Consider the following 72089-nt stretch of genomic DNA (forward strand, 5'->3'; position numbering starts at 1 on the left):
TAAATGGGACTCTGATGAAGATCCTGATCTAAAGGGAGGACCCTGATGTAAGAGGAACTCGATTGGGGACCCTGAAGTAATGGGGACTCTGATGGAGACCCTGATGTAAGGGAATTCTTATAGGGACACTTATGTAAGAGGGGACCTTGCTCTAAGGGTGGACTCTGGTGAGGACCCCTTAATTGGCCCCAAAATGTACAACACACAAGGTGTCTTTTTTTAGATTGGGGAATGGAGAGTAGTCAAATCGGACAAGGCAGGGGCGGACTGACAACTCATGGGGCCCCCGGGCAATAGGGGATCATGGGGCCCCTGTGTCCTTGCCCAAACTCAAAAAAGCCTATGAAAAAGGTACCAGGGGCATCTCATGGGGTCCCCTACTGACCCCGGGCCCTCGGGCAGTGCCCAAGTTTCCAAATGGTCAGTCCGCCCCTGGGACAAGGTCAGGTGACTAAGGAATGTGTTCAAATCCATATATTTCCTAGGCATGGTTACTGCCAATATTTTCTAGGCATGGTTACTGCCAGTGTTTAATAAGGAGCACCTCCTAAGGTCAGCTATGCCTTTATATATATATATATATATATACAGTCAGGTCCATAAATATTGGGACATGGACACAATTCTAACATTTTTGGCTCAATACACCACCACATTGGATTTGAAATGAAACGAACAAGATGTGCTTTAACTGCAGACTGTCAGCTTTAATTTGAGGGTATTTACATCCAAATCAGGTGAACGGTGTAGGAATTACAACAGTTTGCATATGTGCCTCCCACTTGTTAAGGGACCAAAAGTAATGGGACAGAATAATAATCATAAATCAAACTTTCACTTTTTAATACTTGGTTGCAAATCCTTTGCAGTCAATTACAGCCTGAAGTCTGGAATGCATAGACATCACCAGACGCTGGGTTTCATCCCTGGTGATGCTCTGCCAGGCCTCTACTGCAACTGTCTTCAGTTCCTGCTTGTTCTTGGGGCATTTTCCCTTCAGTTTTGTCTTCAGCAAGTGAAATGCATGCTCAATCGGATTCAGGTCAGGTGATTGACTTGGCCATTGCATAACATTCCACTTCTTTCCCTTAAAACACTCTTTGGTTGCTTTTGCAGTCTGCTTTGGGTCATTGTCCATCTGCACTGTGAAGCGTCCAATGAGTTCTGAAGCATTTGGCTGAATATGAGCAGATAATATTGCCCGAAACACTTCAGAATTCATCCTGCTGTTTTTGTCAGCAGTCACATCATCAATAAATACAAGAGAACCAGTTCCATTGGCAGCCATACATGCCCACGCCATGACACTACCACCACCATGCTTCACTGATGAGGTGGTATGCTTGGATCTCATCTTGAGAGTTGACAGCAACAGATTCCAAATGCAAATGGCACACTTGAAATGAACTCTGGACCTTTTATCTGCTCATTGTAATTGGGATAATGAGGGAATAACACACAGCTGGCCATGGAACAGCTGAGAAGCCAATTGTCCCATTACTTTTGGTCCCTTAACAAGTGGGAGGCACATATGCAAACTGTTGTAATTCCTACACCGTTCACCTGATTTGAATGTAAATACCCTCAAATTAAAGCTGACAGTCTGCAGTTAAAGCACATCTTGTTAGTTTCATTTCAAATCCATTGTGGTGGTGTATAGAGCCAAAAATTGTGTTGATGTCCCAATATTTATGGACCTGACTGTATATATATAAAATGTCCAAAATTGTAGCATTTCAAATATGTCAATATATTTGGGAAGAAAATTTTTAAAATATATGTCAATATTTTTAAAATATATTTAAAATATATTTTTCTTCCATGTGGATTATACCCTAACTCTAATCCTTGAGTTCTTATCATATTTACATTGATAAAATTGCTTGGAATTTTTGAAAAAAAATAATGGTGCACCTAGCTCTAAAATTGATTGAATCATAAATTTATATTTTAAACTGTGCAACTTGGGAGAGGACCATGCTGACTTTGAAATTATCACTCAAACTAAGACTCCATTCGCACTGAGTTTAAAAAATAAAATACAGAAAATACCCTGTGGTGGGGGTGGGTTATTCTTACAATCAGCTTTAAATGTTTTATTGACAAAATGTACAAATAGGAAAATAAGTACACTGAGTTACAAATCCGTTGAGTAATATTGAGTGATACTCAGGCTATTTTTGCAAAAAAAAAACAAAAAAAACAAGAAACAGGACTGTCTTATTACATAAGGATTATTGCCATATTTCTTGGCACTATGCTGCCAAAACACAATGTAGACCCATCAACTGCTATACACTCTCCTGCATACCACAGTGAATACCACAGTGAATCAGCAGTGACTCAGTGAATCAGCAGAAAGGTGTGAATGGGGTAAAGGCCACATACCTATTTCCTGTTACATATTGTACATATTGTACAGTCTTTTCATACATTCACCACATTGTTACAGGACAGGTAGACCCTAAATTGACACATACAAGGATTGTTCCATAAGCTTTCAGTCTCACTATGACCATATGGAAGAAAAATATATTTGAAATATACAGTATGTTAAAAATATTCTTCCCAAATATATTGACATATATTTGAAATGCTCCAATTTTGGCCGTATGCAATATACTTATATATATATATATATATATATATATATATATATATATCAGGGGCGGACTGACAACTCTTAGGGCCCCCGGGCAATAAGGGATCATGGGACCCCTGTGTCCTTGCCCAAACTCAAAAAAGCCTATGAAAAAGGTACCAGGGGCATGACCCCGGGCCCTCGGGCAGTGCCCGAGTTTCCAAATGGTCAGTCCACCCCTGATAGATAGATAGATAGATAGATAGATAGATAGATAGATAGATAGATAGATATGTATATATACTGTATGTTGAAATGCGCTTTTATTACAAAATATATGAAAAATATTTTTAAAAATACATTTCAAATATACTGTGTCTTTAAAAATACAAATCTACATTTTTGGAATGCATTTACAAATATGTCAAAATATATGTTAAAATGACTACACCTCATGGACAGGGGCGGACTGACCATTTGGAAACTCGGGCACTGCCCAAGGGCCCGGGATCAGTAGGGGGCCCCATGAGATGCCCCTGGTACCTTTTTCATAGGCTTATTTGAGTTTGGGCAAGGACACAGGGGCCCCATGATCCCCTATTGCCCGGGGGCCCCATGAGTTTCAGTCCACCCCTGCTCATGGGTTAGGCCTTTTGGCTGAGATTGGGCAATTTATGTTACAAGGCCACAAGCCCTGGCCATTGCACCTTTTTCTTTTCTTTTTTTACTTCACTTGTTGGTCACTTTGCACTTACATGTGTGTTTTTTTTCACTTGGATTGTAAGGTGTGGGTCTTCAGGCCTACCCTGAAATCTAGGGAGAAGATGCGTGGACATTAGGTTTCTTCCTCTCCTTCTTTGGGTGGTCTCTCCCCGGGAAAGCCCCTCAGCTGGTACTCATTGGTCTTTGTCTTATAATGGGAAGTGAGGTCCACCAGGCTTTTTGGCTAGGTAGACCTAAGTGCCTTGCCCCTTTCAGGAGGAGGGGGTAAGGGAAGGGTTTTTCCTCTTTGGGGGATTCATGTGACACACCCTAAATGTACTTTTGTGTGTGTTCAGGTACACTTTTGTGGTTCACTTCTGGTGTTTTTTCTACGCACCACACTGTGGAAAAATTATACAGTATAGTGGTGTGTGTGTTACAAATTGTGGATGATCAGCTTTAGCTGAAAAGTCAGGAGCTTTGGAACTCAGTAAGCAGCGACCTTTGACATTGTCACATGGTCTGTCAGAGTGCCATCAACTGCTTTTGCATGCCCATGGTACCATTAAATTAACCAACTGAGTGATGGACTGAGATGTCCTTCTAACTGATGAATTCTCACAAGCTTCAATTCCACTTCCAACTTTTTAGAACTTCTATATGAAGAGGTATTCTCCCCTAATGGGGCCAGCAATATCTTCATGAATGTTCTTCGTCTCCAATATTTTTTATGTAGCTCTTGCTACTCTTCTTTTTTTTTCTTTACTCTCCTTGTCCCATCCAGTCACTTTCAAGGAACTTGTGAAAACCAACAAACAAAAAAGGCTGACAACTGCTCTCAAGGTGTAGAAAAATGTATAATTGCGTCCTTAAAAGATTACAAACCTATAACTGCTCCTTCATGGGTGGGTTGGGAACATCTCTTATTGGGTTCCTAATTGCTTGACAGAATAATAAGTCAAATTCATACCACATCTGAAGTGAACATCCTCATTTTGTACTCAAATCATACAACCATTGTTTCCTTTGCTTGACTCACGGAATGCATTGAATGTGTTGCTGACTTAAAAATACAAAAAAAGGTAAGGTTAGAAGACTGACTAAACTGATTAAAATTTTTAGGGATTCTTCATTAGAACATAAATGTACCATTACCACCACCCATTATCTTTATTTGCTCTTTTCAAGGCACAAAAATGTAGAATAGTGGGAAACTGAAGAGTATCCTTAGCCAATACCCCCCTCTCCAAAACTAAATATGATTATAGTAAAATCATTTGAGAACTGTTACTTTGTAGATACATACAACTGCATATGTTGTATATGACGTATCAATTCGATGGTTTGACTTTCTGAAATGATTTTGCTAGTGTATGAAATATAATCAAAAGTCTACGAAAAGGTGTGTTTTGCCTAAGTCTGGTTTCACACCTATGTGTATTGCAACATTTGCTTTATGGATGATATTGTATTAAAGCCTAAGTTTTTAATTAATTTTTTTTTTAATCAACAGCGCAAGAGAAGATGCTTAAATTCAATTCAAGTGTGTCTTGTGCTGGTGGCTGCTGCCCTGTTGAAATCTGAAGTTCTCTGCTCCCTTCAGCCCCCATACCCCTAGCATGCTGTGGGGGTTAATCCAGCCGCTGGACCTGCCACAGGCACTCCTCATGAGTGCTGACTATGACCGCCCTTTCCACCCCCCCATCCATTCATAGAAGCTGTACTATAGCTTGAAATGAAAAGTGCTGTATGAATGGAAGATGGGCAGATAAACAAAAAAGGTCCACCTGCTCCATTTGTAGAACACTTTTAATGGTATTCTTCTGGCTTTTTTTCCCCATCTGTTTTCACCTGAGGATCTTGTGAGTAACACACCTCCTGTCTTAGGTGACAACACTCACTCTACCAAATCTATAGAGGAGCAACGTTGTCACTCTAGAAGAGGACATGTGTTAGGAATACAGCGATTACAATATTGCAGGCTGAGTGCACAGGACACAACAGCTCTCGATTTCTTGAAGGAGCAGGCCTTTTTTTTCCACTTCTAAAAAGAAAACTTATAATGATGTATTTAACAGACCAGACATAGCAGAGTTGTTCATATTCAAGATTTAAATACACTCTAAGAGAATGATGGAGGATGTAAGTCCATTTAAAACTGAGCACAGTCAGCAATCACAACTTTCCTTAATATCTTCCCTCACCTAGGCCCACAACTTTGCATTCAGGTCAAAACATGCATACCATCAACAACAGAACTGAACACTTTTGTTCCATCCAACCATTTGGTCCTTGCTGTACAAATGAGAAACTGGAAATCATTTTGTGTTGGGGCCAGATTTGGCCATAGACAGAATGCATGGTGTGGTGTGTTTTATGGTGAAGTTTTCATCTTTAAAATTTTTTTCCAAAGATAGATCTTCCACTAGTTTCATCATGATGAGTGAAGTCTCCACCCTGGCACATAAAGCCTGGGATAATTCTGTGGAAGTGGGAGCCTTAGTAGCCAAATCCTCATACTCTGGTGCAACAACTCTTGCTGTCTGTGGACAAGCATCACTTATCAGTTTTATAGTTACATAGTTAATCTGGTTGAAAAAAAAAAATACGTTTCCTAATAATATAGCCAAATGGTTCACCAGCGACAGTGACGCCAAAGAACACCCAGGGATTGATAATGGTGTAGGGCCAGAGAAAGGTACCAGAAAAAGGACAATGGTAAAATGAATATTGGTCAACTCTTTTAGGCACCATTTTCACGCCATTCCACATGTCACACATAGGGCATCCCATTCACTTGATTGGCCTGCCCTATACGTGCTTGATGAGCCAAAAAGCTGAAAGGACCAAATTTTGACCCTGAGCCAGGTTTGTTTTGCTGCAATTCTTGCACGTTTTGTTACACAGCAAAAAAAAAAAAAGAACCGCACTTCTTTTGGGGTGCCATTAAAAGTGAATGCCACGCAAATGCACGTTGCGCATTTTGCCATGATTTTAAAGTGATTTGGAGTCGGGGGCAGAATCGCTACAGCTCTGCCCCCAGTTCCAAATTGCCTATTGTGAAAGTGGCCTAAGATGAGAGAATGGAAAAGAGAAAATTAAAAAATGGAGAGACACTTAGATCAGTGGTGGCCAAGGTACACATTTATATCCACAGGTACATTAGGGCAGCACAGTGGCTAAATGGTTAGCACTTCTCTCTGGCAGTACTAGGGTTGTTGATTTGAATCCCAACCACAGCACCACCTGCCTGGAGTTTGCATGTTCTCCCTGTGTGGGTTTCCTCTGGGTACTCTGGTTTCCTCCCACACTCCAAAGACATGCTGGTAGGTTAAATGGTTCCTGTGTAAATTGGCCCTAGTATGTGTATGTATGTATGTGAGTTAGGGACCTTAGATTGTATGTCCATTGAGGGTTAGGGACTGGTGTGAATGTACAATATATATGTAAAGTGTTGCGTAAATTGACAGTGCTATAAAAGTACCTCTAATAATAAATATTAGAGGACCACATCAAAATCAACCTTTTTTTTCCTTAACAATTTCCAATTCAAATACATCATGCAATGGTCATACATATTGTGATAAAACCAGGAAAGGACATGCATGTAACAAGGATAAGTCCCTTCCAGAAGCCTCTATGCGCAGGGGCCTTCCATTCATCTGTGTACTCTCCTTGCATGAAATTGATGTGATGCCACACACATGAGAACGAGTGGTCAAATCCAAACAGAGGCAGCAAAAAAGAAAAAAAAACTTTAGTTGATGTCATTGGCTGCAATGCAAATCCAACCTTGTCTGGTGTCAGCAATAGTACCCTTTATTTCATTGATTTTGGACTCAACAATAATAACCTCACCCCCCCCTTCCCCCCTTGCTGGTGTCAGCAATAAATATCCCCTTTCATTGGTGTCAGTACTTACTTACCTGAATGCACGTTCCAGCGCTGCTTCCTATTCCCCCACTGACATCAGATCGAAACTATACTACCCCTTTTGGGCCGGCGATCACTCTGCAGATTTGGCAGTGCTGGTGCCATATAAGTGCCAGGTGCGGGAATGCAGAAAGTGTTCCGGCACTTAGCACCCTACAACCACTCTGCATAGGCTCTAGCAGAAACCTCTGGGGCTGCCAGTTGGACAGCCCTCACCTAGATAAGAATTTACTTTATTACTGAAAATAAAACCTATAAAATGGAATATAGCTGATGGCACTGACCTACAAATCCAATAAGTAGCTTCTGTTTATTTTTTTTTATTATAGGTACTTATATAGCACCATCAATTTGCATAGTGCATTACATATATATTATACATTCACATCAGTCCCTAACCCTCAAGGGGTGTACAATCTAAGGTCCCTAACCCTCAAGGGGTGTACAATCTATGGTCCCTAACCCTCAAGGGGCGTACAATCTAAGGTCCCTAACCCTCAAGGGGTGTACAATCTATGGTCCCTAACCCTCAAGGGGCATACAATCTATGGTCCCTAACTTACATTCATACATACACATAGTAGGGCCAATTTAGACAGGATCCAATTCACCTACCAGCATGTCTTTGGAGTGTGGGAGGAAACTGGAGTACCTGGAGAACATGCAAACTGCAGGTAGGTGGTGCTGTGGTTGGGATTTGAACCAACGACCCTGGTGCTACCAGGTAAAAGTGCTAACCATTTAGCTACTTTATTACTGAAAATAAAACATATACAATGGAATATAGCTGATGGCTCTGAGCTACAAATCCAATGAGTAGCTTCTGTTTATTTTTTATTAATTACAGGTACTTATATAGCACCGTCAATTTACACAGCACTTTACATATATATTGTACATTCACATCAGTCCGCAACCCTCAAGGGGCGTACAATCTAAGGTCCCTAACTCACATTCATATATACACATACTAGGGCCAATTTAGACAGGAGCCAGTTAACCTACCAGCATGTCTTTGGAGTGTGGGAGGAAACTGGAGTACCTGGAGAACATGCAAACTGCAGGCAGGTGGTGCCATGGTTGGGATTTGAACCAATAACCCTAGTGCTGCCAGGTGGAAGTGCTAACCATTTATCCACTGTGCTGCTCCGCACAAAGATGAATGCTGCAAATAATCAGAACTCACTTTATTACATAAAGAGTTACTTGACATAAGTCCTGACATATTTCTTGCAGGATTGGGCTGCGTTGTACTTGAGTAGAATGTGACAATGAATTGCAATGCGTTTTTCTACTTGTGTATTAACAATGAGTCAGCTGTGAACGCACAAAATAGGGTAAAGGGCAAAGACGTAGTTTCCGTCACATGCTGTCTAGTCTAGTCTTACCAACCTTTCATTGTCACTTCCGATTTCCTATAGGACAGAGCACTTGTCTTCACGTGATATCTCAATTACTTCACAGGGATGAGATTTTTCATGCATTATAATGAATCACAATCCAGCATCTCAAGAAAATGCCCATTTTTGTACCTAGATGACCTCTGTCACCTTTATAATGCTACTACTAACAATAGAAATCTAATAATAACTAACATTGCCTTGATTAATAGAGCTTAATGATATATATTCTGGAGGCAGAGTCCTCTAGTATCCATGTATACTCTTGCTAATGTAAGAAAATGTGGGGAAAGTGGGGGTGATTAAAGAATATGCAAACCCAACATTTCATGTTCCTGATATTTGTCTTGCTGTACCATGTACTTGTATGAAAAAGTATTATGTTCTCTTTGTATTGCTTCTTTTGTGTGAAAACTTTGGTGTTCATGCCAGTCCCTCTGCTTTTCTATTAAAAACTGACTACAACAGGCATGTGGTCAGTTCTGTAGCTGTGCTGAGAACTGAGTCGGCTCTCCTCCAATGAACACACACGCACACGGGAAAAAAATGTATTTATAATGTTTTTAAATATATATACATATATCTTGCCTTTCATTTATATTTTAAACTTAATGGGATATTTTACAAGGTGAGGGATCACATATAATTTAAACAAATAATAATATGAACCTTGATGCAAGGGCTGTACTGAAAGAAATTCAAAAGTGGACCAAACCTTTTATTAACTTACTTACTGTAGGTCGTTCAAATTTCACATGTTGGTAGAATAACTCTTTCTCTACTGCAACCATGACTGAACATTTGGGAACTGGGGCAATGCCTGAGGGCCTGGGGTCAGTAGGGGGCCCCATGAGATGCCCCTGGTACCTTTTTCATAGGTTTTTTTGAGTTTTGGCAAGGACACAGGGGCCCCATGATGCCCTATTGCCCGGGGGCCCCATGAGTTTTCAGTCCGCCCCTGACTGCAACTCTTCTTCTACATTGCAGGTAAATAATGAATTCCAAGCAGAAGCAACATGCCATCACTGGGTTCTTGGCAAAAAAGGGGTGTAGGCTGTCTGACATCTACCGAAGGCTACAGAATGTTTACGGAGATAACACCATTGACAAGAGCAATGTCTTGTAATTGGTGACTCTTGTCAATGGTGTCATCTCCGTAAACATTCTGTAGCCTTCAGTGGATGTTGGACAGCCTGCACCCCTTCTTCATCAAGAACTTGCTTGGAATTTATTATTTACCTGCAATGAAAAAGAAGAGTTACTATATTGGAAGAGTTACTATATTGGAAGAGTTACTCTACCAACATGTGAAATTTGAATGACCCATGTAAGTTAATAAAAAAACGTTATGCCCACTTTTAGTTCAGCCCTCCTAATACAGTATGTAGCACCCACCTTGTTAGGCTTTTAGGTAAATTTAATTTTTAGCTTGTTCTGTAATGAGAGGAGCAATGAATTTTGCTGTGGCATGATCAGGGTTTCACAGACAGGGAGTTTTTGCTTTCCCTGCCTCTAGAAGCCTAGGGAGTGAGAAATGACCAGCCAGAATATTGATCAGGGCCTAGCCAATCCCTGGCGAAGTGTGCCCTGATGGTGGGCTGCTGTTAAATAGTCTGTAGCCCTGAAGAGATGGTATTTTTCCCCCTTTGGGAATAGATCTGTGAGCTGAGAGGGAACTGATCTGCAAGCTTCAGGGGACTGTCTGTCGCTGGATCACTTCTGGACTGGCTGCTGGACTACTCTTCTATGGACAGAGCCCATGGACTTGTTCTCTGCCCATGGGATCTGTGAGTAGAGCCTAATTTCTGTGCTCTAGTTTATCCATGGTCTCCAGCTGTGGATGCTTGAACTGTTCCAGCCTTTCTGTTTGTTCTGTAAACTGCCTCTTGCTCCCCGGCTGCAAGAATTAAGGCTGTTCTAGTAAAACCTTCTTCATGGTCCTAAGCCGTGAACTGTTCCAGTTCCAGTGCTCATGCTGTTTGTATTGTTTTCAGCTGTGCACCTACAGACTATACTAGTTGAACTGTCCTTGTGCTACTGTCACTGATAAAGAAGTGTCCTCTGCAAATTGTGCTTGGCATTTTGGAGTATCCCACATCCCTCTACCCTCTCTTGTTACAAGTTTCTTAAAGCAATTAATTAATTCAAAAGGGTCTCCAAACTTTATAAACAAAGGGCCAGTTTACTGTCCTTTAGACTTTTGGGGCCTGACTATCACCATTGGGAGTTAAAAAAAAGGTGCAGATGTCAGTGGGAAACAACAATGCCCCCATATTTGAAGTCAGTGGGAGGAATTGTGTCCTATTGAAAGTGTGATTGGGAGAAATTGTGCCCTATCTTTGGTGTCATTCGGAGGAACTGTGCCCCATTGTTGGTGTCATTGCAATAAAATATTGCCCCAAGGGCCGGATAAATCAAGCAAAGGGCAGCAGTTGGAGACCACTGACCTAGACTGTTCAATGAGCCAGAGTGAATGGAATGTGGTCATGTGCTTGGCTGCCTCTGTACTGTGTGGGGAAAGAACCTGTCTTAACCAGGCTCCTATGTGGGACTACACATAATATCTATATTAATTTAAATCAAACTCCACTTCTCACCGCTTGATAGGGTAAGGTCAGCAATGAAACACACATTGCAAACTGTAGGTGAAAAATTACATATTATAGAAAGAATTACACATGAACTGCCTAGTTACTGGTAAGAAAATATTACATATAAACCACAGAAGATTACCAGCAACAATACCCAATGTTCTCAAGCAGTAGAACCCCTACACCCTGAAAAACATACCTGAAGAACAAAAGACAATCTATTTACTGTAAGTGTAGCACCCTCCTAGATAGCTAGGGGGAGCAGCAGCCTGGTGCAACAGCCAGAGGGAGGTAAAATTCTGGTCAGAGCTAAGCAGACCAGCCCTTCTGGAGTTTCCCCCCTGCTCTAGAACTGTGGAGAAAGGTATAGAGGCAGCGGGCGGATCTGAGGAGTGGCTTGTTTGTACTCTTAGGGGATCCTGGCCAATCCCCAACAAGAGGCTTGGCAAGGGGCCAGGACAATATTTAAGCGTGAGTCTGCTCAGCAGCAGAAGAGTTTGAGTGGAAGAAAGAAACAGAAAGATGTGAGGCTGGAGGCAGGAGCCTGTGAGGGGGCCCAGATGGAGAGGGGCTCACCTGCAGGTAGAGGACCTGGGAAGGCTGAAAACTTGGGACTTCACTGGCCCCTTGAGAGAGGACCACCTGTGTGGCAGGAAAGGAGTGGCCCAGCTAGAAAGCCTGATAGCAGCCACCGACCCACCAGCAGCACAGGAGAGGGACCAAGTGCGTAAACCTGCACCCCCTGGGCCAGCAAGGGGAAAGGAGCACTCTAGTAGGGAACTGGGTTTGCTATCTTACAGCGGACTAATAAACACTGCAGTGGCAGGCACTGGATTCCTGCCCTGGAATTCACTCAGCACATCTGGATGAAGTCATCTGGGCTGGTACTACAGGAGATGCTGGCTAATTCTCCAGAAGATAAATTTTACTGTAAAGACTTGTACATAGTTGCTAAGGAGTTTGTCCTCAGTTGCCATTCCCTTGGGCATCCCATTCACTCCCTACCCCATCCAAGTTCTATATCCCCTAATAAATTCAAAACAAAGCTCAAGGACTGGTTACTGTCTCCTAATGCAAGTCTGATAGAAGGAAATGCATGTTGCCAGGCTGTGCAGGACTATAGGGAGACTCAAATCTCTTGCAACTCCTACACAAGCAAACATAAACTTGGTAGATAACTAGTCAACGATCAGATATTACAATCCCTGGGGATCGAACAATGGTTGGTCCCTCTCTTTTGATGGCCTTACACCTGTAGAATTTGGTTTGGACGAATGAGTGGTTGGAAGAGTGATTGGTATACTTTCTCGTTCAAATTTGCATATGATGGGTGAAGGGGAGATAAGGAGAACATAGAATTGAAATATGCAATGCAATATTAGGTGGCTATTTAAGCGTAGCAGATTCCTGGGCTGCATTGGTCCTGTGTATATTCCAAATGTAAGACCATTGAGGAGAGGGCTAGAGCTAAGTAGGGAGGAGAAGGTGGTTGCAGATCAAAGGAAACTAGCATTGAGAAAAATATGGGGGATACCAATGCTGAGCACCTTATGAAAATGCTGTTTGCATTACTGTGGCTTCAGACTAGGTTCACACTATGTGGGCTGGCTGTGAGCATGGGAATCGCAGCTGTTCCCGCACCCACAACCAAAATGCGCTGCTCTTTAGAGATGTGTGAGGCTGCCATTCATTCTTAATAGCACCCCGACACATCTCAAACCACAGCCTATTTGTGGGTGCAGATTTGTGGGAATTATACAGAATAAAAAGTCAAAGTAAAGTCACATCATCTAAGGCAGCTAGGCAAATTACTTTTTCACAAGGGAAGCTCTGCAATGGAAGCATCCAATAAACGTCATGTAACAAGAATTGAAATTGAAGCGCCACACCACTAACAAGTCCAGATACAACTTAATTTAATTAAAAGTCAGGGGTACAATCCAAAAAAGTATCCAACCCATTTTGGGGGTCCAAGAGCATCCCCTTCATCAGGGCTTGACTGACTACAATGTGAACAAACCATAAGTGAACTGGCCCTACAATGGTCTTTTTTCCAGTGTAAAATATAAGCATGGGTCTTTTTCGCAGCTTGTTTGGCAGCTTAAAAGCCTAAAGCTGGCTGTGGCTGGATTGAAATTTGGTTAATTCAGCAGTCACTGTACAACTTTTGATCCTTCTATGGCTGTTCCCGCTAGGAAGAAGTAAATCTTCTGATCGTCTTAATGCCAAACACTGTATTCTGAGGAAGAGTTCCTGACTCCAGAATACAATAGAGCAATGGGGAGGATTCCTTCATCCACCTCGAATGTGTGGATGGAGGAATCTGTGTTTTTTTTTTTTTTGATCAGCAGGTTGGCTGATCAAAAAATATGATCCATCTGTGTCCAGTTTAACGGCCTACTCACACAAGGAACTGCATGTAAATCGCACAGGATTGCTCTGCATGTTAATGTGCAATTCAAAAACAGTTCTGTGCAGTGTGATTTCAGTCAATCTTTAATGGGAATGCATTACTTTTGGAAATGCACTGCAACCGGATTTCGCATGGTACATTTGTACCATGCCATCCAATGCGGGAAAATGCACTGCATTTGCAACCTGCGTTTGGGGTGTAGTTAACTTTGCAGTGACACCCACTGCAGATTACAAGGGCAGTGTAATTTGAATGTACGGAGCATGGATTTCCCACATAGCATTCTAGTGTGAATGGGCTCAAAGACTATAATGGAGGAAGTTATTTATAACCAGGACTGACAACTCATGGGGCCCCCGGGCAATAGGGGATCATGGGGCCCCTGTGTCCTTGCCCAAACTCAAAAAAGCCTATGAAAAAGGTACCAGGGACATCCCATGGGGCCCCCTACTGACCCCGGGCCCTCGGGCAGTGCCCGAATTTCCAAATGGTCAGTCCGCCCCTGTTTATAACTGACCACAGTCAGCAATTACAACTTTCTTAGATGTTTTCCCATACCTAGTACCATAACGTGCCATTTTTTCTAAAACATGTATGCCACTAACAATATAACCGAACACAACATTTTTTTCCATCCAGCCACTCGCTCTTTCCCAGACAGAGCAGAAACTGGGAACCATTTGAGTTGGGGCCAGAACTGGCCATGGATAGGACGCCTGGTCCGGTGTGCTTTAAGATGAAGTTCTCATCTTCAAAATTTTCTCTGTAGATAGATCTTCCACCAGTTCCGTCATGATGGGTGAAGTCTTCACCCTGACACATATAACCTGGGATGATTCTATGGAAGTGGGAGCCTTTGTAGCCAAATCCTAGTACTCCGGTGCACAACTCAAGAAATGTTTTTGCTGTCTGGGGACAAACATCATTTCTCAGTCCCATAATAATACGGCCAATTGGTACATCATCGGTAGTGATGTCAAAGAAAACCTGGGGATTGGTCATGGTGCAGGGTACCTGAGGGGTACAAGAATGGAATGAAGGTAATACGAATATTGGTCACAACTCTTTTTGGTGAGAGAACTGAAAAGAGACAAAATAAAAAGTTAATAGACACTTACATCATTGGTTTCTTAAAGGGCCACATTTCAATCCACAAGTAGAGTGTTGCATCTGAATCAAACTATTTCTTTTTTTTTATACAATTTCCAGTTCAACAATATCATACAATGGCATGCCTATTGTAATAAAACCAGGAAAAGACATGCATATGTAACCACCCTCAGGCAGGGGTGACTCATTAAATGTAGTACTTATTTAATTTTAGGTATATTTTGTGGGCAGCACAGTGTCTAAGTGGTTAGCACTTCCCCTTGGCAGCACTAGAGTTGTTGGTTCAAATCCCAACCACAGCACTACCTGCATGGAGTTTGCATGTTCTCCCTGTGCCTGCATGGGTTTCCTCCAGGTACTCCGGCTTCCTGCCACACTCCAAAGACATACTGATAGGTGAATTGGCTCCTTTCTAAATTGGCCCTATTATGTGTATGTATGAATTTTAGTTAGGGACCTTAGATTGTACACCCCTTGAGGGTTAGGGACTGATGTGAATGTACAATATATACATGTAAAGCACTGTGTAAATTGACGGCGCTATATAAGTACCTGAAATAAATAAATAAATGTGCATGTACATATACTGTACATTAGAGGGCCACATCAAAATCAACAATTTTTTTTTTTTTACAATTTTCAGTTCAATTATATCATGCAATGGCCATACATATTGTAATAAAACCAGTGAAGGACATGCATAGAACAAGGATAAGTCCCTTCCAGGAGTCTCCATGCTCAAGGGGCCTTCCATTCATCTGTGTACTGTCCTTGTATGAAATCGATATGATGGCACAAACATGAGAATTAGGGTTCAACAAAAAAAACAAAACAAAATACAAACAAAAAAGCCCAAACTTACATTGCTATCAGTGGCAGCAATGAAAATCCCACCTTCACTGGTGTCAGCAATAATACCCTTTATTCATTGATCCCGGACTCAACAATAACCCCACCCCCACTGGTGTCAGTGGCAGCCAGGGCTGCTGTTAGAATGCACAGGGTCCCATACAGCCAACCTGACAGGGCCCCCAGAGAAAACAAAGTTTACTATGCTTCAGTTATGAATGACCACTACGGATCACTCATTATGTTCATTCAGGAAATAAAGGGGCTGGCAAATGTGACATATTTACCGGACCCTTCCCCCTGTTCTCCATCCCTGAAGGATCCTATTGTGTGCTTGCAGCAGCCGGTGGGAAGGAGAGGAGGGGAAGCCAGTAGCACTGTGAGGGTGGGGGCATACAGGGGGGCCTGGGCAGCAGGGGGAAACATACGGTGCACAGGGAGGGTGATGGGTGTGGTGGGGAAGAAATTATTGGAAATGATCCCTCTCTCTGCAGCAGCTGAAAACCAGCAGGAGTGAGAGGAGAAGAAGCCAGCTTTCAGTCGTGGCAGAAAGAGCCATGCAGGGGAATGGTTCCAGTATTTCCCCCCCCCCGTCCCCCCGCTGTGCTGATCACCCTCCCTGTGTCAGGGCTCCGGGTATGACCAGAGGTGTGTGGACCGACACAGGGAAACACAGACTTTAGGTATAGCGTGTATAACAATATAATTTATTAAGGACAACACAAACATAAACGCAGTGCAACAAACCAAACCCAAAACTAACACAAATACGTACAAGGTGCAACAAACCCAAACCTTAACTGATATATATATATATATATATATATAAAAATAAATATGGAGCACAACATAGTCAGGCGGGCCGGGTCGGTAGCTAACGGGCAGACAAGGTACAAGGAGTAGGCAGAAGATTGGTCAGGAGTAGCCGAGGTCATTGCAGGCAGAGTTCAAGCAGAGTCAGGATCAGGCAGGAAGCAGGCAGGATGCAGGTACAGGGGCTCATGGGACCAATACACCAAGGCCCTGACTGCAGGCCTGGCCATTCCTTAAATACACCTCCTGCAATCAGTCTCAGGTGATGGCTTGATTGCAGGAGTGAGCTTCTGGCTGCTGAGAGCACCCGCAAGCCAGCCCTGGTACTGCAGCCCACAAGGCAGATGAGTCCCACCACCATTGGCGAGTCCATTTCTGACACCCTGCCCACATGTAATTCACCTGGTTGCTTGGGCCAACATGCTGGCCTGGGCCCCGTACAGGAGGACTAGTGGTACCCCCTTATCCTCGGCCCTGGTGGCAGCAATAAATCCCCTTTCATTGGTGGCAATAGTTACTTGAATGCACATTCCAGCACTGCTTCCTATTCCCACACTCACATCAGACTGAAACTCTACTACCCTATTGAGGCCAGAGATCACTCTGCAGATCTGGCAGTGCTGGCGCCATTTAAGTTTAAGCATTCCGGCACTCAGCTCCCTGCTACCACTCTGCATAGGCTCTAGCAGGGACCTCTGAGGCCGCCAGTTGGACAGCCCTCACCTAGATAAAAGATTCCTTTATTACTGCAAATAAATCATATACAATGAGTTATAGTTGATGGCACTGAGCTGCAAATCCAGTGAGTGACGTTAAGCTGTACAAAGGTGAACGCTGATAATTATCAGAACTGACCTTATTACATGAGGAGTTACAAGTCCTGACATATTTCTTAGTGGGATTGGTCTGCTTTATACTGGAGCAGAATGTGACAACTGCATTTTTTTCCTTGTGTATGAACAGTGAGTCAGCTGTGAATACACAAACTGGGGTAAAGGGCAAAGACCTGGTTCCCATCACATACTGTACAGTCTATTCATACCAAATTTTTATTGTCACTTCCGATTTCTTACAGGACATTGCACGTGTCTTCACATGATCTCATCTACTTCAGAATTTATATAAATTATAATGAATCGTAATCCTGCATCTCAAGAAAATGCCCTTTTTTTACCTAGATGACCTCTGTTACGTTTATAATCCTACTATTAATAGAAATACAATAACTAAAATATGCTCGATAACAGAGCATAATGATATGCATTCTGGAGTCTTCTAATATCCATGTATACTCTGACTAATGTAAGAAAATGTGGAGAAAGGTGGGGGTGCTTAAACATATAATAAATCAACCTTAATAGAAGGGCTATACTGTAAATAATGCAAAAGTGGACATAACTTTTTATCAATTTACATAGGTCAGTCAAATTTTAACTGTTGGTAGAGTAAAGCAAGCCATACATGGATCTAAATTCAGATGGTTAAGCAGGGACCATCCGAATTCCATCCATGTTTGGGCACCCTGGTTGTACACAAGTACATTGATCAATCAACTTATGTACAACCATTCTGTAGGCTGGTGGTAAAGCAGGTTCCCTTTAAGGTGTCTCTTCCCCTTGGGATACAATTGGGAGTTTAGGCAGGACCAGGGATGGAGATGGGACAGACTAGAGAGGAAGGAGAAGAGGCAACATTAAGCTGCTGTGCTCCTGCTCTCTCCCCCTCCCCACATCAGGCGAAAGGGCAGGGTGCCTCGGGGTTCTCTACTATAGCCCCAAGAGAGATGGAGAGCTCCAACAGTACAGTTTAGGTGCAGAGTAAGACCTCTGGAGTTGGTTTACCCCTTGGTCCCTTCCCTCCTAAGCCTCAGTGTGCCTTATTCAATCACAATGTGGCTCTGAAGAGAGTGTGAGTGTTCTACCGATGTCCCCTTACTGTCGGGCCTGAGAAAGGTGAGGCCAGCATCTGGAACTCCTGGGAGTGAGGGGGCAAAGCCATGCAGCGAGGAGGGTGGAGAGGGGGGTGGGCAACAAAAGAGTCGTGGGCAAGGGTATCATATTGAATGGAAGGTCAGTGTATGTTGGGGGTCAACTGGGCTGCTCGCTATGGCCACAAGCTAGGCAGCTCCACCTGCTGTCAGCCCTGTCAGCTTTTCCTAAATGATTAGTGCCTCCTGCTTTAGCCATCAACACTAATCACTGTGTTCTCTGAGCAGGGAAAGCTTCCCCCCTGCAGAACACAATATCACTGCGGGAGGGATCAATACTGACAGTGTTGATGGGAGAATCAAGCAATTTTCCACCCATGGTGGAAGCAGGGACGGACTGACCATTTGGGAACTCGAGCACTGCCCGAGGGCCCTGGGTCAGTAGGGGGCCCCATGAGATGCCCCTGGTACCTTTTCCATAGGCTTTTTTTGGTGTGGGTGAGGACACAGGGGCCCCATGAACCCCTATTGCCCGGAGGCCCCACGAGTTGTCAGTCCGCCCCTGGGTGGAAGGAAAGAAAACTGCAAAAAATACAGTATGGCCTGCCTAACTCTTCCTCTATTGTAACTCTTTCTTCTCATTCCAGGTAAAAAATGGATTTCAGGCAGAAGCCATGTGCCATCGCTGAGTTCTTAACGAAGGAGGGGTACAGGCTGTCCAACATCCACAGAAGGCTACAGAATGTTTATGGAGATTACATCATTGACAAGAATCACCAATGACAAGACATTGCTCGTCAATGGTGTAATCTCTGTATACAGTCTGTAGTCTATTGTGGATGTCAGAAAGCATGCACCCCTCCTTCTCAAAAACTCAATGAGGGCACATTGCTTCTGCTTGGAATCTATTATTTTCCTGCAATGAAAAAAAAAACCAGTTACTAAAGAGGAAGAGTTACCAACATGTGAAATCTGAGTGACCTTTGTAATTTAAAAACATTATGTCCACTTGGTACAGTAATATGTAACATCCTACAAGTTAGGCTGCTAGGTAAATTTAGTTTTTGGCTTGCTCTGTAATCAGAGGAACAGTGATTTTTTTTTGCTCTGGTCTGTTCAGGGTTTCACAGGCTGGGAGTCTGATTGTTTCCCCCATCTCTAGAAGAAATTTTTAGAGTTTAGGGAGGGAGAATTTGAACGACCAGCCTGAATATTTATCAGGGCCTGGCCAATTCCTGGGGAGGTGTGCCAAGGTGGTGGCTGGGCTGATGTGAAATAGCCTGGATCCCTGAGTAGATGGTCTTAACCCCATGGGAATGGATCTGTGAGCTGAAAGGGAACTGATCTGCAAGCTTCAGGGGGCTGTCTGCCCGTGGAGCACCTCTGGACTACCCTCCTATGGGCAATGCCATGCCTATGCCCATGAACTTCTCTACTCCTGAGATCTGTGAGTAGCGCCTAGTTCCAGTACTGCAGTTTATCCATTGTCTCCATCTGTGGATGTTTGAACTGTTCCAGCCTGTCTGTGCCTCAAACTGCCTTGTGGTCCCCAGTTGCAAGACTTAAGGCTGTTTTAGTAAAGTCATTTTAATGGTCCTCAGCCCTGAACAGTAGAATGCTCCAGTTCCAGTGCTCATACTGTTTGCATGGTCTTCAGCTGTGCACCTACAGACTATACTAGTCAAACTGGCCATGTGTTACTGATACAGAAGTGTCCTCTGCAAGTTGTGCTTGGTATTTTGCAGTATCCCACACCCCTCTACCCTCTCCTGTTACAAGTTTCTTCAAACACTGAATATTCAAAAAGACATCCCTAGACTGCTCAATGAGCCAGAGTGAATGGAGTATGGCTGTGTACCTGGCTGTCTCTGTGGGGAAAGAACCTGTCTTAACAGGCAGCTCCTATGGGGGGTATTGATACACATAATATCTATATTATAAATCAAACTCCACTTCTCACCAATCAGTAGGGTAAGATCAGCAATGAAACACACATCACAAACCGTAGGTGAAAAGTTTTATAAATATAGAAGGAATTACAAATGAACAGCCTAGTCAATGATAACGGAAATATTACGTACATTAAAATGAAATAAACAATCCTTCGAGGCATATAAACCACAGAAGATTACCAGCAACAATACCCAATTTTCTCAAGCAGTAAAACCCCTACAACATGGAAGACATGCCTGCACAACAAAAGACAATACATTCAAACAATCATGTAGCCAATATTATAATCCCAAAAGATTGAACAAGAGTTGGTCTCTCTCGTACGCTGGCCTTACACCTGTAGAATTTGGTTCAGACAGATGGATGGTTGGACAAACAATTTTTATACTTTCTTGTTCAAACAAAATTCTACAGGTGTAAGGCCAGCATTAGAAAGGTAAGCAGAGGTGAAGTTTCATATCATTTTCATATCATTTTCATATGATGGGTGAAGAAGAGGTAAGGAGAACATACAACTGAACTCTGCAATGCAATATTAGGTGGCTACATAAGCGTAGCAGTTTCCCTGAGCTGTGTTGGTCCTGTGCAGGGGCGGACTGACAACTCATGGGGCCCCTGTGTCCTTGCCCAAACTCAAAAAAGCCTATGAAAAAGGTACCAGGGGCATCTCATGGGGCCCCCTACTGCCCGAGTTTCCAAATGGTCAGTCCGCCCCTGGTCCTGTGTATATCCCAAATGTAAGAGCATTGAGGAGAGGACTAGAGCTAAGTAGGGAGGAGAAGGTGGTTGTAAGATCAAAGGAAACGAGCATTGGGAAAAAAATCTGGGGGATACTAATGCCAAGCACCTCTGAAAATGCTGTTTGCATTACTGTGGCTTAAACACTTTCTAGGTCACTGACTTGTGATAAGTATTTAGAATAAAACGTCAAAGTAAAGTCAGAGCCAGAGTACTGTAGTCTTTATAAGAGGTAATAGCTGCAACTGTGACATTACAGCATTTATATACTTTACGTGAAAAGAGAGCTAATGTTAGGTCCACTTTATCTACTCTGAAGACTGTAATTTGTGTATGTCTACTTATATCTATTACACAGATCTATGCAGCTAATTGGGGTTTGTATCACTTGACTACGGTGCAAGCACCCTTCCAAAGCTAAAGCATCTATCATTTTAACCCTCAGAACAAGACTGAAAGTCCCACAGAAATACACCAGCTGTTCCCACCCCTCATGTATTGTAGTGCTATCATTCCACTTTCTCTCCTATGTCCAACTGTCAGCAAGCTCCCATTGCTAGACTAATACTGTTTATAGCAACAGAGCCTATTAGTCCATTCAAAGCAACAGATCCATAGACATACAGGTACAGTGTTATGCATTAGAAGGCTTCTGCTTTGCTAGGGATTAGGACGGTAATCCAGTCCTTAGATGTCGAGCAAAAGAGGTAATTACATTATTGAGATTTACATTCTGCTCTAAAGCTGGCCTTAGATGGATTTAAATTTAGCTGGTTCAGCAGGGACCAGCCAAATTTTGACCCTTCTATGGCCGTTCCCACTAGAGAGATGTCAATCTATTGATTGGCTTCTCCCGAACTGGAATGTTGGAAAATTTTCCTTTAATCAATGATGCAGCCAATCAGCTGCAACACGGATTAGTGCATTCTGACAGAGGGGAGGATTCCTTCATGCACCTCAAATGTGTGGATGGGGAAATTCATTAGTTTTTTTTTGATCAGTCGGTTGGCTGATAAAAAAAAATTATCCTCCTGTGACCAGCTTAAGACTATGATGGAGGATGTAAGTTTCTTTATAACTGACCACAGTTCTTTTTTGTTTTCCCCTCTCTAAAACCATACCTTATTTGTTCTAAAACAGTCATGCCATCAACAACAGAACCAAGCACAACATTTTTTCCATCCAGCCACTCGGTCTTTCCCAGACAGAGCAGAAACTGGGAACCATTTGTGTTGGGGCCAGAACTGGCCATAGATAGGATGCCTGGTCTGGTGTGCTTTATGATGAAGTTCTCATCTTCAAATTTTTCTCTATAGATAGATCTTCCACCAGTTCTGTCATGATGGCTGAAGTCTCCACCCTGTTACATAAAGCCCGGGATGATTCTGTGGAAGTGGGAACCTTTGTATCCAAATCCTTTTCCTCCGGTGCACAACTCAAGAAATGGTTTTGCCATCTTTGGACCAACATCTCTTCTCAGTTCCATAATAATATGGCCAATTGGTTTATAGTCAACCATGATGTCAAAGAAAACCCGTGGATTGGTCATGGTGCAGGGTACCAGAATGGAATGAGGGTAGCAGGAATATGGGTCACAACTCTTTTTGGTGAGAGAACTGAAAAGAGACAAAATAAGTGGAGAGATACTTAGATCAGTGTGGTCTAATATAAAAGGGCCCATGGGCCACATTTGTATCCACAAATAGAGCAGAGTGCTGCATTTTAATCAACTTTTTTTTTTTGTTACAATTTCCAGTTCAAAAATATAATGCAATGGCATGCCTATTGTAAAAAAAACAGTTAAAGACATGCATATGTAGCCAACCTGCCTTAAGCGAGTAGTGCTTGGCTATATTAAGCCAAAGCCTGATTAATGTTCATTTGGTTTCCCCTAAGCCCAGTATTATTGTTTGCTTCTGCCTGCTGTTGGGGAGTGTCACTGGCAATAGTGTAAGATACAATAACATTGGGTTTTCAATCCTTGGCTAAGACTAAGTAGTTTCTTGCCAGTGGTGGAGTCTGGGGAAGGATATAAATGTTTGAGGTGAACTTATCTCCCAGGCTTTGCCTTGGGAAGATGTGTGTTAAGCTGTTTTTTGACCTCTTAGGCCTGCTACCGGAGGTGACCACACATGTACTTTGGGGAGCCATGCTTGGGTCTTAGGCCTGAGGCTTACTCTGCATTGCTGTAGGAGCTGCCCAGAAGAAGAGAAGCTGAGTCCTGGTACAGAGGAACAGGGAGGCACTTCTGCTGCTGGAAGTGTCCTCAGAAGTTAACAGAAGTCATATGTAACCAGGGGTGGACTGACCATTTGGAAACTCGGGCACTACCCGAGGGCCCGGGGTAAGTAGGGGGCCCCATGAGATGCCCCTGGTACCTTTTTCATAGGCTTTTTTGAGTTTGGGCAAGGACACAGGGGCCCCATGATCCCCTATTGCCCGGGGGCCCCATGAGTTGTCAGTCCGCCCCTGTATGTAACTATGTAAATTAGAGTTGGAACCTCACAGGAAGTGTAGTAGCCTGTTCAGGGAGATTAAGCATTGCATTTAATCTGTTGTTTGGGTCTGCAGAATACAGTTTGCCATGCTCAGCTTAAAGCCTAACTCCATGAAATGTAACAATTATCCCTTGTAGTGGGGTTGAGAATGCACTGTGTAGTGTTAACGGCACATTTAGTTTAGGATATAGGAGAAGCACTTACCAGTCAACCATCCCACGGTGTCATCACGTCCAGTGTAGGGTTATGGACCCTGCATTGGTTTTGATGATGTCATGCGGATGAGGGAGAAGACACTTTAATGACTGGCCTAGCAGTGCAGAGGAACAGAGGATTGTATAAATATAAATCTACTTTAACAAATCTCCTAGACCTAAAAAACTAACCCTTGTAGTGTAGACACATATCCACTACAAAGGTTAATTTCTATGTTTCCTGGAGTTGAACCTTAAAGGTCCTTTTCTGTATTACTGCAAGATCTGGATGGACTTTTTTCAACCAGGCTAACTATGTAACTATGTAAGTAGAATCTGGAGTTTGCATTGTGTTAATGGGTATCCTGAGTCCCACGCCGATCTCCTTAATATACCTTTTTTAAAGTTGAATACATGCACTGACTACTTCTAAAGTGACTGACACCCAATCATTCACACCCCACAACATAATGCCAAGAACACAGCCCTGAGGTGAACTGGTAGCCCACTTAACTAATGGGGGTCCTTAACAGCCCTTGAGGTAAGGGAATGATACACAAATCCCAAGGATAACCCATTCATAGGAATCTCCATGCTTGGGGGTCTCCCAACTCATCTCCATACTACCCCTATAGGGAAGCAATGTGGTGCCATAGACCACCATACAAGGGTTGCCAGATAGTGATGTCCAGCTCATAACAGAGACAGCAAAAATACCCCCCCCCCCTCCTTTATTGGTGTCAGCAATAATAACCTCTATTCATTGATTCCAGATTCAGTTATGATAACTCCTACCTTTCTCTGGTGTCAGTGGCCACAATAAAAATCCCCCCCCCCCCCCTTGTTGGTGTCCCACTTCATTGGTGTCATTGCTTCCAACCCCCCAATGACATCAGATTGAAACAATTCTATCACTTTTGGGCAGGAGATCACTGTGCACAACTGACAGTGCTGGTGTCCAGTTCCAGATGCTGGGATGCAAAGATCATTCCAGCACTCAGCATCCAACCACCACGACAGAGACTTCATGGGCCACCAATTGGACAGCCCTAAATTAGCCAAGCAATATTACTGAAAATAAAATGTATACGATGGAATATAGTTGATTGCTTTGAGCCAAAATTCCAAAATTGATATAATTTAGTTGTACGCAGGTGAGCGCTGCTAATAATCATAAATGACTTTATTACATGAGGAGTTACATGTCCAGACATATTACTTAGCAAGATTGGTCTACATTGTACTTGAGCAGAATGTGACAATGAATTGCAATACAGTTTATTCCCTGTTTACTAACAGTGAGTCAGCTGTGAGTCATACATGCCACAGGACAGACTGGGGTAAAGGGCAAAAACCTGGTTCCCATCACATTCCAACTGTCCATTGTCACTTCCAATGTTCTATAGAACCATGTCTTCATGTAATATCTTATCTCCTTTACAATGATTAGATTTTATATAGATCAGTTGATTGGTTATCAGAATAATCCCATATCAAGGGAAAATTCCCATTTTTTTAAACTAGCTCAGGTGACCTCTATCACTTTGAAAATGTAAAAGGGAAAAGCACACTTCGAGACACTCATCCGTGGCCAGATACAACAGTCTTCCAGACCTTTGGGGGGGGGGGCCTCACCAGGGAAATAAAGAAAGAGAAAATGGAAAGAAAGAGAGAAAGAGAAAAGGGAAAGAAAGAGAAAAGGGAAAGAAAGAGAGAAAGAAAGAGAAAAGGGAAAGAAAGAAAGAAAGAAAGAAAGAAAGAAAGAAAGAAAGAAAGAAAGAAAGAAAGAAAGAAAGAAAGAAAGAAGGAAAGAGAAAAGGGAAAGAGGGAAGAAAGAGAAAAGGGAAAGAAAGAAAGAAAGAAAGAAAGAAAGAAAGAAAGAAAGAAAGAAAGAAAGAAAGAAAGAAAGAAAGAAAAAAGGCAAAGAAAGAATGAAAGAAAGAGAAAGAAAAGGAAGGAAGAATAGAAAGAAAGGAATCCAACCAGTTAAAGACAATATAAAGGTTTATTTTTAAAACATTTTTGTCAATGAGGCAACCCTTTATGTGCCATAGACAGTCTGAAATAGTGGCAGCATCTATTTTCATAACAAAATATGTAAATGTAGTCTCAAATCCTCCCAGAGGAATGTTGGACCTCCATCCTTGCTTCTCACCACCACATTGCAGACAGGGTTAAGGAACATGACATTCCTTTCCTTTGTCTGTGGCGGAAACCATCCCCAGCTGACAGAATGACGTCATTGTTACATAATTTTGGACATGGTCCAAAGCAAACGGAGAGCTGAGTTTTATATAACATTCTGTCTGCCACAAAAGGAAATATCTAGAAGGGAACATTTTGTACAGCCAGATCCTCACATTCCAGACCTCTGCCTCAAACTCCTATTTGTTATTTTCGATTCCTGCTCAGAAAGCAGAGGTGCAGACTCAGAAAAGGACATGTTACAACATGTAGACAGAGCTTTGACCATCCATTGATTATTTCATAAATTTTATCTCTAGTCAAATTTTTTAGGTAGAGTAGGGAGGGATCAGTACCCTTGTATATTTTTATTGCTCAAAATATGTAGGTAGGAATTCCTGGATGATTTGGTTTCATAATGCGAAGTCAAAGCGTATCTAATCCCGAGAAACTAAAATGTTATTCTTTAGTTTCATCTGCTAATCCAATGCTTACTCGGTGTACTGTATCTATGGAGGAGCAATGTTGTCACCCTAGGCTTCTCTCCTTTTTGGACCAGTGTTTCTCTTTTTTTCAGCAGTGGCACCCTTTAAAAGTATGCAAAATCTCAAGGCATGGTACTTATCAATGGGAAACCTGAGCCTGAAACGATGTACACGACTGGCTTGATGAAATTAACTTCACAGCCCCCTTCACATCAAAGGTACCCCCATCACATTACAGGTCCCCCCATCGGATCAGAGGTCCCCTTCAAATCAGAAGTCTCTCCATCACATCAGAGTCTCCCTTCACATTAAGGTCTCCTATTCATGTTAGAGTCCCCCTTCACAACACAGCCTCCTCATACATCAGAGGCCACACTATATATTGAAGCCCTCCATCACATCAGAGTCACCCAATACATGAGCCCACCCCAAATCACATCAGTCCCCAACATCACATCATAGCTTCCCCATCACATTGGAGTACCCCCTATCAAAGAGCCTCCCCAATCATAGATCACCCCATAACGGAACTTGCACTATGGCACAGGGCCAGATCTAGTCTGTCTGATGTGGGTCAGCAGGGCAGTGTACAGCGGGTCAGCAGGACAGAGGATAAGATTAATAGTTTGTATGGCAGTGTACAGAGGCTTTGAGTTTGCAGAACAGTGTACAGGGTCAGCAAGGTGGAGGACAGAGGTCAGCAAGGAAGCATACAGGGGATCAGCAGGGCAAAGGATGTTATGGCAGTGTACAAGGGGTCAGTCTGGAAAAGAACAGGGGTTAGCAGGGCAGAAGACACAGGCCAGCAGGGCAGTGTACAGGGGTTAGCAAAGTGTAGCACAGGGGTCAGCAGAACAAAGGATAGTGGTCAGTTATGGTGAGGACAGGGGTCACTGCTGGCAGGGGCCACTGCTGGCAGGGCAAAAGACAGGGGCCACCAATGTCAGGATGGAGAACAGGGGTCACTGCTGGAGGAGAAGGGAACAAGGGTCACTGCTGGCAGGGCAGAAGTCACAGTTGGTAGGGCAGAGGACTAAGGCCACTGAAATCTGGGGGTGCAGCCCACCCCAGCACCCCCCACGATCCGGCCTTGCTATGGCAGCTCATGACACTGATTCAGAGTAAACTGGGTCCCATGCCTGAGGCACCCCAGGGGAACCTGGACAGCACCCTGGTTGATAAACACTGATTTAAACTACAAACACCTTTCCCATTGTTTCTGTCCATTACACAGTAAAGGGGTGTTGCCAGGGGCGGACTGACCATTTGGAAACTCGGGTACTGCTCGAGGGCCAGTAGGGGGCCCCATGAGATGCCCCTGGTACCTTTTTCATAGGCTTTTTTGAGTTTGGGCAAGGACACAGGGGCCCCATGATCCCCTATTGCCCGGGGGCCCCATGAGTTGTCAGTCCGCCCCTGGGTGTTGCTTTATAGTTCACAGAAGATAGCTGCATGCTGAGAACATTGTTTGAGATCTCAGTTCAATAAACAATAGGTTAGAAAGACACCAGAGGATCAGCAAGTATTTTTCTGAGCTTGTGGAAAATGTATTTAGACTGAAAAACACAAAAACTAATGGTTCCTTCCTCCCCTTACTTGGGGGTCTCTCTTTGGGAAAGCCAGTAACCTAGTATTCTGTGGTAGGCTTTGGCTGTCCATGAGGAGAGGGGTCCACCAGGCCTTTTGGCTAGGTGGACCAGTGTGCCTTGCCCCTGTCAGGTGTCTTGTGCCCCAGGATGGGGGGTTAGGGAGACCCTTTCTCTTCTTAGTGACGCACCCTGTGCACTTTTTTTAGGTTAGAAAGACACCAGATTTCTGAGAGAATCAGCAAGTATTTTTCTGAGCTTGCAGAAAATGTATTTAGACTGAAAAATACAAAAACTAATGTTTCTCTCCTCCCCTACTTGGGGGTCTCTCGTTGGGAAAGCCAGTAATCTTGTACTCTGTGGTCGGCTTTGGCTGTACACAAGGAGAGGGGTCCACCAGGCCTATTGGCTAGGTGGACTAGTGTACCTTGCCCCCGTCAGAAGTCATGTGCCCCAGGATGGGGGTTTAGGGAGGATCTTTCCTCTTCTTGAGGGAACTAGTGACGCATCCTGTGTACTTTTTTTGTTGGTTCAAACGTACCATTTTGGTTCACTTTATGGTGAATTTCTTAAGCACCGCACCGTGGGCTCAAAAACAAATCTATTGGAGATATTACTGAATAAATGATTTTAAATATGTGCATTTCAAGTTAAATTATTAAACTGACTCAAAACCAATAGTTTCCCATTAAAAAAGAAAAAATAGCTAATGGGAGCATCCCCCCCCCCCCTTTCTTTATACAGGCTTTTCTGAAACTCCCGTAATTCCTTCACAAAGAAAACAATGGCAGTCAATAACCATCCTCTCTTTCTGTGGGTCACCCTCATATCTATTTGTCCACAGTCCAGAAATCAATGATGACATTGTATGGTGATGTGGCGCTATAAGAGACAGTGCTATCTGATCGGTCTCTGGACCGACCACACAGCTACATTTGGAAAGCGTCTGTGTTTGTCAATGTAATCTCGGTTATTTGCTTTGCTAAGTGTACCTAGCCTTGGGTTTAAAAAAAGCCTTGTCTCGAAAATAATGACAGTTTGCTATGTGAAGACACGTCAACATGTGCAGTTTCTTGAGTTGTTTTCCAGACAAAAGAGCTAGTCTTGTGTCTGTGTTGATCTACATTCTGGGATGACTCCTTTGCACATTATCATAGCCCAATGGATCCTTCAGTTTAAATCAGAAACACATATTCCACGTGAATTAAAACAAAAGGAGTGCAATGTCTTACAGTCTGGTTTCTTTTTAAAGCAGCCACCGTCTGAGTAGAAATGTCTACTCCCTGTTAGCAAATGCCGAGTAGAGTTCCAACACACCCCCTGCTGGGTCTTATCGTAGCTTTGCGAATGGCAAAGTGCATACTCCCCGATGAATGAACAGCTCTATCTCGGGCTCAACAGAACCTCTGCAGAGGAACCGCTGCTTCCCCACAGAAAGCAAGGGTCCTTCTCTGGAGCATGCTGGCAAGGGAAAGGTTTTTCTACTCAAGCTGTTGCTGCTTTTAAAGAAAACAAACTAAGACTTTGCACATCCTTTGATTTGATGGACCTGGAATTTAGCCAATATAAACTATATATATAAAATTTTAGCAATTCTAAGGGGGTTTTTTTTCTACATAACAAATATATCATACTTACTTGCTCTGTGTAGTGGTTTTGCACAGAGCAGCCGCGATCCTCCTCTTCTTGGGACCCCCACCAGCATTCCTCCCCCTTGACAAGTGCCCCCAATAGCAATCTACTTGCTATGGGGCACTGGTGCATGCTCGCTCCCGAGCTCCTGCTCTGTGCATTCATAAGTCATAAGTCACAGAACCTTGGCTTGGCTCCGCCCTCCATTCTCTCCTCATTGTGTCACTGGCTGTGAATGACAGCAATAGGAGCTAACGATTCACAGTGTTGTGTCCCAATGAGGAGAGACCCGGGACAGTTGAGGCTACTGTGCACATTGCTGGATCAAGAGGGGGCTCAGATGAGTATTGAGGGGGGGTTATGGGGGGGAGCAAAAAACAGAAGGATTTCTATGTAATTTTGTGCATTACGGTTTAAAACCTTCAGTCTCTACAACCATTTTAACCTCCCTGGCGGTATGATTATGTCAGGAATTTTGTACCAAAAGCGGTACCATTTTTTTGCATGGAAATATGTATTTTTTTTATTGTAGGCCTGTAATTTAGGAATAACTCCCTGATATCTGTCCAAACAAGAGTCTAGTAAACATTCCGGATATGATAAAACTTGAAACACGAAATCATAAATTATAATTTAATAAATACTCATAAAAAATAATAATATAATAATAATAAATTTAATTCAATAATATAATCAAACCAAAAACACTGAAATTTGAAATGTAGCGCCAAGTTCGCACATCACTGAGCAAAGTCGCAAAATCGTTTTCAGTGTCTGATGACGAATTTCCCCCACGAATCATTATCACTCAATTCTGCAAGTAGTTCTGATTTACTATCGCTGTTCTCTAGCCGGTCTAAAACCGATTTTGACCTAACGGGATGCTTTTTGGACGCCGTGGACTTTTCTAAGTTTCCAGGCAGAAAGAACAGTCAAAATGCAGGCAGGGCACAGGACAAAGCAGTAGGGACAAAATGTATGTGAAATGCTTTGATACAGGAATGTTTTGCTATGAAATAATCGTTTTAAAAAAAATTTAATTGTTTTACATTTTCAAATTTGCCGCCAGTTCCGGCGCCCGTACGTCCCGACGTCACAGGGACCGGAACACGGAAGCCAGATGCCGGCATCGGCCGGAGGAGATGGCCGGGGACGCTGCAGGAGAGGCATCGCGGGAGCGAAGGACAAGGTAAGTGCTGTAGGGAATCCCTGTGCAACGCCGCATGGTAAGCCCGAGTGTAGCTTGGGGTTACCACTTTTGGTACTGAAACTTTACCCCGAGCTACACTTGGGAATACCTCCAGGAAGGTTAAGGTACCAATTTGTAGGTAAACAACTGAATGCTCAGCTGAAATAAACATATGGAAACTTTTGAGATACGTCACCTTCGCCAGACTGCATAGAAAATAATGCAACACCACCTTCTCTGTTGAAGGTAAAGGGGCCTGTCACTACATGGTCAAATATGGAGTACATACATCTTGTAAAAGAAGTTTAATACTTACCTTTCTGGTGGCCCATGTGTCCAAACACATGTCCACTGCAGGTATTTGCAGCTATCCAAGGACATAATCATAGTATCACCTCAAGGTCCTGGGGTCGACCTCAGGCCTGCCACCACCACTACAATGCCATGTTACTATATCCTCCATTTTAGCTAAGGCTATGTAAGCCAATGGCTATTTTACCCTTTGGTCTAATACCTTTCCCCTAAGTGTCCTAACATATGTAGTAGTCTGATCTAGCTCCTGGCTCTTATTTGTAAGCATGGTCCCTCTTTTGAAACAGATTCTTTTATCAATCTTTTCTCCTCAGTTGTTCCTCTTTTGGTCTATTAGTTAGACCCACACTTTTGATCTGCATAGTGGGATGTTCTCTGATCTTTGCCTACACCCTCTATGTTGAAAGGTGTCCATCATTATTTTTTGAGAAAGTTGGGAAGTATGATCTGAGCTCTATTTGGCTGTTTCTACTGTCAAAGGATGGATCCTTCATAGGGTACTAGAGGACAAAGCTACTGTTCTTGGTTAGCCATTCGCAGTCCCTTTTACTCCCAAAGAACCCTTGAAAAATTTCCAGATCTAGGGGAACACCTGCTAAAACCAAGTCACTGGTGGTCAGTGGGAGAAATGTTCCTCTTACAATGATGGTCAGAATGCCACCCTTATGGACAGCTAAAAAGATAATTGGGGCTATGCTTCTGGCTTTGCAAAGTGGCATTGGCTTTGGAACTATGCAGACACCATTGGATGATTTATCAACCTGCCACAGCTCAAGGAACCCCTATCCACCTGTAGAGATGTGCTGGTAGCTTTAAATCTTAAACAGCAGTTGCAAAGCATTTTTTTTTCTTTTCCCTCTTTGTGAGTGACAGACAGGGAAAGCAGGACTGTGCTCTGATTGGTTGTTGCTACAGCTGAGAATGATCCACCCATAGCAGCACTGTTGCAGCTGAACTTCTGATTGGCTGTGGAGGAAAGGAGAGAGGAAAAAGGAAGAAGAAGCACATGTGGGGCAGACATTTTCAGGGGACCACATGGAGCAAGGGCTCCTGGTGTAAAGTCACAGAGTCTCACTCTCTGTGCTGCTAGAGCGGCTGGGCTGGGAGTGTGTAGCAGAGAAATTGTTGCAGGAGGACAGTGTGCAAACTAAGGATTGTCCTTCCTGACATTCAGGATTACAGCCACTCAAGTGCATGTGTCTCTCAGAGTTTGGAGCTGCTGTAAGAGAGAGGATTTCTACTACTGTTTAATGCTATCTAGAGGACAATCCAGAAACAGTGAGTACTCTGTGATGAAAGGGGATTTTGATATTGCTTCATTTGCTGTTCATCTCTGGAGAATGGTCATGAGAAAGCCTGCTCTCTAATTCGCAGAGTGACATAGATCTTGGAAAACCCAAGCTGCTCAGAATTAGCTATTCCTGCTGCTGATTGATGAGAGAACTCTGTCTCTGTATATTACTGGTTTGTCTCCTCAAGATTTGTGCTGTGGCTGAAGAGTGTGTTTAGTCCCCACAGAAGCTTGCTGCTCTGAATATACTGAGCAAGTGTCAGTACATCATGATTTCACCTGTATGGTAAAGATTTTGTTGAAGTGTTGTTCTTTTCTATTGCAATGTTCACTGGAAGATTCTGCTTAAAGGAGACTGTGCTATCCTGCTACCCCTGGATTACAAATACTCTCCCATGCAGAGAGTGAGCGCTCTTCCATTGATTAAAGGGCCCCAACGTTGAGAGACTTTAAGTTTCATCCCACTGGCCAGTGGTTAGGTAGGACATTTTTGCTCTAGATAGTACTGCTATAGCAAATGTCAATAAGCTGCTAAATCTCATTAACCGTTATTGTTCATGTGTCAATGTCACTCTCATATGTCACCCTAGTCAGTGTGATACTAGTCAGTTTTTGGAGTCTTTGTGAATTGTGACTTCTTACTAACTGTGTTATGCAAAGTGGTATCTGTGTTTTATGTACATTACCTGTGTTAAATCAGCTAGTTCTTTTTCAGGGTTTATCTTCTTCAATAAAACCCATAAAAAATATTCTCAGAGTGTCGAAGTGTTCTGGGTATAATCGGAGGTGTCACCAGATTCAGGTGGGAGCTGAACCTATATATCTAGCCAAGTTCCACCCAAGGGTGTGCTACACACCTCTGAAGGAACTCTGGTTGAGAATGGCTGTCCTAGAGACCAAGTATGCATTGCTTCCTTTGGTGAGGCAGGTGGCAACAACAGTTAGAGATTATTGGCTTTATAAGGTAAGTGTAAGAGTTGGGTAGTGAAAAGTATCAGGTGTGATAGACAGTTGATGGTGGGGTGGAGGATGTTGACATGAGTAGAAAGGACTCATCAACATTTCTGTGCAGTGCCTATGAAGTGCCACCATCACATAATAAAAATTACCTCAATATACCCTGTGATCAGCACCAAATGACAGCCACATTGCTCCTATATTCCAACAACAAAGTGCAGTAGTAAGGAACAATGGGGTATCTTGATATTTGGTGACAAAAACAAACATAAATTAAAACTAAGACAGACACCCCATCTTCTTGTAATCTTTATAATGCTGACATCAGACTCTTCTGAATTTTGTGAGCATCTGCTGATATAGAAACATCACATGTGGTCACCAGCTCAGCTGTCAGTGTACCTCAAGTAACATCATTTTTTCTCAGAATTAATTGTGTAAACTGATTATGTAACATGTAAACTATTTTCACTTCCAGCTAAAACCATAAGATCCCAGTCATATCATTCTCAGATGCCTTTAAGTGACCATGTTTTATTCCTTTAAATAGTTGGCCTGTTAAAGCTGGCCAGCCAAGCCAAGTGGTGTCGGCAGAGCCACCCATGACTCAAATTTTGGATTCACAGGAATTGGCTGAAATTTGAACTGTGTACTCAGAATAAGATACAAATTAACTACATAAAAAAGATAAAACAATGCCCATTAAAGTAGACTTGCCAAAGAATATTAGTACTAGGTTTGTCAAATGAAAGAGGCAAAGGTTCAGCAAAATTATGTCATTAGTGCGTCAACTGGGCAAAACTGAATATGGTGTTTTTGCACCGTTTGGTCTTGACATTGCCTTTAGAGATTTACCAAGTACTTAGGGATACATTCACACCTAGGAATTTTGAAAATGTGAGCAGAATCATGCGTTCCTGCTTGCGTTTTTGGAAATGTGCGGAAAAATATGTACCACGTTTGCAGTTCCACATTTTGGCATGTGAGAAAACACAGCTAAACGTGGAATTCAGAACGTGCTTGGCTCAGTGGGTAAAATACTTACTTGAGCTACTTTGCCACGTTTGGATTGTGTAGGGAAGCCCATTCAATTGAATAGGCTTCTTTATGCTGTTGAGTGCAGGAGCGAACTGACAACTCATGGGGGCCCCGGGCAATAGGGGATCATGGGGCCCCTGTGTCCTTGCCCAAACTCAAAAAAGCCTATGAAAAAGGTACCAGGGGCATCTCATGGGGCCCCATACTGACCCCGGGCCCTCGGGCAGTGCCCGAGTTTGCAAATGGTCAGTCCTCCCCTGGTTAAGTGACAAATTCAACGCGTCCCACAGGTGTGAATGGGGCCTAAATAGAAACTCCAAATACTGTAAACCCTTTTTTTTTTATAGTTTTGTATAGCATAGAGAAGGGAAATTACTGCATCATATTAAAAACTTTAGGGTTGTCACCAGGAAAGTAAAAGGGATATCTTAAGCCTGGTACACTGCTTCGGGGATAACCAGTCAATAGGGAGATTTCCCCACAAGTTGGGGAGATTTTCACTCACTTTCAGTCATCTTTTTGGGACAGGCTGTAAAAAAATAGTTTTCACTCGAATTTTGAAAAATTCCACTTTTATATAAAAAAGCCACAGATGAGGCGAGTGGAGACAAAGCTTTCAAACACAATTGTATTGGTCAAGGTCTATTTATGACCACTATAGAGAAGAAAATCCCCTAACAAAGGCAAATAGGTAAATACAGAGATTACTGCATATTAGGCCTTTTTACACATGTGGGCAGGGGGTGGTAAAACCAGTTGGTTTAGCCATGGTTTTATCAACCACCCCCCAATGCCCTCCTGAACATAGAGATGCAGCTGCTTAGGGTAGTACACATGCTACTTCTGCAATGCTCTTCTTTGAGGCTGCGGTGAAAATTAAGCAGCATGTTTCCTTTGGCTACAGGGTGAAGCCAGGTGTACCCCACTCCTTAGGGACCAGCCAAAGCTACTCCACCAAGCACTTTCTCCCTAAGAAAGACCCCCAAGTTGGGGAGTGGAGAAAGACCCAAAGACTACAGATTTTCCCCATGAATGACATCAGGGCAGGCCTCAATAAACTGCACCCTCCATCACTGCACATAAGTAATAAGAAAAAACCAGTGCTCTCTTGCAGCGGTTCTCTCCATCGTCAGCCTACTGGTTGGACAGTGAAAGAGCAGCAGCAGACTGATCAACTAATCACTCTATCCTCTTCTCCTATCAGCATGCTTTGTATTAGTACATTTGAATGCAGTGCACCTGTTGGCCTTGCAGTTCTGCCTCCCTCTCTCCCAGTCTGAATGCAGCTATATACAGTGGGAAAAATAATTATTTGATCTCCTGCAGATTTTGTAAGTTTGCTCACTTACATAGAAATGAAGGCTCTATAATTTTTTATCGGAAATGTATTTTAAATTATAGAGACAGAATTAACCAAAAATCCAGACAAAACACATGATACAAATGTTATAAATTGAGTTGCAGTTCAGTGAGTAAAATAATTATTTGATTCCCAAGCAAAACATGACTTAGTACTTGGTGGAGAAACCCTTGTTGGCAAGCACAGAGGTAAGACGTTTCTTGTCTTTTTACCAGGTTTGCACATATCTCAGGAGGGATTTTGGTCCACTCCTCTTTACAGATCTTCTCTAAATCCTTATGGTTTCTTGGCTATCAGTTGGCAACTCGAAGTTTCAGCTCCTTCCATAAATTTTCTATAGGGTTAAAGTCTGGAGACTGGCTAGGCCACTCCATGACCTCAATGTGCTTCTTCTTGAGCAATTCCTTTGTTGCCTTGGCGGTATACTTTGGGTCATTGTCATGCTGGAAGACCCATCCACGACCCATTTTCAGTTTTTGGCTGAGGGAAAAAGGTTCTCATCCAAGATTTTTCAATACATGGCGCCGTCCATTGGCCCCTTAATGCAGCAAAGTCGGCCTGTGCCTTTAACCGAGAAACAGCCCCTAAGCATAATGTTTCCACCTCCATGCTTGACTGTAGGGATGGTGTTCTTAGGGTCATAGTCAGCATTTTTCTTCCTCCAAACACGGCGAGCCGAGTTAATGCCAAAGAGCTCAATTTTGGTCTCATCTGACCCCAGCACTTTCTCCAAATCTTTCTCTGAATCATTTAGATGTTCATTGGCAAACTTCAGATGGACCTGTACATGTGTCTTCTTGAGGAGGGGGACCTTGAGGGCACTGCAGGCTTTCAATCCATGGCAGCGTATTGTGTTACCAATGGTTTGTTTGGTGACTGTGGTCCCAACTGCCTTGAAATCATTCACAAGCTCCTCCCGTGTAGTTCTGGGCTGATTCCTCACTTTTCTCATGATCATCCTTACCCCATGAGGCGAAATCTTGTATGGAGCTCCAGACTGAAGGCGATTGATGGTTATTTTGTATTTCCTCCATTTGCGAATAATCACCCCAACACTTGTCTCCTTCTCACCAAGCTTCTTGCTGATGGTCTTAAAGCCCGTTCCAGCCAGGTGCAGGTCTACAATCTTGTCCGTGACGTTCTTTGATGGCTCTTTGGTCTTGCCCATGATAGTGAGGAAGAATGAAATTCTGTGGACAGGTGTCTATTATACACATAATGAGTTGTTGTTAGGAGCACCTTATTAAATTGAGAGGACTAATATGTGTACCACATGAGCCAGTCTGTAGGAGCCAGAATTATCCTTGGTTGGTAGGGGATCAAAAACTTATTTTACCCCCTGCAACTAAATTTATAACATTTGTATCATGTTTTTTTCTGGATTTTTGGTTGATATTCTGTCTCTAATTTTTATGTGTATTTTAAATTATATAGACCCTTTGTTTCTTTGTAAGTGGACAAACTTACAAAATCTGTAGGGGATCAAATAATTGTTTTCCCCACTGTGGATGACTGCAAGAGGCTGATACTAAGAATTTTAGGTACTTACACTAGCTGCATTTAAAATTAATGTTAATTATATACTACTAAATATATAGCTGCATACATTTGTGTCTTTCATATCTGTCTGTTGTTCAGCTTTACCTTTTACTAGATTTAATTTTTTTTATATTTCTTCCTGTTAACTTGGCACCGAATGTGTTGACAACATCTTCATTTCATTTCATAGAAGGTGATTTCTAGAGATGAGCGAATCGAACATGACGAAGTGGAATCCGTTCCGAAGATTTGGAAAAATTCTATTCGCGACGAATCCGAAGATTAGCAAACTTCGGATGCACGAATCGAATTTTCCCAAAAATGGCGGCGACATGTGTGGCGACGGAGAAAATGGACAGAGAAGATGGGGCGGGGATCTCTGGGAAGGCGCGCAGACAAGGCGCGCTGACCCATAATGCATTCATGACATGTGATCGCATTAGCCAATCAGCAGCCAGCCAGCACTGTGTAATGGTGGAGCTATAAATCGCGGCCATCTTAGAATTCTCCATTAGCCTCCGGTCATTCAAGAGAGACAGACCTGTGTGTATTAAGGGACAGAGTTAGGGCCACAGAGACTTTAGGGCCACAGAATCGTTACTCAGGGACACAGAATCGTTACTCAGGGACACAGAATCGTTACTCAGGGACACAGAATCGTTACTTAGGGCCACAGCTATCAAAGAATCGAAAATTTAAAGTGACATACACCCTTTTTTTTTTTGGTGGCTGTCGTGCACAGTTGGTGCTGCAGTTTGCCGATTGTGCAAAATAAACTGACTTTCTGCTTCACGACCACTATTGTACGTTCAAAGAGTTAAATCCATTTACACGCCGGCTGGCGGTAATATTTTTTGGGTGATTAGTGCATTCCAGTGACACAAACGTACAGTTTCCAGCCAATTGCAAGCTGCAATTGACCGATTGTGTACAATAAACTGACTTTCTGCTTCACAACCACTATTGTACGTTCAAAGAGTTAGATCCATTTACACGCCGGGTGGCGGTAATATTTTTTGGGTGATTAGTGCATTCCAGTGACATAAACGTACAGTTTCCAGCCAACGGCAAGCTGCAATTGACCGATTGTGCTAAATAAACTGACTTTCTGCTTCACAACTACTATTGTACGTTCAAAGAGTTAAATCCATATACATGCCGGGTGGCGGTAATATTTTTTGGGTGATTAGTGCATTCCAGTGACATAAACGTACAGTTTCCAGCCAACGGCAAGCTGCAATTGACCGATTGTGCTAAATAAACTGACTTTCTGCTTCACAACCACTATTGTACGTTCAAAGAGTTAGATCCATTTACACGCCGGGTGACGGTAATATTTTTTGGGTGATTAGTGCATTCCAGTGACATAAACGTACAGTTTCCAGCCAACGGCAAGCTGCAATTGACCGATTGTGCAAAATAAACTGACTTTCTGCTTCACAACCACTATTGTACGTTCAAAGAGTTAAATCCATTTACACGCCGGCTGGCGGTAATATTTTTTGGGTGATTAGTGCATTCCAGTGACACAAACGTACAGTTTCCAGCCAACGGCAAGCTGCAATTGACCGATTGTGTACAATAAACTGACTTTCTGCTTCACAACCACTATTGTACGTTCAAAGAGTTAGATCCATTTACACGCCGGGTGGCGGTAATATTTTTTGGGTGATTAGTGCATTCCAGTGACATAAACGTACAGTTTCCAGCCAACGGCAAGCTGCAATTGACCGATTGTGCTAAATAAACTGACTTTCTGCTTCACAACTACTATTGTACGTTCAAAGAGTTAAATCCATATACATGCCGGGTGGCGGTAATATTTTTTGGGTGATTAGTGCATTCCAGTGACATAAACGTACAGTTTCCAGCCAACGGCAAGCTGCAATTGACCGATTGTGCTAAATAAACTGACTTTCTGCTTCACAACCACTATTGTACGTTCAAAGAGTTAGATCCATTTACACGCCGGGTGGCGGTAATATTTTTTGGGTGATTAGTGCATTCCAGTGACATAAACGTACAGTTTCCAGCCAACGGCAAGCTGCAATTGACCGATTGTGCTAAATAAACCGACTTTCTGCTTCACAACCACTATTGTACGTTCAAAGAGTTAAATCCATTTACACGCCGGCTGGCGGTAATATTTTTTGGGTGATTAGTGCATTCCAGTGACATAAACGTACAGTTTCCAGCCAACGGCAAGCTGCAATTGACCGATTGTGTACAATAAACTGACTTTCTGCTTCACAACCACTATTGTACGTTCAAAGAGTTAAATCCATTTACACGCCGGCTGGCGGTAATATTTTTTGGGTGATTAGTGCATTCCAGTGACATAAACGTACAGTTTACAGCCAACGGCAAGCTGCAATTGACCGATTGTGTACAATAAACTGACTTTCTGCTTCACAACCACTATTGTACGTTCAAAGAGTTAAATCCATTTACACGCCGGCTGGCGGTAATATTTTTTGGGTGATTAGTGCATTCCAGTGACATAAACGTACAGTTTCCAGCCAACGGCAAGCTGCAATTGACCAATTGTGTACAATAAACTGACTTTCTGCTTCACAACCACTATTGTATGTTCAAAGAGTTAAATCCATATACACGCCGGGTGGCGGTAATATTTTTTGGGTGATTAGTGCATTCCAGTGACATAAACGTACAGTTTACAGCCAACGGCAAGCTGCAATTGACCGATTGTGCTAAATAAACTGACTTTCTGCTTCACAACCACTATTGTACGTTCAAAGAGTTAAATCCGGTTTTATTTTTGGGGTGCTTATTGAATTAAAGAGTATGTCAGACAACACGCAGAGGAGTGGCAGAGGAGGCAATGTTTCAGGAGCGAGCAGACGTGGCAGCAGAGGAAGGGGTCGAGGCAGCACTAGTCGCAGCCAGAGGCCAGTGCTTCCGGTGTCATCCAGCGGTCGTGTCTCCACCGACAACCCTGCCGTCATCGATTGGTTGACTCGGTCGTCTTCCTCTTCCCAGGTCACCTCTGACACCTACAGCCAACGGTCGGTGGGTACGTCAGACACAACCGTTAGTTGGCATGGCCCGGGAGCAAGCCCACTGAAATCACGTGTCCTCGACCTGCCCCTGTCCTTTGGTGTTCCCTCACCAAGCGAAGTATCGCATGCTGTGGGCTCAGCCCCACTGTACAGTGAGGAAGAGCTAACAGAGGGCGGTCAGGATCGGGGGGAGACATCCGCCTCTTCAGCAGCCAGCCGAAGAAGTACTGGCGAGGAGAGTGGCTCGGTAGCCGGTCTAGAGACAGGTCTGTCTCCTGACCCACACGCAGCCGAGGGGGCTAGTAGTGACGCGGAGACCCTAATTGATGATGATGAGGCTGATCGCACTTGGCAGCCTCGTCGTCATCAGGCTATTGGTTCCGCATCATCAGGAGAAGAGGGTGCCAGCTTGCCAGCGAGCAAAACAGTCGGTGGGTTGCCCAGGAGGCAGCAGGGTCGCAGCAGTGTCAGTGGAGCCAAACGGCCACGGAGTAGAGCACCAGCTCCACTGCAGCCTACCACCACGGCCAGTAGTGGTGCCGGTGTGCACGGAGAAAGTAGCAGTCAGCCAGTGAGGAGTAGCGGGGGCAAAGTTTCCTACTCGGCGGTGTGGCAATTTTTCGTCAAGCCGCCCGAGGAAGTAAACGTAGCCGTATGTCGACTATGTGGCCAGAAAGTCAAGCGTGGCCAGGGGGCCAATGTTGGGACTACAGCGTTGCGTCAGCATATGCAGCGTCGCCATTCGGTGGCCTGGGAAAACCGTGATAAAGATACGGCGGTTCTGCCTGCCCCAGCCCCCGCTCCATCACCCGCTCCGTTACTTGCTCCGTCACCCGACGTCAATCGCCCTCTATCAGCCAGTCAAGGCTCCAACACCTCTGCTGAGGGGAGTTGTCGCTCGTTGGCATCTTCCGCTCGTTCAGATGCTCCTTCTCCTGTTACTCCTCTTCACGGATTCCGTCAGCAGTCTTTCTTGGAATCCGTTTCCAAGAGACAACAGTTTGCGAGCACGCACCCGACGGTGCAGAAGCTGAACGTCCTCCTGTCCAAGTTGCTGGTGCTGCAGTCCCTCCCTTTCCAAGTGGTGGACTCAGCACCTTTCCGAGAAATGATGGCTTGTGCCGAGCCGCGGTGGAGAGTGCCAAGCCGGCATTTCTTCGCCAAAAAGGCAGTGCCAGCCCTGCATTCACATGTAGAAGAGATGGTGGGCCAGTCTTTGAGCATGTCGGTCTCTGCCAAAGTGCACGGCAGCGCCGACGTGTGGAGCTGTAACTACCGTCAGGGACAGTACATGTCATTTACGGCCCACTGGGTGAACGTGGTGCCGGCACAGCCGCACCAGCAACTTGGACAGGTCACGCCGCTTTTGCCTCCACGTTTGCACGTCCTTGGTCCAGCAAAGATGTCCGCCTCTACCACCTCTTCTTCCGCCGTGTCCTCAGCCGCCACCCCCGTGCCAAGTCCCATTACCCGACCGGCATATCACATGTGCAGGGCGCAACGGTGTCACGCTGTGCTGCACCTGGTATGCCTTGGCGAACGTAGTCACACAGGGGAGGAACTTCTGAGTGTAATGAACAGAGAAATCGACAGATGGCTGTCTCCGCGCAAACTGAAAATCGGAACCATGTTGACCGACAACGGAAAGAACATGGTGTCTGCTCTGCGTCAAGGAAGGTTGTGCCATGCGCCATGCATGGCTCACGTGTTCAATCTGGTTGTCAAGCGGTTCCTAAAATCCACCATCCCACTGCAAGACATCCTTAAAATGTCACGTAAACTTTGCATGCATTTCAGCCATTCCTACACCGCAAAGCACACCCTCCTTGAGCTGCAGCGGCAGAACGGAATTCCACAGCATCGCCTGCTCTGCGACGTTGCAACAAGGTGGAATTCAACCCTACATATGTTAGACCGCCTTTACGAACAGCGAAAGGCCATCACCGATTTCCTGATGTTACAAGCGGATAAAGGTACTCCCCTGTGTAACTTAGATGTCAGCCATTGGCAGCTCATGCGTGACACCTGCCGCTTGCTCAGGCCCTTTGAGGAGGCCACGCTATTCGTGAGTCGGCAGGACTATGGGATGAACGACGTCATTCCTCTGTTGCACGTCCTGGAACAAATGCTGTTAACAATGGCTGGTCAGGGTGCGGTAGACGTGGCGCACAGATCTCAACGCCACATGACCCCTGTGGGGGCAGGACAGGAAGTAGAGGAGGAGGTAGAGGAGGACATTGGTGCTCAGGAATTATTGAGTGAAATGGGTGGTTTTTCCACTCAGCGGACAGGAGTGGAGGAGCAGGAGCATCTGGTAGAGGAGGAGGAGGTGACAGAGGACCCAGACGCACCGTGGCAGTATGCTGTGGAGATGGAGGCAGGGAGTCCCTCGCATTCCTTGGCACAAATGGCCCATAGCATGCTCGGTTGCTTGCGTAGCGACAGCCGAATAATAACCATCAGACAGAGGGATGACTTTTGGCTGTCCACCTTGTTGGACCCTCGCTACCGTTCCAAAATGGTGGCCTTTTTCACACCTGCTGAGAGGGAGGCCAAAATAAAGTACTATAAAAACCACCTATGTAGTCAGTTGGTCTCTGCCTTTCTGCGCCAACGTCCATCCTCAGACACTGTGGGCCCTGTGCGCTCGCGTTCCGCTGCCATGACAGCAGGGGAGGGGTGGGGTGGTAGGAGCAGTGGCAGCTCCACCAGCAGCGGCTGCCTCAGTCTGCAGTCGATGATGAGTAGCTTTCTTCACTAGCGCAGTGAGGAAACTACTAACCAGCCACAGCAGCAGCAGCATCAGGTGGACCTGGAGCAGGACCTCAAACAACAGGCTTGGGCCTACTTGGACAGCACCCTGCCAACCGAGGTAGACAATCCCCTTGACTACTGGGCAACGAAACTTGACCTTTGGCCCCAACTAGCTGAATTTGCCCTTGAAAGGCTGTCATGCCCGGCCAGTAGCGTGGCATCGGAGCGCGTGTTTAGTGCGGCAGGAGGTATTGTAACTCTGCGGAGGACACGACTGTCCACCCAAAGTGTGGAGAGACTCACGTTTGTGAAAATGAATCAGGCGTGGATTAGTCTGGATTTCAAACCACCAGTTCCTGACACAACTGACTAAATCCGCCATGAATCATGCCCCAAACATGTTATTAGGGACAAATGGAAGACCTCCACCTGATCCGTACATTTGTATATATATTTTATTGAGAGGCTGCTGGTCGGCCGACTCATGTTTTGCACATTTTTAATGACTTATACTCTGCAGGTCGGGCCCCTCATGAATTGGGGTTTTTAAATTATTTATACTTCGCTGGACGACCGTCACATGAATTGAACCTTTTTAATGACTTATACTCTGCTGGTCGGGCCCCTCATGAATTGGTGTTTTTAAATTATTTATACGTCGCTGGACGACTGTCACATGAATTTAAACTTTTTAATTATTTATAGTCGACCAGTTCCAGACCGATGGAATAGCAATTTTTTTAAATATTTATTTGACACGTGTTGTCCATCTCATCAATGAGGTGGACTGTTTATTTATTGGCCACGGTTTGGCCCCTCCTGTTTCTTACATTGTTAACTTGTTGTATCGGTCACGGTTTGGCCACATGTTTGGTTTTCTTGTTAAGATTTTCTGTAATGTACACAGTTACGCTTGACTTGTCGACTTTCCACAATCTACTAAGGTATAGCATCGCATCAAAGTTTTTTTTTTTTTTTTTTTGGTCTAAACCATTTCTTATAATGTCAATTTGTAGGATACGCCGCTGTAAGGCGACCTACTTTTTTGTCACTGTGTAGACATCTATTTATAGGCCGATGTTTGGCCAGAAAGATATATTTAGTAATAACCTAGCCATTCAAGCCGCTCACTGAACACTTCGGGAATTGCTTTGTATATCTGTCGCCTTAGGGGCCGCTGTCTGGCGACATAATTTTTTGTCACTGTGTAGACATCTATTTATAGGCCGATGTTTGGCCACAAAAATATATTTAGTAATAACCTAGCCGTTCAGGCCGCTCCCTGAACACCTCGGGAATTGCTTTGTATATCTGTCGCCTTAGAGGCCGCTGTCTGAACAGCTCATGAATTGCTTTCTATATGTGTCGCCTTTGAGGCCGCTGGCTGGACAGCTGATGAATTGATTTGTATATATGTACTTATTGTCCGCTGTCCGGACAGCTCATGAATTACTTTTTGTATATAGCCTTCCAAACCACTCTCAGAATAAGTCATGATATTCATGCTGTGTATAGCCTTATAGGCCAATGGTCAATCAAGTCATGATTGTTATAGTGTGTATAGCCTTATAGGCCGCTGTCTTTACAACTTTATAATTCCATGCAGTATATAGCCCTATCGGCCACTTTCTGGCATCCAGTTGCTGTAGCCCCCATCACCACACTGTGCCACGGGCCCCTGTACCGCCTTCTCATACTGCTGCCAGATCCATCCTCTGCCATGTGCGTCTTTGTCGTCTGCTCACGCTGCTGGGTTCCAGTTTTAAACCTAGGCCTGTGTATGGCTTCCGAATACTGCTGCCTCCACCGCCACCCTGCGCCATGTGCCTCTGTCGTCTGCTCACGCTGCTGACGGCTTCCGCTTTTTAACCTAGGCCTGTGTATGGCTTCCGAATACTGCTGCATCCACCGCCACCCTGCGCCATGTGCCTCTGTCGTCTGCTCACGCTGCTGACGGCTTCCGCTTTTTAAACTAGTCCTGTGTATGTCTTCCGAATACTGCTGCCTCCACCGCCACCCTGCGCCATGTGCCACTTTTGGGTCTCCTCACACTGCTGCCAGGTCCATACTGATTCATGGCCCCCTGTACCGGCTCCTCATGAACGTGGTTCAGCGGGTTTGCATCACTTAACGGCAAATCGTTGACAAATGCTGGGACGTTCAGTGTTGTGCGCATTAAGCCAGACACCAAAGGGCAGCACAGACCTGTTATTACTCGCTCAAGCATGGCTGAACAAAACCAGTCTCTACCACAAATTGGACCCAGACCTGCCCAGGGTCTCGTAACTAGATTGCACGGAGGAGTAGAGTCCGTTATCGGAATTAAATAGACAAAACACCACACCAAAAAGAGTGGCCATTTCCAACACTTATTCCAGAAAGAGGAACAACCCGTTTCATATACGGCCCGTAGACGTTTCACGTCTGCCACATTCAGTCGATTTAAGACGCAAGCTCCACTTCCTGTGGTCTCTGACCGTCGATATACCTTTAAGTGTCAGCTCTGAAGCTATATTTCCTCCGGAGCACTGACACTGGTGCCCTTCCGTCAACATGCCTTTAAGTTTCAGTTTTCAACCATATTCCCCACAGAAGCCAAACTCTTGGGTATCCCAGAAGCTGCTCAGCGGGTCAGGGCAATAAAGCTCCCGGTTCGCAGGTTGTTCCGTCTTATGGATGGAAGTACGACGGTATATGATCTTCTTCGCACCCACGGCATCACCTCATAGAATCTCTGCATTGCATCTGCAATCACAACGCTGACTTCCCGGATCGCCACTCAGCCATTGGACTCTTGATAGTCGTCTCCCCACACTGCTGCTGGGGGGACTTTTTAACCTAGGCCTGTGTATGGCCTTCAATTGAAGCTGCTTCTGCTCCGCCACTCTGCCATTGGACTCTTGATAGTCGTCTCCCCACGCTGCTACTGGGGGGACTTTTTAACATAGGCCTCTGTATGGCCTTTAATTGAAGCTGCTTACGCTCCGCCACTCTGCCATGGGCCTCTTGGGTATCCCAGAAGCTGCTCAGCGGGTCAGGGCAATAAAGCTCCTGGTTCGCAGGTTGTTCCGTCTTATGGATGGAAGTACGACGGTATATGATCTTCTTCGCACCCACGGCATTACTTTGTAGAATTTATGCATTGCATCTGCAATCACAACGCTGACTTCCCGGATCGCCACTCAGCCATTGGACTCTTGATAGTCGTCTCCCCACACTGCTGCTGGGGGGACTTTTTAACCTAGGCCTGTGTATGGCCTTCAATTGAAGCTGCTTCTGCTCCGCCACTCTGCCATTGGACTCTTGATAGTCGTCTCCCCACACTGCTGCTGGGGGGACTTTTTAACATAGGCCTCTGTATGGCCTTCAATTTAAGCTGCTTACGCTTCGCCACTCTGCCATGGGCCCCTGTACCGCCTCCTCTTGCTGCTGCCCGGTCCAGAGTGTGTCATGGGTCCCTGTACGGCCTCCCATTGCTGCTGACTTCATCGCCAGACTCTGCCATGTGCCACTTTCAGGTCTCCTTACACTGTTGGTGGGTTCCATTTTGTGATAGGGTGCTGTATGGCCTTCCATTGCTGCTGCCTCCACCGCCACCCTGCGCCATGTGCCTCTGTCGTCTGCTCACGCTGCTGACGGCTTCCGCTTTTTAACCGAGGCCTGTGTTTGGCTTCCAAATACTGCTGCATCCACCGCCACCCTGCGCCATGTGTCTCTGTCGTCTGCTCACGCTGCTGACGGCTTCCGCTTTTTAACCTAGGCCTGTGTATGGCTTCAGAATAATGCTGCCTACACCGCCACCCTGCGCCATGTGCCTCTGTTGTCTGCTCACGCTGCTGCCAGGTCCATACTGATTCATGGCCCCCTGTACCGGCTCCTCATGAACGTGGTTCAGCGGGTTTGCATCACTTAACGGCAAATCGTTGACAAACGCTGGGACGTTCAGTGTTGTGCGCATTAAGCCAGACACCAAAGGGCAGCACAGACCTGTTATTACTCGCTCAAGCATGGCTGAACAAAACCAGTCTCTACCAAAATTGGACCCAGACCTGCCCAGGGTCTCGTAAGTAGATTGCACGGAGGAGTAGAGTTCGTTATTGGAATTAACTGTGAGGGACTTTTAAACCTAGGCCTGTGTATGGCCTTCAATTGAAGCTGCTTCTGCTCCGCCACTCTGCCATTGGACTCTTGATAGTCGTCTCCCCACGCTGCTGCTGGGGGGACTTTTTAACATAGGCCTCTGTATGGCCTTCAATTTTAGCTGCTTACGCTCCGTCACTCTGCCATGGGCCCCTGTACCGCCTCCTCATGCTGCTGCCAGGCCCGTAATCTGCCATGGGCCCCCGTACCGACTCCTCATGCTGCTGCCAGGCCCGTAATCTGTCATGGGCCCCAGTACCGCCTCCTCATGCTGCTGCCAGGTCCAGAGTGTGTCATGGGTCCCTGTACGGCCTCCCATTGCTGCTGTCTCCATCGCCACACTCTGCCATGTGCCACTTTCAGGTCTCCTCACACTGCTGGTGGGTTCCATTTTGTCATAGGGTGCTGTATGGCCTCCCATTGCTGCTGCCTCCACCGCCACACTGTAGCTCCACACTCTGGTTTTGGCCCCGTGACTGCCCAAATGAGTGAAGTGTGCGGTGATTCTAAGATCGACGGCACTCATCTGCATGTCATACTGACTGACAGTATTATTTCTCTTCCCCAGCAGACTCCAAAGGCATTTAAATTAAAGGTACAGTGTTCTAATATAAAGGCTCTCTGAAGCCTAGAAACACCCTTTTTATAAGTTAAATTCGCAGCGAATATATTCGGCTCGAAGCGAATTTATTCGGCGAATTCGGCGAATCAGCCGAACCGAATTTTTTAATAATTCGCTCATCTCTAGTGATTTCCATAAGGTCTGTCGTACACAGAATTCGGAGTGGATGTTGGTATATGATGCTTTAGAGAGAGGAAGACAGAATGATTTCTATGATGTAATGGAATTCACGGCAGTCTGGAAATGACCAAATTACCCAAGTAAGGAAACTGTCCTGTGATTCTCATATTTTAGGGAAGTTTGTTACAAAGCAAAAAACTAAAAAAAATTGCATTATCTATCACAACCCTGAACAACAAATATAACTTTGATTTAGATGATATCATAAAGAAACCCCCTGTGCTATAAGTATTTCTATTTTAAGTGTCTTCCTCTTTTGGGGAGTTATAGAAAATGCTAAGAATCCTTTGGAAACTCTAAAAACTTACTAGTAGTTTCATTTCTTTCTACCTAAAAGGCCCCATGCTGGGTGCCCATGTCAGAGGTTAGTCTAGGGGTTGTCAACATAGGAGGTACAGGCATTCTCAACTGGGGCCTCCCAACATCATCAAAGGTTCACACATATAGATTTTATGTCATGTCAGAAAGGACTGTTGACAACTGAAAACATACTAGAGCAGTGGTTCTCAACTGCCAGGCCATGGAACACTGCCAGGTGGTGGCCTCCCAGACATTTGCAAATCTCTTAACCGCCCACAGTGCCTCCCAGCTTCTGTAGTGCCTCCCAACCTCCCATAGTGGCCCAAAGTGCCTTCAGGCCCCTCGAGTGCCCTCAAGCCCCAAGGTGCCTCCCACAGTCCCCCCCCCCCCCACACACACCTTACTGCAGAATCTCCAGACCGCCATAGTGTCCCCAACCTCCAACAGTGTTCCATAAGGCCCAACAACCCCTCAAGAAACCTCATCCCCTACAGAGCTGCCAAGTCTGTTGCAGAGTCCTCCAACCTAGGTTAGGTTGGAGATTGGAGACATGCTGAAGAAGACAGCCTGATGCTCCGGACATGTTACAAGAGGCTAGAGGCTAGTAAAGATCACTACTGTCACCCCTTAAAGCACTGATTCCATAACCCAATACAGACTGATGGGCCTCCAAGGGCCATACAAGTACCAAAGAGCCACTATGTGGTCTTCAGGCTGCAGGTTGGACACAAGGACATTAGACTACATTCTCCTTGGGCATGAGAAGGCAAGTGTACATGGAGGATGTAACAGGAGAAGTTGAAGCCACTAAGTCAGGAGTGAACACTCCAATCTTCCAAGGTGTCAAGAATCATGGCAGAGGGCCTTTATTGGTTTTAAATACTTAAGTGTTGTAGAATTGCTTGTATAATATCCATAATTAAAGTGGTTTTAAACTGCACTCTGTACATAGCGCACACCTGAAACTGCACTCTGTACATAGCACACCCCTGAACTCTGTACATAGCACACCCCTGAAATTGCACTCTGTACATAGCGCACACCTTAACTCTGCATTCTGTACATAGCACACTCCTGAAACTTTACTCTGTACATAGCACACTCCTGAAACTTCACTCTGTACATAGCTCCCTCCTGAAACTGCACTCTGTATATAGCGCCCTCCTGAAACTGCACTCTGTACATAGCGCACTCCTAAAACTGCACTCTGTACATAGCGCACTCCTAAAACTGCACTCTGTACATAGCGCACCCCTGAAACTGCACTCTGTATATAGCGTACCCCTGAAACTGCACTCTGTATATAGCGCACCCCTGAAACTGCACTCTGTATATAGCGCACCCCTGAAACTGCACTCTGTACATAGCGCACCCCTGAAACTGCACTCTTTACATAGCGCACCCCTGAAACTGAACTCTATTCATAGCACACCCCTGAAACTGCACTCTGTACATAGCACACCCCTGAAACTGCACTCTGTACATAGCACACCCCTGAAACTGCACTCTGTACATAGCGCACCCATGAACTCTGTACATAGCGCACCCCTGAAACTGCAGTCTGTACATAGAGCACTTCTGAAACTGCACTCTGTACATAGCGCACCCCTGAAACTGCACTCTATACATAGCGCACCCCTGAAACTGCACTCTGTACATAGCGCACCCCTGAAACTGCACTCTGTACATAGCGCACCCCTGAAACTGCACTCTATTCATAGCGCACCCCTGAAACTGCACTCTGTACATAGCGCACCCATGAACTCTGTACATAGCGCATCCATGAACTCTGTACATAGCACACCCCTGAAACTGCACTCTGTACATCTGCAAAACGTTATGTAGCGCACCCCTGAACTCTGCACGCAGCCCACCCTGAAACCCCTCATTTCACTCTGTGTATAGCGCATCCTTGATCTCGGCATTCTGTGGATAGCGCATCCCTGAACTCCGCATATAACACACTTGTGGTATTTATTGCCCCTTAAAGATCTTCCCACTGCAATCTCACCACACCCACCGTTTGATGAGGTTCGTGGGGGGAGCATAGTTGGGTTCCTGCACCTATTATCTGTGAAAAAAAGCCCTGGATATATTTATATAGTCTTACAGATACAACCGGCCCTTTGAGGGCAACCATATTGCTTATGTGGCCCACAATGGAATTAAGTTTCACATCCTTGTTCTACAGAAACGTAAGTAAATTAAGCCTTGAAAGTTTATGCCAACAATTCTTACAGGTGTCTCAACTTTTGTTGATTACGTACAAGCTTTATGTCTGTATAAGAGCAGTACTGAAACAGAGTATTACCACACCCTCTTAACCAATATTTGGACAGTATATTACTGCAGACAAGGGCGTATCTACCGTGAGGCAAACAAGGCATTTGCCTAGGGCGGCAATTTTTAGGGGGGCGGCACCGCCCCCGGAAGAATGGACCTTGTGAGCAGTGGTGGACAGAGCCATGCAGAGCCGCCATCAGAGGGGTACCTTCGGTACTCTTTCAGTGGCCCGGACAGCAGGAGGATCGACGTGGGGGAGGGCAGTTGCAGAGCGATGCTCCTGTACCTCTCCCTCCAGCAGCTGACGAGCCAAGACCAAGGGACAGCCTGGAGCAGGGAGAGGAGAGCCCGGGGATGAGCTGTGCTGTGTTATGTGGGATCTCCCTGCTCCCTCCCTACACTGATAGATTGTATGGGGCTGCCCCCCCCCCTCCTTCCTGCTGCCCGGATATCAGCAGCTCTTGGTGCAGGTGCGTGTGTGCAGCCCCATGCGATCTGAGAAATGGAGAGAGGGGGGAGAGAGAGGGAGGGAAGAGAGAGAGGGAGGGAAGAGAGAGGGAGGGAAGAGATAGAGAGAGGGAGGGAAGAGAGAGGGGGGGAAGAGAGATGGAAGAGAGAGAGGGGGAAGAGAGAGAGGGGGGAGAGAAGAGAGGAAGGGGAAGAGAGAGAGAGGGGGAGAGAGAGAGAAGGAAGTGAGAGGGTAGAGAAGGAAGAGAGAGGGAGGGAAGAGAGAGAGGGGGAAGAGAGAGAAAGAGAGAGAGAGTGGGGGAGAGAGGGGGAAGAGAGGGGGGAGGGAAGAGAGCAAGGGGGGAGAGAGGAGAGAGAGAGAGGGGGTGAGAGGGGAGAGAGAGGTATGAGAGGGGGGAGAGGGGGGTGAGAGGGAAGAGAGAGAGAGAAAGAAGTGAGTGGGGAGAGAGGGGGGTGAGAGGGAAGAGAGAGAGAGGGGGGAGAGAGAGAGAGGGTAGTGAGAGGGAAGAGAGAGAGAGGGGGGGGGGGAGAGGGGAGAGAGAGGAAAGAGAGAGAGAGGGAAGAGAGAGAGAGAGGAAAGAGAGAGAGGGAGAAAGAGAAAGAAAGGGAGGGAAAGAGAATCATATATACATACACACACTTATTGACTCTCGCGCTCTCTCATTGGGGGCCGCAAAATTTTTGTGTTGCCTAGGGCAGCAGAAAATCTAAATACACCACTGACTGCAGAGAGTAGTAGTTCTAAAAATGGTGAAAAAAAGGCAATTGGACAGGAAGAGAGACAGACCATTATAACCCCTAAAGGTGTAGGTCTTCCCTTCAGAGAAGTTGCAAAGAAAGCCAAAGTGCCAATGAGTACAGTTTCCTACACCATCAAAAGGCACTTGGAAACTGGAGGAAACTCTGGCAGGAGGAGGTCTTGCAGACCCAAAGCCACAACAGAATCAGAAGACAAGTCTCTGAGAGTCAACAGCTGGCGTGACAGGAGGCTCCGAGGACAACAGCTTCTAGCACAGATTAACACTGATCGAAGTACACAAGTTTCAGTTTCAACTGTGAAGAAAAGACTTTGAGCTGCAGGTTTGGCAGGTCAAGTGGCTGTAAGAAAGCCATTGCTAAGAAAGCAAAATAAGAAAAACAGGCCTGCCTATGACATGAAACACTGCCAGTGGATTACTGAAGACTAGAAGGTGGTCTTATGGACCGAAGAATCCAAATTTGAGATCTTCGGTTCATCACACAGGGTTTTTGTACACCACTGAGTAGGTGAAAGGATGGTTTCTTGGTGTATGACAGCTGGAGGAGGAACCCTGATGGTCTGGGGCTCTTTTGCTGAATCCAGAGTCAGTGATTTGCACAGAGCGAGTGGCACCCTGAACCAAAACTGCTATCACTCCGGAATACACCTAGTTGGTCAAGGATTAGTTGGTTTTTAATGCATTTACGAATTGTTTTTTAATCATGTCCCTGTCAAGGGTTTATCCAACAGCAAGACCATGACCCTAAACATAGCTGCAGGCTGTGCCAGAACTACCTTAGAAGAAAAGAACAAGATGGTAGGCTTCAAATCATGGAATGGCCAGCACAGTCTCCAGATTTAGATCCCATCAAGCTGGTTTGGGATGAATTGGATAGCAGGGTAAAAGCAAAGAAACACATTTATGGGAAATTCTGCAACAGTATTGGGAAGAACTTTCCGTACAGGATTTGTAGGGCTGCAACTAATGAATTTTTTCATAATTAAATAGTTGACCGGTTATTGTTTTCAATAATCCATTACCTTTAAATACTTCAATATTCCATTTTTTCTTTTATTTAAAATAATTTAAAGCGATAATAAACCACAACTTAAACCCCCCCCAAAATAAACCTGCAGGACAATGTCAGGCATTGTATACTAGCATATTATGTCAAATGTACCTTAAAAATAAGCCCTCCAGCAGTGCTCTGTCACCACTGACAGGGCTTCCATCTTCACCCGGTACTTCTTCTGTGTTCACGGGCTCCAGCAGCTTGAATGGCCAAGCCGTGATGACGTCACTCTTGCGGGAGTTACTTTTTATGGCACAAAACTCTGAAGGAACAGCATGGTGCTCCTTTACAAGTAAATATCTCCTAAACAGTGCACATTTCGGAGATATTTACAGTACCTACAGGTAAGAAGAAGGGGACAATCAGAGAAGACAGGATCAAACAGCCTTTTTACACAATGTGGTGGATTAACCCCTTGGGTTCCACAGTGAGTATAACAAGCATGATTTACTGCATATACAGACTGATTGTACTGTTGTGGGTTTAGTAACACATTAAGTAGCCCATAATTTATTAAATTTTCATCTCTTCAACCACAGGTGGAAGGAAAGTAAATTACTCGATTCCCCCATCAACACAGTCAATATTGTTAGTCTGGCTGAAAAAAGACAAAAGTCCATGCAGTTCAACCATAAAAAAAGATCCACTTTGCTCCTGCAGGGAAAAAAATCCTTCCTGATCCCCTGAGAGCCAATCTGATATTTCCTGGATCAACTTTTCCTATAAATGTTAGTATCCAGTTATATTCTGTGTATCCAAGAAACAATCAAGGACTTTTTTAAAGCAATCCACTGAGCTTTTCCTCCAGATGTAAAGAGTGCCCCCTTGTCCTCTGTGATGACCTCAGGGGGAATAGCTCTATACCGTGTTCACTATATGAACCACTGATGTATTTATACATGGAGATCATATCCCCCCTTATGTATTATACATGGAGATCATATCCCCCCCTTATGTATTATACATGGAGATCATATCCCCCTTTATGTATTATACATGGAGATCATATCCCCCCTTATGTATTATACATGGAGATCATATCCCCCCTTATGTATTTATACATGGAGATCATATCCCCCCTTATGTATTATACATGGAGATCATATTCCCCCTTATGTATTATACATGGAGATCATATCCCCCTGATATATTATACATGGAGATCATATCCCCCTTATATATTATACATGTAGATCATATCCCCCCTTATGTATTATACATGGAGATCATATCCCCCCTTATGTATTATACATGGAGATCATATCCCCCTTATGTATTATACATGGAGATCATATCCCCCCTTATGTATTATACATGGAGATCATATTCCCCCTTATGTATTATACATGGAGATCATATCCCCCCTTATGTATTATACATGGTGATCATATCCCCCCTTATGTATTATACATGGAGATCATATCCCCCCTTATGTATTATACATGGAGATCATATCCCCCCTTATGTATTATACATGGTGATCATATCCCCCCTTATGTATTATACATGGTGATCATATCCCCCTTATGTATTATACATGGTGATCATATCCCCCTTATGTATTATACATGGTGATCATATCCCCCTTATATATTATACATGGAGATCATATCCCCCCTTAATTTCCTCTTCTCAAGAGAGAATAAATTCAGTTCCTCTAATCTTTCCTCATAGCTGATCTCCTCCATGCCTCTTATCAGTTTGGTTGCCCTTCTCTGTACTTTCTCCAGTTCCCCAATGTTTTGTGAATTAGTTATATGTATGTGACATACCTGTGGGATCCTAGCGCAATGCCGCTTAAGGCAATGCCGCTTAAGGCCCATGTGTACCTACCAAGGGTCACATCTGAATCAGAGGGCATTTTAGGCAATGGCTGTTTTTGTTTACAGATTTGGGTGTATTGTGTAGTTATGAGGCAATATGAGATCCACAGTCATGCAAGGACCCCTCCTTGATACTCTGCAAATATCTCAGAAATATTTGTCCCACAAAGCAGAGAGCACACCTTGCTATGAAGGAAATCCATAGCGTTTCCTTAATGACTTACGGAAGAGGACACCTGATGTAAGGTGAGAAGTGCTGATGTGAGGTAATATTTATATAGGTCAGGAGAACGAGGATCTCACGCCTGAGAACCAAATTTAGAACTGAATCACCCAGGTTTACCTAGTTCCCCATGTATCAATTTGTGTTTCCTTTCCTGCTTTGTGACGTGTCTGTAAAAATGATGGATGACGTGACCTAGGCCATAAGCTTTTACTAGAATTTCCAGTTATATAACCATGAGATACTAGGAAGCAGTGGTGAAAGTTCAGTTTTTTTTTATGTGCAAAGACAAAACACCAAAGTGAATAAAAAAAGTGCACTAGGGTCTGTCTTTGGTCCCCTCCCGAAGAGGAAGGACTTCTCCCTGGCCCCCCACCGCCAAAGACTCCTGACGTGTGCAAGGTATACTCAGGTCCACCTAGCCAAAAGTCCTGGAGGTCCCTGCACTCATGATCAGTTGAAGCCAACCAACAAATATTAGATGGGGCCTCTCCCAAAGAAAACCCCCCCAAAGGCAGGAGAGGAAGGAACCAAAGTGCTGACATCCTTCCCCTAGACTTCAGGACCCACACCCTACCAGCTGTGATTAAAATGAAAACAGACACATATATAAAGTACAGAAAAGTACAGGAGTACCTCAGTTTACGAACGCCTCGGTTAACGTAATTTTCGGTTTACGAATAAAAATCCATTGAAAATAATGCCTCAGTTTACAATTTTTTTTCACAATACAAACGGATTAATTGGTTTTTAATGCATTTATGAATTGTTTTTTAATCATGTCCCTGTACAGTATTTATGCCTTTATAAAGAGTTTTGAACAGCTACAACTTTGACTTTTTTCGACTTTTTTCTGGCCTCAGAAACGGATTAATTGGTTTTCAGTGCATTTACGAATGAATTTTTTATCATGTCTCTGTACAGTATTTATGCCTTTAAAGTGTATTTTACTTTTTTCTGACCTCCGGAACGGATTAATTGATTTTCAATGCATTTACAAATAATTTTTTTCAATCTTGTCACTGTACAGTATTTATGCCTTTCAACTGCACTTTATAAAGAGTTTTGAACAGATGCATTTTTTTACTTTTTTCTGACCACCGGAAAGGATTAATTGATTTTCAATGCATTTACGAATTATTTTTTTTTTATCATGTCCCTGTATAGTATTTATGCCTTTAAAGTGCACTTTATACAGAGTTTTGAACAGATACATTTTTTTTTACTTTTTTCTGACCTCCGGAACGGATTAATTGATTTTCAATGCATTTACGAATAATTTTTTTTAATCATGTCCCTGTACAGTATTTATGCCTTTAAAGTGCACTTTATAAAGTGTTTTGAACAGATACATTTTTTTTTACTTTTTTCTGACCTCTGGAAAGGATTAATTGATTTTCAATGCGTTTACGAATTATTATTTTTTTATCATGTCCCTGTACAGTATTTATGCCTTTAAAGTGCACTTTATAAAGAGTTTTGAACAGATACATTTTTTCTTTACTTTTTTTCTGACCTTCGGAACGGATTAATTGGTTTTCAATGCATTTACAAATTCATTTTTAATCATGTCCCTGTACAGTATTTATGCCTTTAAAGTGCACTTTATAAAGAGTTTTGAACAGATAAAAGACTTTTTTTATACTTTTTTCTGACCTCCGGAATGGATTAATTGGTTTTCAATGCATTCCTATGGGAAACCGCATTTCGGTTTACGAATTTTTCGCAATACAAAAAGTCCCACAGAGCGAATGAAATTTGTAAACCGAGGTACACCTGTACAGTGACAAAACATGAAAAGTGAATAAATATAATGCCAATGTATATACAATGGTTAGACCTTGTAACTTGGTAACAAAAAAATTGGCCCGATTTTGGCCAAAAGGCCTAGCCCATGAGGTGCGGTGCAGAAGAAAAGCTTAAGGACCAGTTCACACTCCATGCGTTTCAGTTGCTTTTTTTCTGCATCCAAAGCGCACAGAAAGTAGGTGATATGGTTGTCAATGTCATAGTTCACATCAGTGCTTGCAGTTCCAGTGCGTTCCCGGGTGCAGAAAAAAAAGTAGAACAGGCTGCATTTTTTTCTGCACAGAACTGTACTTGAATGCTGTAAAAACGCACCAGAACAAACCAAAATGCACAGGAATGCCTGTGTCCCTATTTAAATTGAAGAAAATGAGAGGGGGAAAAAATGAACTGGAATGCATCAAAAACGCACTGGAATGCATCAAAAACGCACTGGAACACGCCACAAATGAGTCTTAAAATGCGCATGCAAAATCGCGTACTGGAATGCATCTGGACTGCGTTTCTATAGTGTGAACTGGCCCTAAGGGCTAGCTCACACTAGATGTCGTTCAGTGTGCTTTTTTCTGCATCGAAAATTCATGCACAGCGTTTTCCATATATTCCAATGTCCCTAGTTTACACCAGTTCCAGACAGTTTCCGGTGCAGAAAAAAAAGTAGAACTTGCTGCATTTTTTCTGCACAGTACCATACTGGAACATGGAAAACTGCATCAAAACTGCACCTGCACTTTCAGTTTTGAGTGCAGAACTGTAAGCAAAAACGTATCGGGGAATGCATCCGGAGTGCGTTTTTGTGGTGTGAACCGGCCCTTAGTGTTGTGGCCTATTGCTGTTCCACAGTGAGGGGTCCCAAACCCATAGTGCTACTCCAGCACCCCCAGGATGCCACTCCCAGACCTCGGCGGACACCAATCCCAGACCTCGGCGGACCTCGGCGGACACCAATCCCAGACCTCGGTGGACCTCAAGGACTCCAATCTCAGACCTCGGCGGACCTCCAGGACGCCAATCCCAGACCTCGACGGACCTCCGGGACGCCAATCCCAGACCTCGGCGGACCTCCAGGACGCCAATCCCAGACCTCGGCAGACCTACGGGACACCAATCCCAAACCTCGGCGGACCTCCAGGACTCCAATCCCAGACCTCGGCGGACCTCCAGGACGCCAATCCCAGACCTCGGCGGACCTCCAGGATGCCAATCCCAGACCTCATTGCACTGCCTGTAAAAGTGATCCAGCAGCTAATTAACTGCTACGATTACCTTTACATTAAAGCCCATCGCTGTAAAAAAAAAAAAAGATACTGAAAACGAGCCATTACTGACTTGTATATTATTATTATTATTATACAGTATTTATATAGCGCCAAAGGGTATGCTCAGCGCTGTACAGTAGCAAGGGGGACAGAACATGAGACAAGACAGTAACAATACACTACACGAGGGGTTCGAGGGCCCTGCTCTTTCGAGCTTACAATCTAGGAGGATGTATATGCATCACATCAAACAAATCTCAGTTTAATCTGATGCTTTGAAGGGAAGAAGAGAGATATGGGGTATAAAAGACCTCAGATCTCTCCATAAAGAGGACCTGTCACTGCTCAAGCTATCACAAATGATGTTATATATCCCTTGTGACAGCCATGAAAGAGATAAAAACAAAAACAGAGACAGCGAAACAATAAAAAATGTAAATAAAATAGATTAATAAATTTTTTAAAGCGCCTCTGCCCTCCCACATGCCCAAAGGTGAATGCACACATAGGTTGCGCACACATATGTAAAGAGTGTTTGCACCGCACATCTAAGGTATCACCGTGAACATTATAGTAATAGCAATAATTAGAAACAGAAAAGTGACAGTAGAAAAAGACTGAGTGGTCCATCGAGTCTGCCCTCATAATTCTAACACCAGAGCTCCTATGTAACTCTAAACTGGTAAACTGTAAAGGACTCATCTATGGATAATTTAATGTACCGTAGTTTGTTGCCATTCCATGAATATGCGCAATTTTAAAGTGTGCCATGTTAGGTATCTATTTACTTTGCACAACATCATCTTTTATATTTTATCAAACAATTGGGTATCGTATTTTTGTGCATTAAAATCCATCAAGTGTTTCTTTTTTACCCAAAAAAATTTGCATTGAAGCATCCACCATTTTATTCTCTAGGGCCTCTGCCTAAAACAAAACACAACCTCCCCCCCCCCAAAAAAATAAAATAAAATTTGACATATATATATATATATATATGTATACCTTAGATGGTACGCCCTTTGAGGGTTAGGGACTGATGTGAATGTACAATATGTATGTAAAGCATCAAGTAAATTGACGACTCTTTCTATTTACTTGGTGTAACGTCATCTTTTATATTTTATCAATAAATTGGGTATTGTGTTTTTGTGCATTAAAATCCATCAAGTGTTTTTTTGTTTCCAAAAAAAATTTGCGTTTGAAACACCCACCATTTTATTCTCTAGGGCCTCTGCCTAAAAAAACCCCCAAAAAAACAAAAAACACCCCCCCCCCCAAAAAAAAAGAAAAAAATTTTAAATTAAAAAAAAAAAAAAAATATATATATATATATATATATATATCTTAAATTGTGCACCCTTTGAGGGTTAGGGACTGATGTGAATGTACAATATATATGTAAAGCACTTGGTAAATTAACGACGCTATATAAGTACCTGTACTAAATAAATACAATAAATACAGTGAGGAACAGAAGTATTTGAACACCCTGCGATTTTCAAGTTCTCCCACTAAGAAATCATGGAGGGGTCTGAAATTCACATTGTAGGTGCATTTCCACTCTGAGAGAGAGAATTTTTTAAAAAAATTCAGGAAATCACATTGTATGATTTTTAAAGCATTTATTTGTCTTGCACTGCTGAACATAAGTATTTGAACACCTGAGAAAATCAGTGTTAATATTTGGTACAGAAGCCTTTGTTTGCAATTACAGAGGTCAAATGTTTCCTGTAGTTCTTGGCCAGGTTTGCACACACTGCAACAGGGATTTTGGCCCCCTCCTCCACACAGATCTCCTCTACATCTGTCAGGTTTCGGGGCTGTCGCTGAGCAACACAGAGTTTCAGCTCCCTCCAAAGATGTTCTATTGGATTTAGGTCTGGAGACTGGCTAGGCCACTCCAGAACCTTGATATGCTTCTTACGGAGCCACTCCTTGGTTATCCTGGCTGTGTGCTTCGGGTCGTTGTCATGCTGGAAGACCCAGCCACGACCCATCTTCAATGCTCTGACTGAGGGAAGGAGGTTGTTGCTCAAAATCTCACAATAAATGGCCCTATTCATCCTCTCCTTAATACAGTGCAGTCGTCCTGTCCCCTTCGCAGAAAAGCACCCCCAAAGCATGATGTTACCGCCCCCATGCTTCACAGTATGGATGGTGTTCTTGGGATGCAACTCATCCTTCTTTTTCCTCCAAACACAACGAGTGAAGTTTAGACCAAAAAATTCTACTTTGGTCTCATCTGACCACATGATTTCTCCCATGCCTCCTCTGGATCATCCAGATGGTCATTGGCAAACTTCAGACGGGCCTGGACATGTGATGACTTGAGCAGGGGAACCTTCCGTGCAATGCATGATTTGAAACCATGGCGGCGTAGTGTTCTACCGACAGTGACCTTTGAAACTGTGGTCCCAGCTCTCTTCATGTCATTGACCAGCTCCTCCCTTTTAGTTCTGGGCTGATTCCTCACCTTTCTTATCTTCAGTGATACCCCATGAGGTGAGATCTTGCATGGAGCCCCAGTCTGAGGGAGACCGACAGTCGTCTTTAGCCTCTTCCATTTTCTAACAATTGCTCCAACAGTTGATCCATTTTCACCAAGCTGCTTGGCATTTGCCCCGTAGCCCTTTCCAGCCTTGTGGATGTCCACAATTTTGTCTCTGGCGTCTTTTGACAGCTCTTTGGTCTTGCCCATGGTAGTAGCTGGCGTCTGACTAACTGTGGGGTGGACATGTGTCTTTAAAGAGCTCAGACATGTGCTACTAAGTTAGATTAATGAGTGGAGTAGAGGTGGACTTTTTAAAGGCACAGTAACAGGTCTTTGAGAGACAGAATTCTTGCTGTTTCTTAGGTGTTCAAATACTTATGTTCAGTGGTGCAAGACAACTAAATTCTTTAAAAATCATACAATGTGGTTTCCTGAATTTTTTTAAAAAATTCTGTCTCTCAGAGTGGGAATGCACCTGCATGTGAATTTCAGACCTCTCCATGATTTCTAAGTGGGAGAACTTGCAAAATCGCAGGGTGTTCAAATACTTCTGTTCCTCACTGTATATAGGCAAGGACTGGAAATGGTTAAGGAATGCATAACAGAATTAATTAGTGTGTTTTTATATGAGCTTGGAGCTCAGGTGGAAGACATTAGACCCGACCTGCAGAAGAAAAGAGTTGATAATAAGGTAATAAGTAAGCATTTTAAGTTCTCATGCACATGGGACGTTTTTACAGCGGCTGTTTTTGGCTTTTGACTTTTTTTTCTACAGCCAGTAAACCCCCCCAGCATGTTATCCTATGTGTCCATTATTACTATTATACAGGATTTATATAGCGCCAACAGTTTGCGCAGCGCTTTACAATATAAGGAAGACAGTACAATTAAAATACATTTGGATTGTAAGCTCCACGAGCCGGGCCCTCCTATTCCTTCTGCACTGAATTGTATTGTAATTGTATTGTCTCCCGTTATATTGTAAAGCGCTGCGCAAACTGTTGGCGCCATAAATCCTGTATAATGATAATAATAATTTCAGTACAGAAGGAATGTGAGGGCCCGGCTCATGGAGCTTACAATCTAAAGGAAGGGGGAGGTGATACAAAAGGTGATAACTGCGGGGGATGATCTGGTGGAGGTGATTCATGCACAGTTCTTAGGTGGAGGTGGGGTAGGCTTCCCTGAAGAAGTGCGTTTTCAAAGATCGCCAAAGGCAGACAGGGTGGGGGCTGACCGGACATGCTGTGGTAGGGAGTTCCATAGGATGGGAGAGGCTCTGGAGAAGTCCTGGAGGCGAGCGTGGCAGGAGGTGATGAGGGAGCTAGAGAGGAGGATATCATGGGAGGAGCGGAGTGGACGATTTGGGCGGTATCTGTCGATGAGGATGGTGATGTAGCTAGGGGCAGTGTTGTGGATGGCTTTGTAAGCTGTGGTTAGTATTTAGAATTTTATACGTTGGGTTAGTGGAAGCCAGTGGAGGGATTGGCAGAGAGGGGCAGCAGTCGCTGATCGGTTGGTAAGGTGTATGAGTCTAGCAGCAGCATTCATAATAGACTGAAGGGGGGATAGCCTGTGTAACGGTAGACCAGTGAGAAGGGAGTTGCAGTAATCGAGGCGGGATATAACCAAGGCGTGGATAAGTTGTTTTGTGGTGTCATTGGTCAGGAAGGGGCGGATTTTGGAAATGTTCCGGAGGTTGAGGCGGCAGGATTTAACCAGAGAGTGGATGTGGGGCCCAAAGGAGAGGTCTAGATTACGCCTAGCACCCTGGCATGAGGGGCAGGACCAATGGTTGTGCTGTTGATCTTAATGGTAAAGTCATGAGTGGGGGATCGGGGAGGAGGAAATATTACAAGCTCAGTTTTTGAAAGATTGAGTCCATGCACGCATAGACTGGAATCAACGTTTTTTGGCAGGGACGTCTTTTGGATGGAAAAAATCCCAGGACTAGTGGGTTTCTATAGGAGTTTTTTTAGCTGTAAAAACGCTTGAATGCTGAAAAATACGAAAAAACACCACAAACTGGTGTTTTTGGACTTTTTGTGAACCCCCCAAAATTTTTCTGGTAAAAAGAAATGCTAAACAATGCAAGCGCAGCAAAACGCCGCTAAACACTAATGCAAAAACGCAAAAAAACCCTGAAAAACTCAAATTTTTAATGTGACTTCACACAGCTAAAATTACCAGCATTATCAAAACGTCCTGTGTGCATAAGGACTAAACTTTTACTTCCAATGAAAATATTCATCAATGAAACTATACGTTGCCCTTTGGCTTTCATTAGCGAGCAATTTCTCATATATGGGTAGACTGCAGATTTTATTGCCATGTGACTCCAACCACGTCAGTGATCCTAGAGACTGGAGGTGGAGATGTTTCCTGTCACTCGGATATATGTCAAATCATGTGACTTACCAAATCGACTGAAAAAAGGCTGACATGAGGATTACTGGTCAAAGATCAGGAAGGAAGAACTATCAGCTGCCTAGCTGCAACCTTTAGCCCCGTCATGCTGCATCTGCAAGAATAAAGGTGACCAGGATATAGCCTGATGTGTCCTCACAAGACCTAATAAATTGCTTTGCTATGATGACAAACATAATAGTAAAAAAGACTGCATTGAATAATAAAGACTTTGATAAAAAAAAAAACAAAACAACAATATTATGTTTCAATGTTTAAACACCTAATTTAAGTGTATTTGCATTAGTATAATTGCAGGGTAGTAGAAATGAAGCCAAGATGGATTCATGAAGGGTCAGTCAGGCTAGGGGTGGTTTATTATACATGGGCCGTAGGATTATTGCGGGGCTATCAATGGCAGTCGCTCCAATACATATGTACTTGATAACCTACTAAAAACTTTTTTCAACTTTGGCTTGTTTTGCAGAAATGACTTTTAGGTTAGGAGCACGGGCAGACTGACAACTCATGGGGCCCCCGGGCAATAGGGGATCATGGGGCCCCTGTGTCCTTGCCCAAACTCAAGAAAGCCTATGAAAAAGGTACCAGTGGCATCTCATGGGGCCCCCTACTGACCCCGGGCCCTTGGGCACTGCCCGAGTTTCCAAATGGTCAGTCCACCCCTGGTTATGAAATACTCTGGGAATTTTTAGCCTTGACTAGACTGTGTTAGAGTTGGCCATAGGAAGTTGTTTTTTTGTTTGTTCATCAAGTGGGAGATATCCCCACCTCACCAGGGCATTGTATGGACGGCCTTAACATGGCCATAGACAGACCAAACCAACAAACCAGACCAATTTCAATCCATCTATGGGTAGGCTGGTTGTACTGAAGTCGAACAACTTTAGTACAACCAGCCTGTTGGGTTCTTTTTTCCCTCCCAGCAGTGATCATTCTATTCTGTCGGTGGGGAAGGCTACCTGTAATCCTCACTGGCAGAGCACGATAGTGCTGTGGGAAGGATTCTCCCATCAACACTGACTCTGTTGATGGCGGAATCAAGTGATTTTGTGATTGTGGTTGAAGAAAAGAAAATTGCATAACGTATGGCCTATCTTAGAGAGATGGCCAGACCCAGACTGGCCATAGGGCATGGCGGGCATTTGCCTGGTAGGCCAAGGGCTGCCTGGATAGGAGGGGCAGCGAAGGTGGCATATAGATGGGCTGATCTGTCCATTTAATTCCTGCCACAGCTGAATGCCTAATTCTCCTCCTGCAGGCATTCAGTGGCTGCAGGAGAGAAATAGACAGATCAGTTCTTCTTTCTGCTGCCCAGGGCCCCTATCCTCTCTCTTGGTCCCCCTTTGTTCTCTCTGGGCCCCCGTGTGCTCTTTTCTGGCCTTCCCTCCTCCCCTGCAGTGCTGCTCAGTTCCCCCTTCCCGTCTGGGATCTGTCAGGAAGGAGAGCAGGGAAGGGGCCTTGTCTGAAGGGACAGTCAGTGATCGACACTGATCATTGACTTTTTTCATTCATAACTGAGGCATAGTAAACTGTGTTTACTATACTTCAGTTTATGAATGATCAGGATGCTCTATACAGACCTATTCTTGTCCATTCGTTCTGTGCTGCTGAGGCTGCAGAGATGGAGACTAAGGGCTGTGTCCTCAATCTCTTTTCTTTGTCCCAAAGGTGAGATGTCAGGAGTCTGTTTAGACCCCTGATATCTCACCAAAGCCCCCCCCCCAACGGGGCTCCTAAAAAGAATTGTAAAAAATAATAAAAAATAAAACTGTAAACAAATAAATAACGAAAAATGGTAAAAGATAATAAAAAAATAAAATAAAAAACTACTGACACCAGTGGAGGAACTACCAGGGTCACAAAGGTTGCACTGATGACCGGGCCCTGATGTTCCACCACCAGGCTCCAGGGGAAGGACCCCTGGGCTCGGGGCTGCTCATTGTAAAATTCCCGGGCCTATTTTTGTCCCACTCCAGGTTTGCTAGAAGCTCTGAATGAAATAAACAATGAGGTAAAAAAGGAGATCTGTGATTAGCTGTGAGATCTGTAATCTCCTTTGTCTGACAATCTGCTGTAAAATGGATACATCACAGGATAAGGGTTAGTGATACAGTAACGGAATCTGCGTGATCTTTATATGCACCCTGGTTTTCTGTGTTTGTCTGCCCAACAACCTCTCTGCCATCATTGAATGCTGTTCAGCTAACAATTTTCCATAGTTTTTTCAATAGAAGAATGTCAGGTGTGACCAAAAGGGCCACCTGTGAAGCGAAATTAGTCCAATTTGTTCAGAACTGGAAACTCAATCAGTGCATGGCCAGTCTAACAATCTATTTCACTTGTGTATTAACCTACACCTGGAGTCTCCAAATTTTCTAAACAAAGGGTCAGTGTTTGCTGTCCTTCAGATGTTATGGGGGCCACACTGTGGCCAGTGAGAATAGAAAATGTATCAGGCTTAGTGGCCAGTGGGAATCAATAAAATACATATCACCTGGGGTCAGTTGGAGGAGGAATAGTGCCCCATCATTGGTATTAGTGGTAGGAATAGTGCCCCATCATTGGTATCAGTGGGAGGAATAGTGCCCATCATTGGTATTAGTGGGAGGAATAGTGTCCCATCATTGGTATCAGTGGGAGGCATAGTGTCCCTATCATTGGTATTATTGAGAGGAATAGTGCCCCATCATTGGTATCAGTGGGAGGCATAGTGTCCCTATCATTGGTATTACTGAAAGGAATAGTGCCCCATCGTTGGTATTATTTAGAGGAATAGTGTCCCATCATTGGTATCAGTGGGGGGAATAGTGCCCCATCATTGGTATTAATGGGAGAAATAGTGCCCCATCATTGGTATTAGTAAGAGGAATAGTTTCCCATCATTGGTATCAGTAGGAGAAATAGTGCCCCATCATTGGTATTAGTGGGAGGAATAGTGCCCCATCGTTGGTATTAGTAAGAGGAATAGTTTCCCATCATTGGTATCAGTGGGAGAAATAGTGCCCCATCATTGGTATTAATGGGAAAAATAGTGCCCCATCATTGGTATTAATGGGAGAAATAGTGTCCCATCATTGGTATCAGTGGGAGGAATAGTGCCCCATCATTGGTATTAGTGGGAGGAATAGTGCCCCATCATTGGTATTAGTGGGGAAATAGTGCCCTATTGTTGGTATCAGTGGAAAAAATAATGCCCCATTGTTGGTGCCAGTAGGGAAAATAGTGCCCCATCATTGGTGTAAGTGGGAGGAATAGTGTCCCATCATTGGCAATATAATGTGGTTATTTTTTTTTTCATAAGTATTTATCATGGGCACTTTTTTTTCAGGGACTGCTCTGATGTCAAGGATCAGATCTGTGGACCTTGGGTTCTTTTCCTTTCCACAACCGATCTTCCTTCAGGACAGCCCTCATCAATTACTTAAAGGATCAGCTTCAGCAGGTGGGAGAGAAGTCTACCTGGCTTTGGTTTAGGTAGACCAGAGTACCTTGTCGCTGTCAGGACCTTTACGCCCCAGAGGGTTTAGGGATTGAGGGTGTAAGCAGTGCCATACACTTGTGTATGTTTTCTGAGTGCTGTTCTTTCATGGTTCACTTTTTGTTCACAGAGTTGTAATGGGCACCACACAGTGGAGCTCTGTAAAAAAAAAAAATTAATAGGAGAAATAGTCCACCATCATTAGTGTCAGTGAGAAAAATTGTGCTCAATTGTTTAAATTTGCTGCCAAAGTAGGCCCTTCCTGGCCATTGTACTTGTTAAGCACATTCATTGAAGTCGTTGACTTGCATTTGCGACTTTGTATTTCAAGTGAAATCTCCTTTGGGATTGAAAAAAAAAGGCATTCACCAGGTAGGAACATAGCTTCCTCAACACCTGTAGATCAGCTTTTCTTAAAAAGCAATCCACCTGCAGTCTGCTCTTCAGAAGTGTATTTGGAGCCTCTGTCCATACAAACAAAGCCTTAGATAGTTGTCATCAGATCATGGGTCCCCATTTGAAGACTTCCCCTCTACTCCTGTTCTTGCTGGGACGAGCAGTGCATTGTTTTGTATGCTGTACAAGAATCTTCAAGATATAAAATCAAAAGCAGTCTAGACAGAGATTAAAATAGTTTCTTGTTTTCTTCGAGATAATAAATAGTTTGTTGTATAATAACAGGCTTCCACTGCATGCAATAACTCTGGGAGGTGTGGTTGCTGATTCTCTAAGGCAGTGGTCTCTAAATTGCGGTCCAGGGGGCCAGATGCTGCCATTTGCTTGCCTTTATCTAGCCCTTGAGGCATTATTTCTTCCACTGACACTAACAATGGGGCACTGTTCCTCTTTCTGACACCATCAATAGGGCATACAGTAATTTTGTCCACTGACACCAAGAATGGAACATAATTCTTGTCAATGCCACCAACAACAGGGTCCCATTCCTGCCACTGACACCATCAATGGGACATAATTCTGTCCAAAGACATCAACAATAGGGCATGGTTCTATACACCGACACCAATAACTGGGCACTATTCCCCCCAATAAGACCAACGATGGGGCACTATTCCTCCCACTGACACCAATGATGGAGCACTGTTCTTCCCACTGACACCAACAACTGGGCAGTATTCCTCCCACTAACACCAATGATGGCGCATTATTCCTCCCCCTTACACCAATGATGGGATACTATTCATCCCACTGACACCAACAACTGGGCAGTATTCCTCCCACTAACACCAATGATGGGGCACTGTTCCTCCCACTTACAACTATGATGGAGCACTATTCTTCCCATTAACACCAACAATGGGGCAATATTCTTCCCACTGATACCAATGATGGGGCACTATGCCTCCCACTGACACCAATGATTGGACACTATTCCTCCCACCAACACCAATGATGGGTACTATTTTTCTCATTAACACCAATGAAGGAGCAATATTCCTCCCACTGATCCCAATGATGGGGCACTATTGCTCCCGCTGACACCAATTACGGGAAAGTGTTCTTCCCACTGACAACAATGATGGGGAAGTATTCCTTCTAATACCAAAGATGGGGTATTGTTTACTCCCACTGGGCCTAGTCCGGCCCCCCTAAATGTATAATGAAAACTATATTTGTTTAAAGAGAAGCTTCACCCATTTCCAGTACTCCACAATATGCTACACACTTTTGATGGTCTTTTATCCAGTAAAAACATATTCACAAGGCCTGTGTTTCTTTTTCTCCCCTGCCATTTTTCCATTGCACGTTCCATCCTGTGCCACCATCATGGTTTACGTTGTCATTGGGAGCCAGCTGTCTTCTCCGGAATCTTTCAGCTGGCCCCCTGAAGATGAATGATGACTCATCTGGCAATCTGGGGAAGCCTCCTGAGATACGTATGTGATGTTGGTATCCCAGGAGGTTGCTGGATGGGTCTTCCTGTCATTCTTACCTAGGCGAGAATCATGGCAGGGTGGGAAATGTGTTTATTTAAGGACAAGGATTATGTAAATAATGCGATAGGGGCAGCACTAGGGTCTGGTTTATGTGCGGAGCTTCTTTTTAACTGTAAGAAGAAGAGAAATGTTCATGTTTCTTCTGGCTCCTCTTAGTGTTACTTGCATCCATTTCCAGCTACAGTTCTTTTGCTGAATTAAGCCACAGATGTCCAGAAGTGACGGAACAAGGACAAAAAAATAGGGAAAAAGTTTTCACAATTTGTATATTTTGCAGCTTTGTAGCTTGGTGCTTCCCCCTCTAACCCTGCTAGAAGCACCATTGTTGGAGGTTCAACCCTGAATGGGTCATGAAAGGTGCTTGAGAAAACAATTTGGAGAAAAATGACAACACCGACACACATCCGAGCTCTAGCAAGCTCTAGCAAGCATATAGGATTTCATGTTCACACAGTGTTCTTGTCACAGAAGGTTCGGGTACTTGTGTTCTTTGACAGGTAGAAGTGTAATATGTTAACGGATACCCCTACTGGAATGTCATTGAGAACAATAGGAGGAGCACGCTATGATAGGGCAATGTGTCATTCATGAAAGCAACCTCATGGATGTCAAAGAAACAAACAATACAGTCTTCTTGAAAGACAAACCGATTTGTTGATTTGCAATATATACGGCATACAATGCATGATTGTCAGCATTTATACTTCGAGGAATAGATCAGAAGGCAATGAGAAAAAGACAACCTGTCATTTTTTTTCTTGAATATTTAAAACTACCAAGCAAGAGAAAAATGAAAACAATACTTTTTTAGTGATGCTTTGATGTCATGCTAAATCAGGCTTTCTCAACCATTTTACGCAAAGAACCCTTACATTTTAGGTGTCAGGGAACCCCTTCCAAAACACATTTGATGGGGGAATAATGCCCATTACTGATGAACAGTAGGACGGCCAGTAGGAAGACCACTAGCCATATCGTGATGGTTCAATTGCCAAAAAATATCAATGGTGACATGACACTGGCTTTGCCAAGTAGTGTTAGACTCAGGACTATGAAGCCACCATCAGATGAGCAGTCAACCACCCATAACTCAAGGAAACCCTAGCAGAGGAATCCTAGGTTCCATGGTTCCAGATTGAGAATGATTGTTTTAGAGTGAGCTTCATAATAGATATAAACCCTATCTAAACAACATTTAGCATGCTAAAGCTTGTGCATCATACTCCATTACCATGTTTTCTTTTTTCGCAAAATCCAGTTTTTCCATCTTTCATCATCCTAGTACTGCTGATCTCCTTCAACTCCATTGCCGACCTGATACCCAAATACCACCCTACCCGTAATCTTCGCTCCTCACAAGACCTCCTACTTTCTAGCTCCCTAGTCTCCACCTCCCACGCCCGACTGCAGGACTTCCCCCATCCTCTGGAACTCACTACCCCAATTCATCAGACTGTCACCTACCCTCCTCACCTTTAGGCGCACCCTGAAAACCCATCTCTTCAGGGAAGCCTACCACGCCCTCACCTAACAGCCGATCTCCTCCTCTCCTCCCACCACTCCATCCCCCACAGCCACTTCCTCCTGTACCACTATCCCCTCCCTCCTAGATTGTAAGCTCTAAAGAGCAGGGCCCTTGAATCCCTCGTGTTCTGTTTAGTTACTGTATTGTCTCATGTTCTGTCCCCCACTATAATGTACAGCGCTGAGCAAACCTTTTAGCGCTATATAAATACTGTATAATAATAATAAAATTGCCATGTTTTCTTTTTTCATCAAATCCTGTTTTTCCATCTTTCATCATCCTAGTACTGCTGATCTCCTTCAACTCCATTGCCATGTTTTCTTTTTTCATAAAATCCCGTTTTTCCATCTGTCATCATCCTAGTACTGCTGATCTCCTTCATCTCCATTGCCATGTTTTCTTTTTTCATAAAAATCCAGTTTTTCCATTTGTCATCATCCTAGTACTGCTGGTCTCCTTGAACTCCATTGCCATGTTTTCTTTTTTCATCAAATCCCATTTTTCCATCTGTCATCATTCTAGTACTGCTGATCTCCTTCAACTCCATTGCCATGTTTTCTTTTTTCATCAAATCCCGTTTTTCCATCTGTCATCATCCTAGTACTGCTGATCTCCTTCAACTCCATTGCCATGTTTTCTTTTTTCATCAAATCCCGTTTTTCCAGCTTTCATTATCCTAGTACTGCTGATCTCCTTCAATCTCTTTCAGCCTCTCCCCATGCATCCACTCTATATAAACATATATAAAACATAATTTAGAAAACATTTAATGAACTTAAAAAATAAAATATATTCCAAAGCATTATAGTTTCCTTGAAAAACTGCATTTTTACCATCCCTGACCGCCCAACAAAGGCAGCCATGCTGTTGCCACCATACTTTGATTTATGGCCATAGCAAATGTAACTTGGTTTGCCCAGTTTGAAAGGCGGCACCGGCTGTCATTGACTCACCCATTGAAGCAACTGGGAAAGCACCTCAACCACACGCCAAATGCTTGACTCGTGTTTGCGGCAAAATCTCTGTTTGGCAAAAAAAAAAATAAAAAAGCTTTTGCAGAGAATAATATATTGTGTTATATCAATAATATTATCAAATGTTGATGCTTTTCTGTTAAACTTTTATCTATACAGCAAGTAAATAATTATCTGCCTTGGGATTCAAATATGCTATTTTTGCCACATTTTTCATTTTTTTAATAGCTGAACAACTTACTGATCACATTAATGTACCATGAGCTGTAGCTGTAATCATTTAGCAAGAGTTCCCTGTCATCTGAGCATTATTTCAAGGGTTTCTCTCTGTTTTGAAAGGTTGAAAAAAAAAGCGGTCTATAGGTAACTACTGTGTAGAGAAGAGAGACGGTAGCGCCACTCTAAGTGTAGACGATTAAAATCAGATTTGATGGTAAAATTTCACTCACGTAGGTAGGTAACAGGTAGGCATGTCAAGTAATGGAGGTTCAGTGGGAGCATCAGGTCCTTTGGCCATGTTCTGAGTGTTTTTCCACCGCTCCGGTTGTGTCCAGGGCTCGGGGAGTAGCAGAGGGGCGCAGGGATGATGTCACCAAATGGACCGGGTTTCCAAGATGGAGCGCGTTCGGAGCATGCTCACTCCTTCATCAGGCCAATATAAGGTGTGCCTATTATGTCCATTTATTATTTTTCATCATGAAAAATGGCTCAACACAATCTGCAGCTTAGGGCTGATGACTATGGAAGAGGGAGTTCAATGGGTGGCTGAGAAATGTCTCCATCACATTTTGATCACAACCTTTTCTAAAGAGCATAGAAAAAAAAGAAAGTGATAAATACAATATCTCAAAATGAAGACCCGTGATATGTTCCTCTTACATATAAAAAAGTCATTTTAACATATATTTTTACATATATTTGTAAGTGCATTCCAAAAACATGGATTTGTATTTTTAAAGACATACAGTATATTTGAAATGTATTTTTAAAAATATTTTTCATATATTTTGTAATAAAAACGCATTTCAACATGCTGCAGCATTGGGAACATGTTACATGCATTTCATCTGGCTGCAGCATTGGGAACATGTTACATGTTCCCCCCTAAAAACTTATACTTTAAATTTAGCTTTAAATAGAGAATTTTCTAGGAATTCGGTCCACTCAGTAGAATTTGTTTTAGGGCTTTTTTGCCCTATTGTGCCCACTTCACTGTTTTGCCCATACAGGGGATGTTTAGCAGAACAACAAACACAAATGTCTTCAGCTTT

At 43.9% G+C, this 72089-nt stretch overlaps 3 pseudogenes; all 3 read right to left on the bottom strand.

The window, feature by feature from the left end:
* Positions 1–5435: 5435 nt before the first annotated feature.
* LOC149460991 (peptidyl-prolyl cis-trans isomerase A pseudogene) lies at positions 5436–5749 on the bottom strand (annotated as a pseudogene).
* A 7841-nt stretch (positions 5750–13590) lies between these two features.
* On the bottom strand, positions 13591–14695 carry LOC149460992 (peptidyl-prolyl cis-trans isomerase A pseudogene; annotated as a pseudogene).
* A 5624-nt stretch (positions 14696–20319) lies between these two features.
* On the bottom strand, positions 20320–22559 carry LOC149460993 (peptidyl-prolyl cis-trans isomerase A pseudogene; annotated as a pseudogene).
* Between the last annotated feature and the right edge of the window lie 49530 nt (positions 22560–72089).

The sequence above is a fragment of the Staurois parvus genome, unplaced genomic scaffold, assembly GCF_062004578.1.
Source record: "Staurois parvus isolate SC_StPar_1 unplaced genomic scaffold, SC_StPar_1.0 ptg000213l, whole genome shotgun sequence".
Classification (NCBI taxonomy): Eukaryota; Metazoa; Chordata; class Amphibia; order Anura; family Ranidae; genus Staurois; species Staurois parvus.